At 55.8% G+C, this 69070-nt stretch overlaps 5 protein-coding genes across 6 annotated transcripts; 1 reads left to right on the top strand and 4 right to left on the bottom strand.

The window, feature by feature from the left end:
- Window positions 1-4016: 4016 nt before the first annotated feature.
- Window positions 4017-9721, bottom strand: TBC1D24 (TBC1 domain family member 24; the record flags this gene model as incomplete). Of its 2 annotated transcripts, none has more annotated exons than XM_079719261.1 (6): window positions 4017-4171; window positions 4620-4842; window positions 5139-5234; window positions 6291-6354; window positions 7538-7726; window positions 8754-9721. In XM_079719261.1, the coding sequence occupies 6 exons, from the start codon at window positions 9716-9718 to the stop codon at window positions 4017-4019; spliced, it is 1692 nt and encodes a 563-aa protein (XP_079575387.1). The 2 variants fall into 2 exon arrangements, with proteins under 2 accessions (XP_079575387.1, XP_079575386.1); XM_079719260.1 differs by having other exon boundaries at window positions 7538-7696; window positions 8754-9718.
- A 17104-nt stretch (window positions 9722-26825) lies between these two features.
- Window positions 26826-29812, bottom strand: NTN3 (netrin 3; the record flags this gene model as incomplete). Its single annotated transcript, XM_079719157.1, has 7 exons — window positions 29610-29812; window positions 28391-29364; window positions 28131-28319; window positions 27892-28041; window positions 27674-27724; window positions 27471-27545; window positions 26826-27175 (listed from the first exon to the last, which is right to left on the bottom strand). Exons 2-7 carry the CDS (start codon window positions 29316-29318, stop codon window positions 26826-26828), a joined length of 1743 nt encoding a protein of 580 aa, XP_079575283.1. The 5' UTR covers window positions 29319-29364; window positions 29610-29812.
- A 4797-nt stretch (window positions 29813-34609) lies between these two features.
- TEDC2 (tubulin epsilon and delta complex 2) lies at window positions 34610-38853 on the bottom strand (the record flags this gene model as incomplete). The annotated part of the gene is made up of 10 exons (XM_079718851.1): window positions 34610-35165; window positions 35472-35662; window positions 36098-36199; window positions 36291-36402; window positions 36575-36668; window positions 37311-37364; window positions 37827-38235; window positions 38333-38403; window positions 38644-38742; window positions 38828-38853. 10 exons carry the CDS (start codon window positions 38851-38853, stop codon window positions 35016-35018), a joined length of 1308 nt encoding a protein of 435 aa, XP_079574977.1. The 3' UTR covers window positions 34610-35015.
- Window positions 38854-40530: 1677 nt separating this feature from the next.
- On the top strand, window positions 40531-41064 carry LOC307062863 (coatomer subunit zeta-1; the record flags this gene model as incomplete). Its single annotated transcript, XM_079718759.1, has 1 exon — window positions 40531-41064. One exon carries the CDS (start codon window positions 40531-40533, stop codon window positions 41062-41064), a length of 534 nt encoding a protein of 177 aa, XP_079574885.1.
- A 2247-nt stretch (window positions 41065-43311) lies between these two features.
- On the bottom strand, window positions 43312-61263 carry CCNF (cyclin F; the record flags this gene model as incomplete). The annotated part of the gene is made up of 18 exons (XM_079718980.1): window positions 43312-43784; window positions 44438-44607; window positions 45247-45374; window positions 45451-45556; window positions 47457-47544; window positions 47899-48079; window positions 48361-48484; window positions 50379-50543; window positions 52500-52651; window positions 54775-54852; window positions 55166-55270; window positions 55926-55979; window positions 56405-56598; window positions 57956-58023; window positions 58957-59063; window positions 60108-60262; window positions 60877-60932; window positions 61139-61263. The coding sequence occupies 18 exons, from the start codon at window positions 61261-61263 to the stop codon at window positions 43312-43314; spliced, it is 2529 nt and encodes an 842-aa protein (XP_079575106.1).
- Between the last annotated feature and the right edge of the window lie 7807 nt (window positions 61264-69070).

Raw genomic sequence — 69070 nt, 5'->3', positions numbered from 1 at the left:
TTCTCTTCGATCTTTAGCTTGTAAACTTTTGACAAAACGTGTCCTTTGCCAGTCAACGCACTTCAGGGTGAAATAGAACAGGGGTTTGCTCCTGTATCTTTGTGTGAAAATAAAAACAGGGGCGGGGATAGCTTGGATTGAGCTAGCTTCACCATGTTATCGACCATATCACTGGACAAGATCAGACCTGCAGGCTCCCTGCAACCAGGGGCGCATCTAATGGGGAACCTAACTGAGCAGCCACACCTGGGCTTTAGCGGTCTAAGGCGGAAGCTTTTGTTAGTTGGTGTGTCCCATGTCATATCATGGGTCAGTGTCTGTGTGACTGTGTCCACTGACTTTGCTTCCTTGGTCGCCAAGTGCGGTGTTGATAAATTCCACGCGGTCGGGTGAAATGAGTGGGTCTGCACACATAGGAGGCATTTCAGCTCCAGACATGAGTCACACGACACTGCACCTAACTTCAAGCACAGTCTGACATGTATATAACGAAGATCATAAATTCTTTTTTTTTTTACAACAGGTTATTTTTAAACATGCAAACACTTTTCTTTCTGCCTAACTTGACATCGTAGGGTGAAGCACCTGTGAGGTGTGCCCGGCACTCCTGCCTCATTTGGCAACTTCTCTGTGCAAACACAACAGTTGGGGGAGGACCGCTGAGATATAGGAATATATATTTGACACAGTCACTGTATGGCCTAATTATGGCAATTTTTTTTTGACCGGTGTTAGTCATGTGAACTTAATGACATTCAGGATTTAATTAAAATGTGGGGAAGTAAAGTTATAAAAATTAAATCTATTCCTGGAACAAAAACGACTACAGAAAAACTGAGGGAATCTGAATACAGACTGTAGTTTTAGTTTCCAGCATTGTACTAATGGTCATTTCTTAGGTTTGATAAACATGCACTATTAACACTGGGGGACGGTGGGGAGGGGTTGTGGGAGCTCTATACCATCCGTGAAACTCTTCTGTAAATCTAAAATTATTTCAAAATAAAGTGACAAAAACTGAATCTACTAAACATAAAATATGTAAGGAGACTGTTATAAAGGCTCTGTGGCTTCAGGAAATAGATAAAAGAAATTTGAAGGCCTTGTGAAATCTTCAGAATTTTCTAAAACAAGTTGCCCTGAAAACCTGAAAAAAATAATAAGCATGGAACTTATAAAAATAGGAAAAATTGAAATACTTATTTTAATTCAATAATTAAAACTGAAAAACTCATAAAATACAAATGACTTACTCTTGTATTACAAATTTTTTTTTAAAACTGATTTTCTAAAGCCTTAAATGCATACAGTCCACTTTGATAATGAACTGGTTTAATCTATGTTCAATTTTTTGTTTTTATTTTTAAATTTTTAAAAAATTAATTAATTTTTGGCTGCGTTGGGTCTTTGTTGCTGCGCGTGGGCTTTCTGCAGTTGCGGTGAGCGGGGGTTACTCTTCGTTGCAGTGTGCGGGCTTCTCATTGTGGTGGCTTCTCTTGTTGCGGAGCATGGGCTCTAGGCGCGCAGGCTTCAGTAGTTGTGGCTCGCGGGCTCAGTAGTTGTGGCTTACAGCTCTATAGTGCAGGCTCAGCTCTATAGTAGCAGGCACAGGGGCTTAGTTGCTCCACGGCATGTGGGATCTTCCCGGACCAGGGATCGAACCCATGTCCCCTGCATTAGCAGGTGGATTCTGAACCACTGTGCCACCAGGCAGGGAAGTCCCTAATTTTTTGTTTTTAAAATAAATTTTCAAATATTTCTAGAAAAACAAATAATTCATTATGCAAATCCATAAAATTTTGGCTAATTTTTAACATAAAATGCTAGTAATAATCAGGAAGAAATAATAGAGAATATTAACACCAAATATCAGATAACAAGGACAATAATAAGAAAAAAATAAAAATAACCACATACCTTTTAGTTTAGCAGAAAAGTTAGGGAGATGTGAAATTCAAAGAAACTGAATATTTTGCATGCACACATGAAGATCTCATGATACAGAAATCATGACTAATCAGCAGTCACCCTCCCTGGGCCAGACCTCTGGGGGCCCTTGGGGCAGCCACAGAGAACCCTCTTGACTTACTCACCAGGAAAAGAACACTGCAGTTCAGGAAGTTTACAGAGGAGGCCATGCAAATAGCGCTCACGTATGCCTTCAGCTGCTTCTGAAAGGCTGTGCTTTTAAAAGGCCTTCGATGTTCCCATGATAGAACACTGACAAGCAGGAGGCTGCATCCTGTTTGGTGGCATGCCCAGGGGCGGGTAGCCCCGGGAGGTCCTCCTAATTGAAGAAACCAGACTCGGGATCCCTGGAGTTCATTTAACGAGACCGTGTTTAATGAACACCAAAGTACAGGTGAGGGCTGCGGGGGCTCGAGGACAGCGGGCAGCGAGGGCTGCAGGGTCTGGTTGGGGGGGTAAGCTGTGACACCACCTCCCAACACCTCTCCCTTCTACAGGGATTCACACTGGCCCCTCAGAGCCTCTCAGCAGACCTGTGGGGACAGCACAGCAGGATGACTGGCCCCATTTTACAGTTGGGGAAACTGAGTTCCAGACAGGTTCACCAGCTTGCCCAAAGCCACACAAGGTTCCCGGTCCTTCCATCTGTATCACTTTGGCCTGGCTCAGGGGGGATCTGAGTAGGTGGGCAGGGGAGGATGAGCACCCCACAGGAAGAGCAAGCAAGATGTGGAGGACAGAGACATGGCTTGTGGGGACATGGAGAGGCAGGACCCCCTGGCATCTGTGGCCCAGGCTGCCATGGCCTCGGCACAGCCCCTTGGGTGTCCACTTGTCCTCTCTTTCCTCAGGGGTGTGCCCAGGCCCTCAGGACCAGCTGAGGGAGGTCATGGGGTGGGAGGGCCACTCCCTGCAGGGCTCACACAGCCCTGAGAGACGCAGAGGGAGAACTCGTGCCATGCAGAGGGGTGCGTCAAGAAGGTGCCTCGGGGGCAGGGAGCTGGGGAGGGCGTGTGGAGCACAATGAAGGTGAGGTGGGTAGGGCTGGATGAGGCCAGCACGCTGTGCTGAGGGGTCTGGACAGGATCCTGGGCCACGTCACTGCAGTGAAATGGGACCGCCACAAGGACTGCAGTGGAGCTAAGGAGGGCCCGAGCTGGAGAGGAGGAAGGCTGAAAAAGGTTCCAGGGGTCCAGGCTTCTCCAGGCAGGCCCCTGGAAATGTTGGCTGGCTTGGGGTCAGTCACGGAGGGCCCCTCCCTGGGCGGCCTCTTTAGGTGTAACTACACACTGAGGCCCAGCAGAAGCATCAGGCTCTGTGGAAACACAAGGACACGTACTGTCCCCTGCAGCCCTTCATCCTACTGGCCCTCGGCCCTCCCTCGGGAGGAGCCCAGAGCCCTGCACACAGCCTGCCCTCCCTGCCTTCACCCTGCTGTTCCTGTCTGAGAGGCACCCCCAGAAGGCCAGTATGGGGAGGAGGTAACTGAGTCAGAAGTTTCAGGCAGATGCTCCTGCTAAGGAATAGTCCCCAGGATGCCTGTTGTCTTCCCAAGACCGACACACCCCTAGGGAACCATCAGCAGCAGGCCCGGCAGGAGGCCGCAGGGTCTGCTTGGGAACCATGCTCAGAGGCACCAGCAGGGGGTGCCATGGACCCACACTCGAGGGGCAGGCTCCCTCTGCCTTTCCAGTCTCATCTCCCGCACCCCTCTCACCCCACAGAACCAAGGCTCAGGGGCTGCAAGACTTAACCCCTCCAGTCTTGGGCACAGGATGCCTGCACAGAGGACAGCCAGGGCCTGAGTCCGAGGTGGAGACAGTAGCAAGTATGGGCAGGTCTGAGAAGGGCCAGGAGGGACAGGCCTGGCCAGCTGAGGTCCTGGCACCACTGCCCAGCCCAGCACCAGAGCCCAGCTGCACCCTGATGGTGCCCACGCACGTGGGGGGTGCGGGGGCGGTCTTCATTCACTGCCTCCTCCCTGAAGAAGGGGCCCAGCCACCACCCCACCCTACAACAGCAGCTCGGTCACCGTTAGATCATGCCTGTCACTGGGTGTCAGGGTCTTGGAAGCCCCAGGCCTCCACGGCAGCAATGAGGAAGTTCTCAGAGCAGAGCGGCTGGTTGTTGAAAGTGTCGCAGTGGCCCGTGCGGCCCCGGTTCAGGTCCCCGTCAATGTAGAGTGCCTGGCCGCCACCTCCACCTGTGGGATGCTTGGTCAGTGGCTGCCCGCTGTCCAGCGCTGCCCCCGAGGGGCTCTCCTTCTGCTCCTGAGCAACTCCACTTGGACAGGGCAAGTCTTGGAGCCATCCCTGCGCAGCCCTGCCAGAGGCCTCTCTAAAACCACGGGGCTGGCTTTCCACTCTGTAAAGTCCCCCGGCTCCTGGTGAGACCCTGCTAGTGAGCTCATTTCCCCAGCACGCAGCCTCAGGTCCCCACGCCTGCCCCACATGCATGCTCCACCCCCAACAATCCCGATGCCTTCCTCCGCCATCACAGGGGCTCTGCCTGTCCCTCAGGTGAGGTACCTACCACCTGGCTCAGCAAGAGCTGGCCTGGGGCTTCAGCCACCCACTACCCTGTACCCTCCTCCCAGGCTAAGTGACCAAGGGCAGACAGGAGCCCAGCCTGAGGTGCAGGGAGGCGCCCACCTATGATGAGGCAGTCGTTGCCCCCGGCCATGAACAAGGACTCCGTCTTGGAGGGCAGGTTGAAGTGTCGAGCAGCCAGGAACGGCGAGAGGCGGTCAGCAGGGTCTGAGGACACAGAGTGGCAGGGCAAGGACAGAATGGTGGTAGACTCCAAGGACACAGGCTTGGTCAGCTCCGGGTGTTTGATGACCACCCACTCGTAGCGCTGGACCTCGGGCTGCAGCTGAGGGCAAAAGGGCAGCATGAGGAGTTGGCACATGGCGCCCACAGGCCCCCTGCCCGCTTCCCGCCCCTCACCCCACCCAATTCATCATCAGTGCCCTGAGTGAGGCCCCGAGTGGGGGCTGGGACATGGTGCCGCACAGCGCAGATGAGGGCCTGCCTACTCTCACGGAGCTCACGGTCTAATGATCACAAACCAGAAGGAGACGGGGAGGTTAGCCTGTAGGTTAACAGCTCTGATGGAAGTAAACAGGGTCACGTGAGTGGGGGTGACCTCCCACAGGGAGGCCCACTCACCCTAAACACAAAGCATTCTCCGGTCCCAAAGAAGCCCAGCTTGCCTCCAGACTTGTTTCTCTCACTCCAGTCTGTTGACAGGTAAGCTCCACACACCTGGGGAGAAAGACCCAGGGTGAGGCTATGCCCTGCTTGCCTGCAGGAGCGTTCCCTCACTCAGGACCTGCGGAGAGGCCATGGTACAGTCACAGCTGGGGGTGTTGTGGTCACAGCCCCCCTCACACTTGAGGGCCAGGGCTGGAAAGTAGTATGGGAAAGTCAGAGTTTGGAGGGCATGGGGCTGGCAGTGAGCATGCGCGGGGGCTGCCTCGGCCACCATCAGCTTACTTGGGATATTTTCATTTCCCTCTTGGGCCCTAAAGCGGGGGAATAAGCTCCATACCCACACTCTGATTGTGGGCATAAGCGCCAGGGAGGCCCCTCAGATGGAAGCTTCCAGGAAGCACCCCTGCTCAAGAAACGTTTTCCAACCCTCCCATCAGTCAGCAAAGTGCTTGATTTCACCATTAGAGAGTCACTCCTTTGAGTGGCTACAGGATTTGCCCAAAGTATCTGACAATCAGAGTCATCTACTATAACACAGATGCCCGGGTTTCTCCTGGAGGGCCCGACGCAGACTCTGGAACAGGGTGAAGAAACTGAAACTCCCAGAGGTGCAGGTTTGGGAGCCACAGAATGAGGAGCCTCTATCTCATGCAGGCACCCCCAGGACTGGGGCACGTGAGCTCTGACTTTATTCTAGACATCTTAGATACTTTCCAGATGACAGCACTGCAGAGAACAAGGCCCTGAGAACTACCTGTCAGGGGCTGGAGGCAGGTGAAGGCAGACAACTCACCTGGTGCTGGCCAACTACTATAGGAGGAGGTGAGGCCTCACTCACTAGGCATTTCTGCAAAGCTCCTCTAAACTGCCAGGTTGTGTCAGGCTGGGGGCCTGGACCCCAAGGGGAAACAGGGAGGCTCTGGGTACTTAGGGGGTCCTAGGGGAGGCTAGATTCACCTCTCTGTAGAGAGCTGGCCCTGCTCTGCACCCCTAAGCCCAGGGAGCCTGGGTAGGGGCTATCGGGAAACACCCATCCTCTCTGGGGCACAGACTCCCCCAGAGCTCATCAGAGGCCAGAACCCCAAGCTCCCTCTGGTCCCTCCTCACCTCCTTTTGCGTGGTCTTGATGAGCAGGAGGGTGGGCTCATGTCCTTCACACTGGAAATAGAACCTGGGGGCAGAGACCACACATGCCAGTCCTGACAGTAACAATCACACCTGCATTCCTTCCCTGTGCCACCTCCAGCCAGCCACTGTTTCCCCAGGCTGTCTGGGGGTGGATGGACCTGGAAACTGCTTGTCCTCTCTCCCAGGGACCAGGCACAGTGGCTTGGATGGTAACACCTTGGCCCAGGCGCTTTTCTCAGACAAGACGGAGCCCTGGCCAGGAGGCCCGCAGGCCAAGCAGTCAAAGGCCCCAGGACTCTCTGCCCTGGTGTGACACAGAGGAGAAGCTGCATGGCAGAGGGCCCCCAGCAGACAGAGCCATGTGCCAGATGCTTCGGGGAAGCAAGAACCAGAGGAACAGGTCCCTGCTCTGGGAAAGCTCGGAATGTCCTCGGAAGCTGGGCAGCACTGAGAAGCATGTGAGGAGGACTGAGGCTGCCGCTGTGCCAGCACTAGGTGCCCAGGGGTTGGCTGGCATCCCTGGTGGCCCTGCTTAGCCGTCCCTCAGCAGGCCTCCCACACTGCACAGAGGTGGGGGCCAGGTCAGCGCAGCTCCGGTGCCTGCTGTGGGGGCTGGGCCAGCCCCGACTGCATCACGTATGACCCAAGCCAGAGCTTGGATCAGAAGCCACTTGCCATCTGAGGCTCTAGGGGGGCAGCCACGCCTGGCAGAGTGACCCTGGGAGACAGTGTACCCTGGGGGAAGCCTGCACAGGGCCCGGCACAGCCCACAGGGCCAACATGGACCTGGCGTGGGGACTGATGAAGTGGGGTGGAGGAGTAGTGAACCAAGGCCGGCTGCCTCAAGTTGTCCTGACAGTTCTGTAAGCTCCCGGGAGGGAAACTCTGCCTCCCGCGTCATCACAACGCCTATGTGGGGGCCTGGAGCTACTCCGTGTACTGTAATGACCCCTGAAGTTTGGGTGGCCTGGGAGTGAGAGCGAGATGCCCAGAAAAGGGGCTCCCAATTCTAGGGCCCCCCAGGAAGAGACAGGGCCTTGCCCAGGTGCCCATGTTTGAAGGCTCATTTCCAGCCCCACCATGACCTCCCGGAAGTGGGGACAGGACGAAGAAGCTGGGCAACTCCATAGCTCACTCCACCCCTTCTGCACTGTCTGGCCCTTGGAGTCCATACCTTAGGGCCTTGGGAGGGCAGGCCCAGCATTCCCCAGCCTCCTGGGCATTACCTGGTCAGGCTGTACCCGTGCTGCAGTGAAGAGAAGAGCAGGAGGGGCTGGCAGAGGGCAAACCTCTCAGGGACCCATGACCAGATGTCTCTCATCTCCTTCACGCCGACGATCTCTGAGTGGAAGTTCTCCGCGTGAACAGCCAGGTGCACAAACTGCCTGAGGGAGTGGGAAGAGGTTAGAGCACAGCTGTGACCCCAGCCCTGGCCACGCCCCCCACCCTGGAGGTGTGCAGAGCCTCTTGTGTGAGCTCAGCCTGGAGGAAACGTCTCACCTGTTCAGCCAGGTCAGAGCCTGGTTCTAGGGGCCCTCAGGAAGAAACGGGGTGGAGCTGTCCCCCTGGAGTCCTGCTCCCACCCCGCTACACAGAGGGGAGCGCGCCCAGCCTGGGTGGGGACAAAAGCACCTTTTCTCTAATGGGGATAGAGAGAGAGTCAGCTCTGAAAGATAATGCTTCCTGGCCAGCCAAGCACCGACAGGCAGACAGACACGGCCTGAACTTCGGCCAGGCTCTGAGGCAGCACTGCTGAAGCCAGTGCTGAGAGCCAAAGCAAGCAGCCAGGCTGGAAGACAGAGGGAAGCCAGGCATGGAGACATGGTTTCCAGACCTACCTTTTAGAAAGTGAAACACTGAAAAACAGGAGGAAGCAACAGACGTGGAGAAGAGGAAGAAAAATAAAACAGACAAGGAGAGGTTAGTTGCAAGTACTGATGCCCAGGATACGCCTGCCTTTGGCCTGCAAGAAAGGCCTCCACACCTAGAGTACACTCACAGCGTCTGCTGCCGAGGTCTCAGGACACCATGGGCCTTTGCCACGCCTGCTCCCCAGGGGCCTGTGCTCAGGGCAGGGGGCCACACTCAGCAGCCACGAGAATGGCCAGCAAGGGAGCCGAGAGCTAGAGTGGTGGAGCAGAAGCTGCTCTAAAATGACCCAAGGAGGACAGCCTGGCTCACTGCTGGACCTGCTGGGGCCATGGTCAGCATCCAGCTTCCATCTCAGCCATGGCCCCTGTACCCGGGGACAGGACCCTATGCCTTCTGCGCCCACAGTTGCCTCAGCAGCCTGTGGCTGTAGCCAGGAAGGCCCTTTCTCCTTTCCCGTGGCTTTCTATCCACACACGGATGGCTGGCTGGACAGGCTCAGGCCCCAAGCATCCAGAATGCATTCCCCCAAAGCCCCGCCCCACTCGGGCCCTGATGGTAGCCCCTGCCTACCTCTTCTGCTTGACGGTGATGCCCTTCTGCTTCAGAGCTTTCTCATTGGCCATCTGCAGGAGCTGAATCTCCTTCCGAGAAAAGAGGCGGATGGCAAACGCTTTCTCCAGCAGCTTCTCGGGAGACACAGTCTTGGCGATGTCCTTGACAAAGGTGCGGATGTCCTGCTTCACATTGTCTGACTCCAGCGGCTGCCCAGCTCTCACCTTGTGGAAGAATTTGAGGATTGCCAGCGCCACGCGGTACAACACCTTGTAACCTTCCACCAGGAAGACGTCAAAGACGCGAGCAAAGTAGTTGAGGGGCAGCTCCCCAAACAGCCAGCGCTGCCAGTCCGCATAGACCTGCAGGACGTCCTCTGAAACGGCCACCATCAGCTTGTGGGCTGCCTGGCAGTACTTGTTCACCAGGTCCCCGAACGTCATGCAGGAAGACTCAAAGGCCAGGAAGCTCTGGTCGATTAGCTTCTTGTTGGGGTCGTTGCAGGCCAGGATGCGGCAGGCCTTCTCGAAGCACTCGGCCTCGTCGATGCTGTAGTGGAGCAGCAGGGCCACGACCGCAGGCAGCGCGGGGCAGAAGGAGACATCAGGGAACTGGTTGGCGATGCACAGCAGGATCTTACGCACGGCACCCTCGCCCCGTCTGTTCAGGCAGTAGCTGGGCACCTGCGTGTTGTCCACAAACTCGGGCAAGGGCAGGCTGCCACTGCTGTGCTTGCCCACTATCTTGCCGACGATGTCACTGTACACGCTGGCATCTGGTGTGACCGTGCGGCAGGGGATGTCCCGGATCAGGCGCTGGTACACCTTCCCCCGCAGGGTGTAGCTGCGGGCCCAGTAGCCCTGGCGCGCCAGCTGCTTCAGCTCCTGCAGCTCGGTGCAGCTCAGCTCCTTGGGCCCCAGGTCCTGGATGGTGGCGTCCATCTTATCTCTGTCCACAAAGCAGTTGTAGCCTGGGGAGTCCATAGCGCAGGGCGTGCCCAGGAGGAGGCCCAGGGCTGCCAAGAGGGGGCAAAGAACAGCTAAATCCACCAGCGCTCTGTCTGAGGCTTCTCTGCTAACCTGTTTGCCATCCCATATCCTACAGGATTAAAAACCATGCTTAGTATGCGTGTATAAAGGTTTACATTTAAAAAAAACATGTTTTTGTTTTAGTCTTTCTTTTTTTTAATTGAATTGTATACTTTATTTTTAATTAATTAATTAATTTTTATTTTTGGCCGTTTTGGGTCTTTGTTGCTGCGCGCAGGCTTTGTCTAGTTGCGGCAAGCAGGGGCTACTCTTCGTTGCGGTGCGGGGGCTTCTCATTGTGGTGGCTTCTCTTGTTGCGGAGCATGGGCTCTGGGCACACGGGCTTCAGTAGTTGTGGCATGCGGGCTCAGTAGCTGTGGCTCGCGGGCTCTAGAGTGCAGGCTCAGTAGTTGTGGTGCACGGGCTTAGTTGCTCCACGGCATGTGGGATCTTCTTGGACCAGGGCTCGAACCCATGTACCCTGCACTGGCAGGTGGATTTTCTTAACCACTGTGCCACCAGGGAAGTCCTGTTTTAGTCTTTCTATAAAGTATCAGTAGGGCTTCCATTTAAGATAAGTGGATATTCTGAGAATTTACTACAAACTCTGGAGCATAACTTCTTTCCATGGGGCTTATGAAGATACTGGAAGTGGTCACATAGATTCTGGGTCATGAGAAAGGGCTTCGAGAGGCTGACTCTACTGTAAACAACTCTCTGCTCGGGGGTGGGTGGCCCACCGGGCCCCCACGCTTCACCCTGCAGCCTGTGGGCCTTGTAAAAGGAGCAGCTAGTCAAGAAGACTCCATGAAGTCAACAGATGCTGCGTTTCAGTTCTCAAAGGCTTTAGGCCTTTAACCAGCCATGAATCATGAGGAAGACACACACCTACTCTGCCCCAGGACCCCTGGCTTGCAATTTGGAGGCCAGCTCTTAACTTTCTAAAAATAACAGCTAAGTTTCGGGCAGGTATTCCAGAGAAGACTCAGTGGTGGGGAGTAGACATGAGGGCTGAGAAATAAACGGAAGGTGTCACAGCTTCAAAATTAGACATTTCTGGAACCAAATGAACCAGAAGTATTGGGGGATTTGGTGCTGTTTCTCCATTATGGGCAACTATTGAGATTCGTGCAGATATTAAAAAAAAAAAAAGGATAAAATGTGTTATTTGAGAGTCTCTGGCTGCATGTGGACGGCAAGACAGAAGTCTACCATTCAGAATACCGCAATTTGACATTTGCTTTTGCCAAAGGCTACTGTCCTCAACACTAAAGTACAATAGTCTGCCCATGCACCTCAGACTAACCTTTCCACCTGGGATGGTACCCTGTTCGGAGTTATCACAAGGTTTGCTTCAGTGAGTTTTGGTAAATGACCAGATCATTCTGGTTCTGCTTGCATCAAGAACATTTATCTGAAAATATAAAAAGCAAGTAACATTTAAAAAATATTGAGTGGAAAGAATTGTAATGTAAAGCCTGTTATGTTCAAGAAGATGTCTTGAGAAAACACCTTGATACGGTGGGTTTTTTTATTGTGTTAAAATATACCTAACAAAATTTACCATTTTAACCATTTATAAATATACAGTTCAGCATTAAGTACATTCACAATGCTGTGCAACCATCGCCACCATCCATCTCTGGAACTTTTTCATCTTCCCAAATGGAAACTCTGCATCCTTTAAACATGATCTCCTCATTCCCTGGCCCCCAGTCTGTTACCCACCATTCTACTTCCTATGAATTTGACCACTCTAGGGACCTCATATTAGTGGAATCATACAATATTTGTCCTTTCGTGTCTGGCTTATTTCACTGATCATAATGTCCTCAAGGTTCATCTATGTTTATAGCATGTATGAGAATATATTTTTTGAATTTAAGACTATTATTTAGAGCAGTTTTAGGTTCACAGCTAGAGAGGATGGTACAGAGATTTCCCACATATCCTCTGCCCCCACGCATGCACAGCCTCCCTGTTATCAACTTTCCCCACTAGATGGTACATTTGTTACAACTGATGAGCTTAAACTGACACATCACCCAAATCTATAGATCAATGAGGATTCATTCTTGGTGTTGTACATACTATGAGTTTGGACAAATATAAAATGACGTGTATCCTTATTATAGTATCATATTTTCACTGCCCTAAAAATCCTGTGCTCCACGTATTCATCCTTGCTCCCTGCAACATCAGAATTTCATTCCTCTTTATGGCTAATAATATTCCATTGTATGGACAGAACACATTTTGTTTATCTATTCATCTGTCGATGGACATTTGGGTTGTTTCTACCTTTTGGCTGTTGTGAATAATTCTGCTGTGAACACAGCTGTACAAGTATCTGTTCAAGTCCTTGGATATATATCCATTGATACTGTTTTTATAGGGACCTTCCCACAGAAATAAGGTTTTGTGACAACATCCATTTAACACGTCCCACTGGAAAAACCTTACCCACAGCAGGACCAGGCACTGCCAGTGCTGGAAACTTCTTCCCCAGAAAAGAATCCCAAATGGCAGTTGGTTTGTTTGCTCTGTCCTGGGAGGGATGGCAGTTAGGGCTCCCCCATTTCCCCAGGCTGTGAATTACCTGTACAGTTTACATCTTTCGTTCTAGGCTTTGAGCCCACTAGCCTCTGGAGGGACCCCAGGCCTATCCTCTTTTCTCGAATAGAACCCACTCCTTGTCAGGGCAATAAACATGTTTATAAACAGAATAAGAGCTAGGCAGGACAGTGCCAAACCTTGCTCAAGTGGCCTCAAGATTCAGGTTGAATATTAAACTGGAAACTCCAAAAAACGGTTATTGCACCTTGCAAATTCCTTCAGAAAGGACCTTCAGGGAGAAGCAGACCCACTTTTTGTTTGTTCTTTTTTGGCTGTGTCGCAGGGCATGTGGGATCTTAGTTCCCCGATCAGGGATCAAACCCACGCCCCCTGCAGTGGAAGAACAGAGTCCTAACCACTGGACTGCCAGGGAAGTCCCCCACCGTTTTATTTGTTGTAGCAAGTTGTTGCAGCCTGGGGACTCCGAGGCAAAGACAGGTGCAGAAGACCCTGAAGGAGGTCCTGGATCCCTGCAGGCCTCCCCCCACCTGAAAAGACAGCATGGTGTTTGTGGAGCAGGGCAAACAAGGCTTATGATGACCTCCTTAGGCATCTATAAAGCCAGGTCTCAGGGCAGGTTTTTGTTTGGTTTGTTTTTTACATAAACACATAATCATGAAAACATCTAGTAATACAAAATTATACAGTAAAAATGTAAAGTCCTGTTTAAGCTACCCCCTCAATCCTACTCCCTCTTCTACCTAAGGTAATCACTGTTCACATCTAAGTGCATGTCCTTCAAAACCTTTTTCTTTCATTTACGTGCACACGCATCCACAACCCAGTTAGATAGTTTAAGCTGGCTAATGGGAAGGGGAAGTCAGGAGATGGGAAACAGATCAAAAACACAAAGTCGCTGGGCTGGACCCTCACTCACCGTGTGGAGGTGAAGGTACACCCTCCCCGAGCTGTCCCACCTGCGGCTTGCAGCCATCTTGCAACACTGTCCACACCTCCAACTCCCACTCAGAACACAAGGCCTCACAGGCTCCCCACAGTCCCCCAGCTCCTGACTGAGGTGCCAGGCCCGGGAAGGAGGCCGTGCTCCCCGGTCCACGCCTGGCGGCCAGTGGTAGAGAAAGGAAGCAGGGGCTTACTCGGGAAGCAAGCCAGTTTAAAGTCAGACAGGCCGGGCTCAGAGTCCAGTTCTGCCGCTTGTTGGGCTGAACCTCAGATAAGCCGCGCCTCCTCCCCGAACAGCTGGTGCCCGTCTCTAAAATGGAGCCGATGAATATGAGCCACTGGACAGACATTAATCCCCACAAAGCACCTGTGGGTTAAGCTCTTACTCTGGGCTCACTGGCTGGGGTGTGGGTGACACCCCGCACACAGGCACATCCCACTCTCTCCCACTCCCCCTCGCCCTGCGGCAGCCCAGGGCAAACGGCCACTCTTCTCGGCCAGTGGGGCCCTGGCGGCAGGTGCGCTGGGAAACCACTTTCCCTCAGCCTCAGGAAGGGGAGGGAGGGAGTGAATTCTAATCACAAACACTGCACTCACCTTAAGCACCGCCCCCCCCAGTCTCAAGTTCACTGCAGAAGAAGAGGGTGGGGGCAGGGCTGGCTCCGGGGTGGCACCTCTCCATCAGCCCTGTGGGAGGAGGCTGGCCCCAGCCGCTCACAGCTCCCTGAATTTAGAATGTAGGAAGGAACTTTGTGTTTTCTGTCCTTAGCTTTGGGCCTAACCTGCAATTCTGGGAAAACAGGAAAAATTCTGCTCAGCATCCTGTTAGACTCACAAGAACTGCACACAGTGACCATTTCAGATAGTGGGGACACCACGCCGTGTGTCTGGAGGGTGGCGGCTACTTCAGCTAGGATTGTCAGGAGGACCGCTCCCCTCCCGAGCTGAAGTGATGAGAGGGAAGCTGCCAGAAGAGCTGAGGAGAGGTCACTCTGGACCACGAGAAGAGCGTGTGCAAAGGCCCCGAGGCAGGAAGAGGCCTGCTCCAGGAAGGGAAAGGCATCCAGTACGGCCAGGGCACAGTGAGAAAGAAGAGCGGAGACATCCATGGGTTGCATTGTGCACAGGGAGGAGCCTGGACTTTAAGTGCAGTGGGAAGCAGGGAAGGTATGTGATCCAATGGACGGGTATAAAAGCTGATTGCTGTGAGGATTAACTGAGCCTGTTTATAGAAGGCACTCAGCCCGGCCTGGCTCACCAGGGCAGCTCAGAAGTCCTGAGGGCCTCTCGTCGTTACTGCTCCTTGGGCTCCGCTGGCCTGGCACTGGCTCAGGGACATCTGGGGAGTGATGGGGTCAGGCAGGTCAATGCTAATGCCCGATCAGTCCTGTGGTGAGGCCGAACCGTGCCCCTCAAGGGGGCAGCGCAGCCACAGGAGGCTGCTGTCAAGGTTCTCCCACGGGCCCGAGAAGGCCCCTGCTCTCTTTGGGATGGTCCCTCCGAATGGCCTCTTCGAGGGCCTTTCTTCCCCCTCCCTGCCTGTGCTACTGCTTCCCCACCCAGAAGCCCCTTCCAGTCACCGTCATGTCCCTTTACTCACAAATACTATACCTGTTCTGAGAGTTCAGGCTACCTAATGGAAAGCAAGTATTCCTTAAAAAGAAAAAATAAAAACGTTAAGTGGAACTAAGTGACCTCTGTTTAGGGGTGTTAGGGGGCCCCTTCAGCAGCTCTAGGACTGCAGTCCCATGGGCCCTGAGCCAGGAAGCTTTTCTGAGGAGGGGAGTTCCTGTGACATGACGCTTTGGCTGGGAACACCCCATGGGAGGTCAAATAAACCCTAACTCTGCCCTCCTTGGTGAACCCCTGAAGTGTGCCCACAGGAAGAGGGAGGCGGCCAGTGGGGTGGGAGGAGCCCCCCCACCCCGTACCCGCCACGTCTGCCTCCAGAGTGACCCCACAAGTGTCTTCGACCCCTCTCCCATCTCAGGAGCACAGGTCACCCAGGAGGGCCAGCCCCACTGCACTCCCTCCTCAGGCAGTTGAGGGCTGGCTTCTTAATGCCACACTGCTATCCCAAAGCACTACCCATGGTCTGATAGTCACAAGACCTCTGCCTTTCTCACCTTTTTAGTGGGGAACATGATTTTCCCAAACAGCTGGATTTGAAAAAAAACTCGCTTGCATGTGACAGACCCCCCCTCCCCATTAAGCCTGGGTGATTCCATCTTAACCACCCGACAACACTGGGCACTATGCCTTCCTTACAGGCTGCCTCTCCCAGAGGGCCCAGCACCCCATCATGCCTCCCCTTGACTCAAACTTTTACTCATTTGACAAACTTCTACAAAGTTCCTTTTCTGGGCAGGGCACCGGGGATACAAGGGTAAAAGACAGCTCTCGAGGAGACCAGTGGTCACGGCATCCACAGTGAGACTACGAGAGCCCAGGTGGGGCACTGGCAGACCACCGAGGCAGGCGTTGACTCGGTGTGAGTGCCACAGAGGGGACAATGGTACCTGAGTGTACAAAGACGGGAGTGGGGACAAATGCATGAGGGAGAGCACGGCAAACTGGGGAGCCTCAGAGAGATGGTAGGGAGTGACCGGAGGTGGGACAGGAGGGGCTGATGGCCTTCTGTGCCAGCTGCACTAGAAGACCGGACATCACCCCCACACAAGAGGGAGCAGGAGGAGAAGGGCCGAAGCAGAAGGTGACATATCAGATCTGCATTTTAGAAAAAACCCCTGGTGGCCGAGGAGGAAGGAGGGCAGAGTCCAGAAGTGGAGGCAGGAGGAGGGCTGGGCTGAGCTGGCCAGGGAGGATGCAGAAGATGGGGTGGATTCCACCAGATGAGGTGACCTGTTTGGGGTGGGAGGCAAAGACCCAGGCAAAGAACAGAGAATTCTGGCCCAGGGGTGGGGTTTTGGGGGGGCAGAGGAAGTGCTCCATTTTAAAGTGCCTGTTATGACACAGATGCCTCTCAGGCAAATGCCAGAACAGGTCAGGTGAGGCAGAACCCTGGGCTGCTGTGCTGAGGTCCTGCCCAGTCACCCAGCCCTCAGCCCTGACACCTACACTGGCTCCTGGACTCCTCTGTCACCCAGTGGGCTTCACAGATGGCCCCTCCACACACCCGGGGGCCACCAAAGAGCCAACTGTGGCCCAGGTGGAAAAAGGCAGCCCTGTGCAGAGGGAGCCTGGTGCTGCCCAGGAAACCTACCCACTCCTACTGACCCCTGCCCAGCCCAGCCTGACCACTGCCCACTCTCCCCCTTGGCTACAGGAATAGCTCATAGTCCGAGCAACCGGGGCTCAGCCTGGCCGGGCCTTAGTCCCTGCACCACAGGACAGGGTGCTGCACAGTTGTGTCTCAGTTCTTCCCCTTCACTCTGAGCAATCCCACATCTGTTTCCTGAGAGTGAGATCAGGAAACAAAGAAAGAAGAGGAAGGAGGCTGGTTCCAGCCCTGCCGACCGGCCAAGAAGGGGGCGACAGATGGGAAGGAGGGGCAGTGAGAGGCGCTAGGTCCTGGGCCTGAGGAGTTCCACGTGACCAAGAAACGTATGCTCCTCTCAGGCAGTTTCCCCAGGGTGGAATTCAGAGCACTCGCTCTCTAGGTAGCCCCTCACCCTCAGAGACCATCGGTCCCCAGCCAGGACGCAGCAGAATGACGAATCCTTCAAACAACTAGTGGCCCCACTCTAGCCCTCAGGGTATGTGAGGTCTGGGGATGAGAAAGACACAGCAATTACAGGACATGGTCACTGCCTGATAAGATCTCAGGGTGCCAGGCACAGAATGTGGCAGCAGGACGGGGAAGAGCAGATGACCTCCTGCCTGTGGCTCTGCTTGCAGGGTATTTGGGTAGAGGAGCAGGGCAGGTGGGACAGCCTGGAAGGGAATCTGGGCTGGTGAGTAGGGTATGGCAGGTGGAGCTCTGAGGCAGAGAAGGTGGATGGAGGTGGGGGGTGGGAGTTATCCCTGAGGCCATCCACCTAGGACACCCAGAAGGGGCGGGGTGGGTGGGGCCTGGAGCAGGATGCATTCCACCCTCTCCTCAGACTGGGACCTTCCTCTCAAGTCCAAGTCTGACTTCCTCATGAGAGGCCCAGTGCTCCCGTCTATCTATAGGGAGAGGCCAGGGAAATGCCCAACCCCACTCCCAAGGATCTGCTGGAGGCCTCGGAGACACAGCTTCAAGACTCTGTCTGGAGCCCTGGGTCGAGGATACTCATCTCCCCGCCCAAGGCCTTAGCAATAGGATGATTCCCAATTCTGCGGATAACTGGTGGTGACAGTGTCATTGATTGGGGTGACTATGGTCACCGATCCCCCACATTCGCTTCCTTTGCTGCCTTGCTTTTTACTGACCTCACTCCCAACTCCCATCTCTCTTCTTGCTCTGGAGCTTGGCTTGTAGCAAACAATCCCCCACCTCCTCATTCTCTCCCCTAATGCACCCTTCCTCCAGGCCAGAAAGCAGGGGGCTCTCCCTGGGACCCTGCCCCCTCTCTCCAGGGTGTCCCCAGGGCTCTGACACCCCTCTCTCCAGGGTCTCCCCAGGATGTGCCACACACTTTATCCCAGTTCTTGGCCTCCTCCTCTCAGCTGCCCTCATTGCAGGGCATTCGAGGGTCAAGCAGGCAGACCTGGCTCAAAGCTCCCCAACTTTAGAAACCTTTACATCTCTGATGCTTCATCTACACCCAGGTCAGCCCCAGAAACTCCTCCACTCAGAGGGCGCATATCACAAACACCCCACTCTCTTGTAACTGTCCCGAAGCTCTTCACTGCCCTCCTCCCACTCGCCATAACTCTACCTCCCCGCACCGCCAATCCTTTGTGACTTTACTTCTTTGTCTGTTCAGCCTAGACCTGACCCTCCAAGCCTCAGCTCCACCACTCCCATGCTCCTGTCTCAGCTACCCAGAAGCCGCCCCACGAGAGGCCAGCCTGACGGCATGCCTCTCCACGCCCGCACACCAACTGTAGAGAGAAAATCACACTGCCCTGCTCGTGGCCCTTGGAGCCACCTGGCAGCACTCAGCATGCCTCGCGGCACCCGCCCTTGGTCCCCACACTAGCCAATAGCTTCACGTCTCCCACTCTCCTTGAGAACCCGGTGTCAGGCAAGAAGCATCCTCTCCTGTCTGACCCCGGCCCTTGATCTGCACCCCCACCCTTGGTCCTGGATCTGTTAGACAGGCCCCCAACCCCCGACCCCAGCACCCAACACTCCCCTTGAGCTAAGCCTTTCTTCTTTCTTTCCTTCCCAGTCAAGCTCCCGGGGAGAGCAGGCTGTATGTCTCCCCCCTCGCCCTTCACGCCTGGCTGCCAGACCTAACAGACACCTTTGAGCCCTTATCTCCCTGAATCACACAGAGCTGACCCCACTGCTCTCAGCTCTCCTCTCCCCAGGCCTCCAGAAACCCCTTCCGTCTGTCTCCTTGCCTCTCTGGCTGCTGCTGCTCCTGTCCCTATCCCTCAAATGTCCCTTTTGCAGAAATCCATCTTCTTTTCAGCCAAGAATTCTCAGGTCCCATACCTCCAACTGCTTTCCTGAAGTCTCCCGACCTTCACACACTCCATGTGACTCCAACGCAGCTCAGCTCTGACTCCCAACCCACTCTGCCCCGCTCTCCACCTGAAACCCTTTCCCGCCCACCGCCCCACCCCACCTCCTTTCAGGATTTGGCCCTACCTGCCCTCCAGGTAGGGCAGCTTCAGGAGTCTTGACAGTGGGAAGCAGGAAAGGCAGGACACACCTATTCTTCTTCCTCCTCTTGGGCCAGTCTGCTTCAAGCCTCGGCCCAAATGCCCCCTCCTTCACCAGCCTTTCTAGACTCCTGACCTCACAGGCAGGACTGAGGGCGACTTCCCCACACTCCACCCTCCCTTGTCCAAGTGTGTTTGAATTTGGCAGCCCTCTGTGATGAGCTGCTTATGAATCAAGCTCTTCTACTCTGTGACTTTGAGCCCAGGTGTCTCACACCATATACTCAGTGTACCCAGGAAGGAGGAAGCAAGAGAAGGAAACAGATGGAGACTCAGGAAAATCCCAAACCACTTGGGCCCAAGAGGGAAATATAACTCTAAATAACAGGGGCCATTTGCCAACTTGTTTGTTCTAGGCGTGTGTCCTTCCCAGCAGACATCTTCACATGATGAGAAAGCAGGCTGGGCTCCGCCTCAGCCCTGAAGCAGCACTGGGATTTTTGAAATGCTAATGGAAACTGGCATTCCACAGTGACTGCCAGGCTGCCAGTTACCTGGAACCTGATAGTGGGCCCTTTGCTGATGGCACATAATGGAGGGCATGTGCCAGATATAAAGGGGTGTAACCATTAAGGAGGCATTAGTCACAGCACCGCAGGCCAGTTGGCTGGCCCATCTGCTGCCGCTGGTCGGAAGTTCAAATGCAGGTCTTACCAGTGGCAGCTGAGCCTATGGATGGGACCCGAGCAGGGCAGAGTCCTAACCATATTAGCCACTCGAAAGGTTTCCTGCAGGGACTCGGGGACTTCCCTGGCAGTCTAGTGGTTAAGACTTGGCGCTGGGACTTCCCTGGTGGTGCAGGGGGTAAGAATCCGCCTGCCGATGCGGACTGGGGACACGGGTTCGATCCTTGGTCCGGGAAGGTCCCACACGCCACAGAGCAGCTAAGCCTGTGCACCACAACTACTGAGCCCATGCACTGCAACTACTGAAGCCCGCGCGCTCTAGGGCCCGAGCGCTGCAAATACTGAAGCCCACGCCTAGAGCCTGTGCTCTGCAACGAAGAGAAGCCGCTGCAACGAGAAGCCTGTGCACCACAATAAGGAGCAGCCCCCGCTCACTGCTGGTTGGGTCCACCCACAAGCAGGGACTGGGGTTGCAAGGGGGCTCTGCTAATTCAGGGTCTTTATCTTCTGAGTTCAAAAGGTCCTCCCAACAGCAGGTCTGGGAAAACAGCCCCCAAGGGCATAGGAGAAACCAACTAGCTACACAGAATGAGAAGCAGAGGGAGAAAACCCAGATGTCAGAAGCTAGAATTTTGACTGGTCTGAATTCTAAGCAAGGTGCCCATGATAGGTGTGCCTCGGAAGGCTGGGCACATGGCAGGCTCTCAGCAAGTATCTTTAGGCCTGACAACAGAGCTGGGCTAGGAGGGAATCTTGCAGGTTTAATCATTTTAGTAGGCATTCAAGACACTTCCTGAACGCCAGTGTATCAAGTGCTGGAATATGAAGATGCAAGGCCCAGTCCTAGCTCTCAATGAGCTTCTGGATGTGGGGACATGGTGTATTGACCATGCCAACTCAGGAGCAGATGCTATGAGAGAAAAGCACAGGGTGTCTGGGCCCCCAGCCTATAAGAAAAGAGGGGTCTGGAAGGATTCCCTAGCCAGCACCTGCCTGGCCTAGATCCTGAAGGCTGAGGAGGCCTTCGTCCAGGAAGCAGCAGAAACAGCATGCGAACAGGACAGGGCCTTGGAGAGCATAGACTTTTGGGGCCAGTGAGTGTCATTCATGGCTCAGATTCAAAGACAGTTCTACAGCCCAGCTTCATGGGCTCTAAGAAGTCAAAGGGCCCAAGACAGAGGCCTGGGGTTCACCAGGCTGCCGAGGAAGGACAGTGCTCCTGTGTGCTGGGAGGTGGGGAGGGGATGGCCCAGGAAGGCAGGGAAAGAAAGCAGAGGCAAGTGGAGTTAACGTATACCCCTGGATCCTTTGAAGGCCCACAGGTTTAGGAAGATAGGAAGGCGGGAATGACCCTTGCTGAAAAATGAATTACAGATGATAATTAGGGAATGAGGACAAACTGATTCAAGTAAAGGCTGAAGGGACAGAAGCCAGGGAAGCTTTTGGTGGGACACAGGTAATGAGCTACATTTAGAATGATACACAGTGGAAGGGCTTTTACTGGTAACAGAATCACCCATCGGTAATCAATTGGTACCCAATTAAAATTGTGTAACACTTAGGCGGACACACAGTTTCAGGTTATGCGAAACAGGCCAAGCCATGTGTAGTGGCTTCTCAATGGCCTGTAAGAGGAGAGTGCAGGCTGGGCAGGATGGAGGGAGAAACCATGACCGCGCACACGTGACCCCTGCCAGCAGCTCCTTGGGCAATACCCAGGGGAGATGGATAAGGTCCCATGGCCAGGCAGGAGACCATAACTGCACAAGATAGAAGGAGAGCTTGTTGCACGTACCCCTAAGTGAGCAGGTTCCCTAAGAGACGAAGATAACTGCTAACAGCACTTATCCAGAGGCCGGGACAGCCCTGGGGGCCATGCGGCTCCTTTGGGTAAAGAGGGACTCCTTTTGCCTTTCCTCACCCTCTCCCGTGTGGCCCCTCAGCAGGGGGGAAGGATTACGGAGGGGGCACTATACACTTGGCCTCTGTATCTTCAAGAGTCTTTCCAAGGTCCCACCTGCTGCTAATGCTGATGCACTATACAGAAACTGGGGTCCTGGAAGGAGAGAGACAGGACCCAGAGAATTCTGCAACCTTGGATCTATCTCTGGGTCTGAGAAGGCCTTTTTTCAGAGATCTAATTGTGAGGACGCTCTGAGAGGACCAACCGTCGGGCTGGAGGGGAATGAGGTCCTTTGAGATGAGTGACAATCTGGAAGTTTCCCAAAAGGCAAATAAACACACATGTGACAGGAAGCCCCGGGAATCAATCATGTGATTTTGCATCTTTAGTATCTTACATTTTGCTGTTTAACCAACAAACAGGGGCTCTAGGACAGAAACAAAAAGCCCACTATCCTGCCCCCGTCCCCACAAAAGGCAAGAGATCATTAATCTGATTTTTGTTACCTTATCTACTCTGCTCTACAGACATGAAACATCAGGCATCTCCAGGGTTCAGTCTTCATTTTCTCACTCCACACCACCCCACTCCCTGGCTTCAGTGCCACACAGGAAGTAGTGCCCAGAACACTTCTGTGTTTGCTCTCCTTGGCTCCAGACCAATCTCTATCCAGGAATTCTTACTGACCCTCAGCTCAACATCTCCACACCACAAATCATCACCCACTCCCAGGCCTGTCCCTTCCAGCACACTCTGTGTGGCACGGCCTTACCAGCTGCCAGTCACCCAACCTTGGAATGTTCCCTAAGTCCTCCTTTATCTCTGGTCCTTCCCATCCCCGCAGCCACCTGTCTCAAGGTCTTGCTCTCTTTTCTGTCCCCACTGCCCTTCCTTGGTGCTGGGCCTTTTGTCCCGCTAGGTATATCCCCGTGTTCTGTTAACCGCCCTCAGTGCAGGACTTCACCAACCCACCCTGGCCACCACTGCCTGGTCACCCATGAGGGCACAATCTGACCAGTCACTCACAAACCCGAGATCCCTTAGCGGCTCCCCACCACTCTCAGGGTAAAATGCAAACTCGGGACTGGTACTCAAGGCCTCTCCTGACTGCCACCAGCCTAGCTCCTTAACTTCATCTCCCTCTCCTCACCCCAACCACCGGAGCTACCCACTGCCCTTCTCGCAACAGCCGGTGGGTGGGAGCTATATTCCTGTACTTCACACACCGTCCCTTGGCCTGGAAGTCTCATTCCCTCATGTGGTCCTGCCACTCCCATTCGTTCTTCAAAAAAATATATATATATATATTTTTTTTTTTTTTTTTGACCCCACCGCGAGGCTTGTGGGATCTTAGTTCCCTGACCAGGGATTGAACCCATGCCCTTGGCAATGAGAGCGTGAAGCCTTAACCACTGGACCACCAGGGAATGCCCCATTCTTCAAAATTTAATTCGAGCCCTTCTCAGGAGCCCCCACTAAAGGCCAGCTGGACTCCACCCCTCTGGGCCCATAGCAAGCTCCGTCTGCCTCTGTGAGAGCGCCGACCGCAGTGCCACAGTTCACTGGCCCGTTTCCTCACTGTACCCTAAGCTCTTCAAGGGCACAGGCTCACTCAACTTGTAGCCACAGAATACCGGGCACAAATCCTCATCATGTGAAGTATGATTTGGATAAACTTGCACTGAAAGAATAACAAAAATCATCAAATAATGAATTTAGGTTGGTCCTTAGTGAAAAGCCCAAGGTGTTGTTTCTCTGATATTATCTCCATTTGGAAAGTGACACTTGAAACAGCCACTGAAACTGCTGCTTTGAGTTGAGAAGGCCTTTTTTCTTCCCTGCACAGAGTTGTCATAACAGAGAAGCTATGCTCAAACAGGTAAAACATTGAACAGGGTAAATATTAAGTGCTTTTTTATAACCTGCTTCATTGTCCTTATGTACTTCAAACCAGAAACCATCTAAAAGCAAACACTTAAATATGACTTCTGAGATTGGCTCAGACTGTAATGAGAATTAGGCGCAACACTGCATGCCCAAGGTCACTTGGCCTGCTGACAGTCCTGGCAGGTGTGGTCAGCGACAGCTAGCATGGCTCACCAGCAGGTGAACTTGCAAATTCAGGGGGTGAATTTTGTTATTATGAAAAACCTGCCTAGATTACTAGATTACTTCTACATCCCCTGAAGGTCACCCTTCATCCAGATGAAAACCACTGCATTAGTTTTAGCACCTTGGTTCATTTCAACAACCATTCAGGGAGAACCCCTGGCCCATTCCATATGAAACAATGGGGGAGCAAAGATGAATGCGACGTGGCTCCAGCCCTGTTCATAGGGAGAGGTGAGCTTCTAAACAGGGCACTCGCTGCTGGATAAGCACTTCTCATACAGGCTTTACCTGAGGGCTGAGAAGACTAAATGAGGACCAACCTTCAGAATAAAAGGATGCATATGTGGGGGTTGTACCACTGGCTAGAAATGGAAACTGTAAAACCTCTGAGAGATTTCTTGATCTTTTCTTACCTGGGTTTGTTTCTCCAACCCTGTATCCCTTAAAAAGAAAAAAACAGCACACCTGTCTTCAAGGCAATTAAGTAAATGTTTACAGGTGGCTACTGTGTGCTGGGGCTAGAAAGTGAAGACGGAACGGAGCCCTCGGCCTCAAGTAGGATAAACCGCTGTATCTGATGAATAATGGGATTTTTTCCCCCCTGTAATTGCCTAGATGTTCCTGCAGACCTGGGAGCAAACACACACAGAACTAAGGAAAACCACCTTCAAGTCCTTCTACTGGCCCTGGAAAGGCAGGCAAACTCCTCACTAGGAATAAGCAGCTGGGTAAAGACCTCAGCACCAGCATCACAACCACAGCCACATCGGCCACCAGGTCTGTGCCTCCCAGGCACATCGCTATCTTAACAGCTGACCCACGCCTCCGCACTGCCCAGGTGGTCTTCAGCCTCTGGCCTTTAGTGTCAGCCCAGCAAGTGGTAATCCAGGAAGCCCACCGCTCGTCTGTTCCCTACCGAGTAAGGCCACCAGGCCACCAGCGCCCTTGCCAGAAGAGGACCTTGACCGAGTGCAGCCCATCCCCAACCTCCAGCTGTGCTTACTCAAGGCTCAGAAAGCACAGCGCCCAGGGGCGCCCGACCTCCAGCTGTGCTTACTCAAGGCTCAGAGAGCACAGCGCCCAGGGGCCCTGTGGAAACGCTTCCGTCCCCAGCACAGCCTGGCGGACAGCTGCCGCCTGGCACAGCGGCCACCCCAGGAGGCACCCGCCGGACAGGGCTTAGAGGCTGAGTAGATACCTAGGTGGCAGGTGGGCGGCGTGTCATCCTGGGGCAAGCGTAGGACCAGGACGGGAGCAGCTGCAGGTCTTCGAAGACAGAACGTTATCAGAGAATCTGTTGCAATTTCGAGTCCAGAAGAGGATCTCCTACCCCGCAGAGACCGAAAGCGCCCGAGGAAGGAGTGACACAGAGCCAGCTCTTCCCACCGCCGCCTCGCCCGGAGCCGGCCGGAGCGCCGACAGCGTCTGGTGAGGGGCGCCGGCGCGACCCCCGGGGTGGGTGTCCCGCGGGGCCGAGGTCAGCTCCGGACCCACGTCGCGCCCTGCCCGGCGCTCGGGCCGCGGGGCAGCGCCGGCGGCGGCGGGCAGTGCCCGGCGGACGGCCGCGGGCCCCGGGCGCGCGGGCCGCGGAACCGCCACCCGCGCCGCGGCCGGCCCCCGCGCCCCGCTCGGACGGAGGCCCTGCAGCCAGGCCCCCACGCCCCCTCCGTCAGCACGCCCGGGACGCGGTGACAGTCGGCCACCCGACCCCGCGGCCCCCGCGCCGGGCCGTCACGCCCCCGCCCACGCCGTCGTGCACCTACCTCTGCCCGCCGCGCTGGCCTAGAACCCACCTCCCGGCGCCGCGCCGCGCCGCGCCGCGCCGCTTTCTCCTCAGCTAACTGAGCTACCGAGCGTCGGCCTTTCTGCGCACGCGCGCACGCGGCCCCGCCCCCGCCGAGACGCGCCGCCGGCTGCCCACCCGCGGCGCCCGCGGGTCTCTGGGGCAGCGGGATCCGGGCATGCGCGCTGACGCCCCGAGGCGAGGCGGCAGGAGCATGCGCCGGCTCAGCACGCGTCCCGATGAGAGGCGAGGGGGCGCGCGCGAGAGGGCGGGTGGCTGCCAGGCCCAGCTGTGGGCAAGGCTGGGGCATCGGGAGTCGGCAGGGGTGCCCGCCGGAGTCGCTGCCGCGCCGGGTTACGCGTAGACCTGGGAACGCTCGCCCGCGTGGGCACGACGTCCGGTCCCGAGCGGGCGGAGGAGTGCAGGGGGGGCCTCCGGGTGGGACCTGGGTGGAGGAGTCCTGAGGCCGAGGCCGAGAAAGACAGCCAGACGGAGACAAGAGACAGGGACACCACGGGGCAAAACAGAGGCTGAACACAGCGGGGGACAGGGACACGGACGCCCAGCCGGCAGAGACAGGACAGGCAGAGGTGACCTGCGGGACAGACGGGAACCAGAGGCCGCCGTCCTCGTTGGGGGAGGAGTCATAGCGCCCTCTGCGTGTTCTGACAGGGGGCGGGGGAGCCAGTGTCACCGAGCTCCATGGGGGTCCACAGGCGTCTGTGGTAGCCACAGTGCCTCTTGGGGAGTCAGGGCGCTCTCTGGCGGATCACAGAGTCCGGGGGCGGGTGGAGTCTCAGCGGCCCTTGGGGTGTTCGCAGATCTCTATGGGTCCTGGCATCAGAAGTGGGGTTCATAACTATTTGAGGGGGGTGTCAGTGCCTTTCAGGAAGGTGGGAACGCTGAGGAACCACGACATCACGGGGGGCTGTGTCACAGAGGCCCTTGAGGTGTTCGCAGAGCCTCTAAGTATTCGGCCCCACAGGGGGTTCACAGCCTTCTGGGGGTATCGTGGTGTCCCTTGGAGGAGGAAGATAGCTTGAAAGTGGGGGGGCCAAGAGGTCCTTTGGATGACAGCTGCCCCAGGGGGCCTCTCTGGGGCAGCTCTCTGGGGCTATCACATCCCTCTGTGTTGGGGCGGGGGTGTCCCTGCGTCCGTCACAACCCTCCTGGGCAGGAGCTCGAGGCACCGAGGGAGGCGCAGGGCAGTGTCGGGGCGGGGGGCCCAGATGGCGACGCGCGCGACGCGAGCAAAGACTTCTCGGCAGGCGGATGCACTGGATGAACGTGTGCCTTGATGTGTGAGAAGCGCCCCGCCCGGCCCCCGCCCGGCCCGCGAGCTCAGGCTGCCCCGCAGCGCCCCCGCCGCTCGCGCCTCTGCAGCCTCCGAAGGCGCCTCGTCCACGCATCCCGCCAGGGCAACACGAGGCTCCCGCGGGCGGCGCTGAGCCCGGGCCCCCGGCCCTCGGGACCCCCGGCCGCGGCCCCCGGCCCGCCCCCCAGCAGCAGGTAGCTGCGGTCGGGTAGTAGGCGCGGGCAGCCGCAGGCGGCGTCCCGCGCAGGCACCCACAGCGCGCTGCTCCCGCGCCGCGCGCGCTCCTCGCCGCTCCGGAACACGGCGAGCACGGCCACCGGGAAGCGCGTCCAGGAGCCGCGCGCCTCGCCGCGAGCGCGCACCGCCACCTGCACCGCTGCGGGGGAGGCGAGAGGGGCGGGGTCAGGCGGGGCGGGCCCCGGAGGGGGCGGGCCGCGCAGAGGAGGACAGGGCGCCCGCGGGGGTGGGAGGCGAGGTGGAGGAGAAACACAAAGAGGACACAACGCAGCGGGAGCACCGAGAGGCCACGGGGGCTGACAGGGCGGGGCCGGCGACAGCGGAGGACCTGAGGGCCGGGGGATGGCCTTGGGGTCCAGCGAGGGTCAGGGTATACAGAGGGAAAGTAGCGCAAGGTGAGGAGGACGGGGGCAGGAGGCCTGAGGGCGGCCTACCGTAGTCCTTCCTGCAGAACTTCTTCAAGCTGATGCGGTAGCTGCCACGGGCAGGTTTGCAGTGCAAGTCGCAGTCTGGGAGGAGGGCGCAGGAGGAGGTTGGCACCGATCTGCACCTCCTTCTCCCACCCTCTCCTCCTCCCCTCCTGGAATCCATAGCTCCCTCCAGCCAAGGACATGCCCACTCTGGGACCTCCACTCACCCTGGGGCTCCACAGGGCTGCTCTCCTCAGTGGGTCCAGGGACAGGGGTCTCTGTGGAGAGGACGGGATAAAGGCCTTCCTTTGAAGGGAGCCAAGGGAATCTGCAGGGCTCAGGGGACAGTTGAGGGGTCAGGGGGATCTGCGGGGCCCAGGTAGGCAGCAGCAGGGAGCTGGGTTGACCTTGGCTGAGGTGGTCTAAGCAGGGCAGCATCACTCACTAACGCAGGGTGCCACCGGAGAGCGGCTCTGCTGGAAGCCAGGGGCACAGCGGTTGCAGGTGAGGCCAGTGACGCCATCCTTGCAGGGACACTGGCCTGTGGTCTGGTTGCAGGTTTTGCCAGCAGCACCAACAGGGTGACAGTCACAGGCTGAGGATAGAAGTGGGATGGTCAGAAGCCCACTAGGGATGTGGGAAACCGGAAGGTGAGAGTGTGCAGGTAGCTGGCGGCAGGCTCACCCCTACAAGCGCGGCGGTCACTCAGGGCACGGCCTGGGTCTCGATAGAAGCCCTCCTGGCAGTAGTGGCAGTGCCGGCCAGCAGTATTATGCCGGCAGTTGAGGCAGACACCTCCACTGCGGCGGCCAGACAGTCGGTACAGCTCCATGTTGAAGCGGCAGCGGCGGGCATGGCCATTGCAGGAGCAAGCTGCAGGGAGGGATGAGTCAGGGACAGGCTGGCCTGGTCTCAGATCCCCAGGCCACCCTCCAAGGCCTCACCAAGGCAGGCGTGGGCTTCCCGGGCCGTGGCCCGCTGCCATGGCCTGTCGCAGTAGAAGGGCTTGCAGCGGCCGCAGTCGGGGCCCTCGGTGCCATGCCGGCAGTCGCAGATCAGATGGCCCTGGGTGTCCAGCAGGCACCTGGAGGCATGCCCATTGCACTTGCAGCGCCCGCCCACCTGGAGCTCAGTGGCTGAGTAATAGTAAGGGACCATGGCCGTGGCGTCCCTTGTGTCCCCCAGCATAGTAGGCCTTGTGAGCACTACTTGAATGTCTGTGGCGGTCACCCAGTCTTGGAGCACCGGGCTGCTGTCCAGATCCAGGCCTGGCGGGCTGCCGTCCTGCACGCTGAAGGCCAGAAGGCCACCCCCATCAGGCTGGGCCTGGGGCTCAGGGAAGCACAGGGCTTCAGGTCCCAGGCCAGCTGGGCCATCGGCAGGGGCAGGCACGCGGCCATAGTCCAGGCCACAGCGGGAGGAGAAGAAGCCCAGTGGGGTCCAGCTTCGGCCATGGTCCTGCGACTTGAGCAGGGCCACTGAAGTGGGGGGTGCAGAGCAGAAGCGCAGGCTCACGAACACCAGCTCAAAAGCCTTGCCGAGGGGCACTGTGAGGGTGATGTTGAGGGGCACCTGCGTCAGCGAGTCCGAACGCCAGCACACCGGGCTTGTGGTGCCCCCTGCAGAGGTCAGGAGGGCGGCGGGGTGTGCCCGCCGCGGGTCCGAAGCGTCGCAGGCCCGCGTGGCCGGCCGCCCGCACGTGCTGGACGCCAGCACCTCGCGGCCCAAGGCCGCGTTCACCAGGCCGGGCACGCAACCGCGGGGCGCGCCCCCCTCGTCATGGCAGGGGTCGGCGGGCCCCGGCGGCCCCGGGCTCAGCGCGGCCGAGAGCGTGCCCGCGGCCAGCAGCAGCCCCCAGGGCCAGCCGGGCATGGCCGGAGCCGCCGTGGGTCAGCCAGCCGGCCGGGGGCCCACGCCGCTGCCCTCGGGAGAGAGAGCCCGATCCGAGGCTCTGCCCGCTGGCCCGCGGTGCCGAGCAACCAGAGCCCCAGGCCGCTCCAGTCAGGGCCCAGAGGTGGGCGCAGCCGCCGTTACGCCCCGGGCCGAGCGGAGCAGCGGGGATGTCGGCGCGTCCTCCCGCTGGGCCTGGAGCGTTGACAGGCGTCGCCCCCGCTCTCGGCGCCTCCGCCCGCAGAGGCCCCACCCGCCGCCCGCCGCTCGCACTCACCCACCGAGGGCCGGGTCGAGCAGGTCTCCCGGCCTCCCGGGACCGGCCGAGGGCGGGCGGGGCCTGGGGCGCCCCGGCCGCCGCCTCCTCCCGGCTGCAGAGAGGGCGGGTGAGCTGTGCCAGTAGAGGGTGGGGGGCGCAGCAGGCGCAAGCCTGGGCGCAGCCGGGGGCGGGGCTGCTCGGGCCGGGAAGGAAGGAGGGGAGGGGAGGGGGCCGGGGAGGGGGCCTCGTCGGCAGAGCCGGAATCAGAAGCAGATTCAGACACTGGCTGGGCCAGCGGGGGAGGGGGCTGGGAGGCCCTGGAGCCGGGGGAGGGGCCGGGGAGCCAGGAATGTGCTGGCGGGAGGGCTCTGGAGGGGGTGGCTCAGCCAGGCAGCCCGTGGGGGACCACCCAGCCGGCCCCCGGCCTGCCTCCAGGCTTTGACTGCTCCTGGGGTTGTGCCACGTGCCGGGTGGGGGTCTGGCTGCCTCCTCCCTCAGGCCCATCAGGCAGGCTGGGCCCTGGATCTGAAGGTGGGACCCGCATGCTCCCTTTGGTCCCTACAGGGCACACTCAGCACAGAGGGAGCCAAGCTGGGCTGGTGGTTGTGGGGTGTCCCCAGGGCAACAGTCTGCTGTAGTAAAAAGAACCCAGGATTAGGGCCAGGTCTGATTTTGAATCCAAGCTGCTCCAGTTTCTAGTTGTGTGGTTTCAATTCCTTAACCTGCCCAAGCCTCAGTTTCCTCATCAGCCAGATGCCTATTATTCAACTTTGCCAAGCTGTTGGGATTTCATGAGCCACATAGGTATTGGATGTAGCCGGGGAGCTCAACAGACTGGAGTCCCTCCTTGATGGAGGAGGAAAAGCATCCCAGGAAGGGTCAGCCCCATGCAAAAGGGGCAGGGAACATGGGAATATATCCCACCTGGGAGCAGCTCTGAGGCCTGAAGTTCTAGATGGGAGGCTGACCCCAGACCAAGCCCAGCTGTCAGTGGAGGACACCACATGGGTGTGTCTGTGTAGGCAGGGCTGCCACCCTCGGTTGGGCCAGAGACACTGCAAGGACAGATAAGAAGATGGAGAGAAGCAGAATCCTTGTGCTATTTAGGAGAGGAGGAGCAGGAGGACGTAGAAGCCTCCCAGGGGATACTGAAGGAGAAGAGGAGGACACACAAGGGCTTGACCTTGGAGAAGGAGCAGCAGGAAGACAGGGTGATTGATGGGCTACCTGGAGTGACTGACACTCTCTGGTCAGGCCCTTCACCAGGCCTAACCAGCACAAATGCAGGGATGAGGGGTGAAGGGACTGAAAGGATAATAGGAGACTTTGAAAAGACTGAGCCAGGAGGGCCAGAGGGGCTGCTGGCATCTCTCTTCTTCTCTGGCAGCAACAGGAAGGCTGAGGGGGCCCCTCACCCCACAAAGCAGGTGCCACTGGGGCCTGTCCCTCGACTTCCCAATAAAGAGAATGTGTCCCTTATAACAAACAGCCATGCACGAATGAGGTAGCTGGCAGGGAGCACGGTTCTGCTCTGGGATGGGTCAAGTTCAGAAAGAGCAACTTCCCAACCATTCTCTTCAAGGTTCTTCTGATCATCAGCCTCAAACATGCTTGGGATGGCGGGGAGCCCTGGTGGGAGAGCGGGAGGTGTGATAGATCCTTCTGGGACCGTTAGAAGCAAGGAGGTGGCCACAGTGGGGAGAAATGCCCAGGCCCAAGCCAGTGGTTCCCCGGGGCCTGAGACAAGACTCCAGGGAAAACTTGGCTGGACTTCAGGACTCCTGCTAGGAAGGAGGAAAGCAGGGAGCAGCTCCCCCTCCCCAGCCTTGCAGGCTTTGTGTGCAGCACAGCCTCCTCGTGAGTTGGGAGTAGGGTCTGCAGAACATCTGGTGGCCTCTGGTGTGGGTGAAGGCCCCCAGGGCTCAGCCTGCAGAGTGTTCATCGGGGTCAGCAGTCAGGTACCTGGCCCAGAGCGTCGTTGCCCCACTTTTCTGGAGTGGCCCTAGGTGTGCTTTCTATTCTGGCCCCTGGGGCAGCCCTGGCAGATGGTGTGACGGGAGTTAGGGAGTTAGGGAGGGCCTTCCTCACAGCCCCCCACCCAGGCTCAGTGCTCCTTGGGATTCAACCATCTGTCCCCAGTCCTTGACTAGGGCCTCTCAGACCTCACACCTCTCTGCTGGCCCTGCCCCTTCCTGGCACCTTAGAAGAGGCTCAGCCTCTAGTTCCCCACCTGCAACTCAGGCTGCTGCAGGCCTCCCCTCCCCTGCCCCCACTCAGAGTGACAGCTGCTATCTCTGGGGCTCCAGGAACCTCTATGGGGGAAAAGGGACCGAGGGGGTCCTGACATGTCTCAGGGAGCTGGGGTCTTTCTTTTAAAAGGCCAACTGATCAAATACTCCCGGCTTAGCCCAGGACCTACTGTCCCCGCCAGACTCTTGCAAGCCACCACTTGTTCATATATAGCACAAACATTTATTGAGCGCCTATTTTGCCTCGAGGGGCTTCCAAACCAGTGGGGAAGAAAGACAGCTAGGGGAGGGGGACACAGCCCACTGTGTCCCGCCCCGAGGAGGGTAGCCACGTCAAGTCCCCGGCCCGCCGCCGCCCAGGACCCTGCATACCCTGCAGGGCCCCCGTGCCGCGCAGACTGCCGCCAGCCCCGCGCTCAGCCAGGCCGGCTCTGCGCGCCAAGCGAAACGCTCAAAAGCAACATGGGCGGAGGCGGGTGCGGGAGCGGGAGAGCCGAGTCGGGGGAGGGGAGGGAGATGGCTCGAAGTGCCCAAAGCTCGGGCATCCTGAGGGTTCAGAACAGAATGGTTTGGGGACGGCGTCTGGGGAGAAGGCTTCCGCGACACGCGCTTGGCACTGCGCCAGCCGGGCCCAGGCGAGATCCGGAAGGAGGAGGCGCCGGCTCGCCGTGACCTCGCAGGGGAGAGGGCTTGGCGCGTGGGTTCAGGGCGTCCCCGGCTCCCGCCGCCCCCCGCGCCCGGCCCTCTGCCGCCGCTGCCGTGCGCGCCAGCACAGGAAGGCGGCGGCCAGTAGCCCGAGGCCCGCGCCGAGCCCTGGGCCAGGTCCAGGCGGGATCCGCGCAACGAGGTGATGGCCGTGGCAGCGGCGCCTGCAAGCAGAACCACGGCGCCGAACGACAGGACGCAGCGCGGCCAAGAGCCCCCCGTGACGCCGGTAGCCAAGAGCAGCGAGCGTAGGGCCCCGTGGGGCTCAGGGGCCTCGGCCGGGGGCGGGTGCTCGGCCGCGCTCATGCTGCAGAAGCGGGGTCTGCGCCCCGGGTGGGTGTGGGCGCCCCCTGCAGCCCCGCTTGCCCGCCACGTCGGAGCAGATTGGCCGGCGATGCAGTGACGCCACGGGGACAGTTCTTCGCTGCAGCCTCCCGGCGTGGTATGGAATCGAGGTGGGCGGGCGCTAACTCGCAGGGGGTCTCCCTTTTCTGCTCTGGGTGCCTTGTGTTGGGACCTACCCAGATCTCTCCCCTCATGTTATCTGCTGGCACCTCCCTGCCCATGAAGGCCCAGGTGTCCACAGAGGTCCGCAGGACACCACCAGTGCCCAGGACTGGCCCTGGAGAGGTGGGTCATTGAGTCAACAACCTCTGGGTGCCCATCTGCGCTTAGCTAGAGATGCAGGTGGACAGAATCCCTGACAATAGATAAGGTGCACAATAAACTAAGAGAACCAGTGGGTGAAAATAATTGCAGTGAAGACCACCTGCTATGGAAACGGATTCTGGGGTGGCCAGTAACAGGGGGGTGGTGGGATTTGCCCTGGAGATTAAGGGTTCCTCCAGATCCCAGCACCTGGACATAAGCTCTGGAGGCAGAATGGAGTGGCTAGAAGGAGGTGGTTGTACCCCAGGCTCCCTCTCTCTCTTTCTCCCCCTTCCCTGGGTTTCCTACTCTGGAGTTCCACTCCCTGGAGGCCCCCTCAGTGCAGTGAGGGCCCTGATTTTTCATTTTCTACTTTGGTCTGTCATCTGGCCCCCAGCAGCCCCAAGGACCTGGGACTCCATGTCCAAGGTTTCTGGCCTGTTGGACTGTGGGGCCCTTTACAAGTAGGGCCTCCTGCAGGGTGGGGCTACTCTGAGGCAGCTTCAACTTCACCCAATTCATCCCCCATACCTGCAGCACTTCATCAGGCTTGCAGAAGACCTGGCCTTCTCCAGGAGTCATCTGCCTCCTGGGCCTGGGCTTCTCAGGGCAGAAGCAGGTGTTATTTGGTCTCACACATCACTGTCCACACAAAGGGCTACTGCCCTAGCTCTGAGGGTTGTGCCTGGTCCACACAGGTGCTCACTAAAAGCTCATGAAAGGGACACTGCCTCGAAGCCCTCACCAGGGTCCAGAGCTGTGAAGCATCTAACACCATCTTATTCATCTTCAGCCCAGTGGTAATAACCACTACCCCAGTATGACAGTGGGGACAACACTGGGAACTGAGCCTACGAGTCTTCAAGAATCTTGCTGGAAGTCCCAGAGCAGCAAACAAGTCATGATGTAAACCCAAGATGTGTGACTTGTAAACCCAGAGGCTGTGACCTTGACCTCTACACTTCCTTGCCTTCCAAGAAACAGTGGCTCCTTCAACAGGGGAGGTAGGAGCCTTGGAGGTGACAGTGGAGCAGGGGAGGGGTGGACTCAGTCTAGGGGGCCAACATCAGCCACAGCAATGGCACAGGAGCAGGTGCTGGGCATGGGTGCCAGGAAAGATGGCTGTGGGCAGACAGTGGCCGTCCACTGCGATACTGGCTTGTGGCTTTTTTGTCTTTTGATAAGCCCGGTACAAATGTAGGCACTTGTGGGGAGAGGTTTCAGGTATGCTAGAGCCAGTGCATGAGGCAAGTCCCCAGGGCAGCCCACCTTGAGTGGCTTTGCCCCCTCCCTTCAGTACACAAGGGATATACCTATTCTTGGTAAATATACTTGATATATTCTTGGTACATAATAAACACAAAAAGAAAACAAACATGCACCAAGTCGCACCTTGGTATGATTTAAATATATAAATTTTCTAAAGTAGTTTTAATGTCACACAAGTAGCTTTTAAGTGTACAGCAAGAGAAAACAGAAGTAGCTAAGAAAAGCCCCCACCAGTCTCAGGTCTCCTGAGCCTGTGGAAAGCCAAGCTGAGCCCTGACCAGCAGGTTTAGCAGCCATTAGAAAGGCCCTAAGTTCCTCAGGAAGAGCCAGGGGGCAGTCCCCGCCCCTTGGAAACCTGGTTTCCTAAGGGGGTACAGGCATCTCTGGGCCCCTGGCTCACTGTACCAGTGAAAATCCCCTCAATGCCCATTCATTTGATTCCTCCTAGGGAAGGGGGGCTCTCACCGACAGTCAGGCTAGGGGCAGAGCCAGCCTGCCTTTGCTGCAGGGTTCTGGGGGACTGGGGGTGGGCCTGGCCATGGGAAGGGCTCAGTCAGCAGGCTTATCTTCTCGTAGGATGGTGAGGAAGCGCTGGCCTCCCTCACAGAGCAAGCTGTGGACAGCCCGGCACAGCGCTAGCCAGGGTGGCCCCAGCGGCTCCTGCTTGCTCACCAGGGGGAGGAGTTCGGCCATCAGGACCTGGGGGGTGGTGCAGGACCAAGGTCTCAAGGGGGCCCTGTCCCAGCTGGCCCAGGGCCCCCAGAGGAGGGCTCAAACCAGGGCCGGCTTTGAGGCACCATGCCCCAGCCCATCCCTCCTCCAGAAGCTCCAGCACCCTCACAGGGGCACAGGCCCAGCAGCTCCCACCCTTCCCTGGTAGGTCTTGGCGGGAGGAGCACAGATATGCTCTTGAGGCCAAGCCCTCATGAGGCTCCAGACCTAGAGTCCTCCCCAGGGCCCATGGCTCCCCGACACTCAGTTACCCACTCCCTACTCCGTAAGTACCTTTTCCAGGTGGATCTGCTGGTGCAGCATGGCCACTCGCAGCCTGAGGGCCGCCAGGGTCTGCAGCTCCTGGGTACTAGAGTAGAGAAGCAGCTGGGGGCTCCAGATATGGTCTGCTCCTCCTCCACAGGGCAAGGAGGCCCTGGGGAACCTCCCCTCAGGCCACGGCCCCAGCTGCTGTTCCACCACTGCTGCGAGGACAGGGGATATGGCCTTACAGGGCACAAGCCAGGCACCTCCTCCCCAGGCCCCTTTAAGGGGATGCAGTCTCCCCTTGCCTCCTGTATGAAGCCCTATTGTCCATAAACAACTAACTCTTGCAATACCAGGCATCTGCCAGTACCTCTCTGATTGTCACAAGGCACTTTTGCAATAACTGGATAAATAAGTAAGCTACTCGGAGTGGTGGGGTCTGTGTGTCGGGAGAGAGATTGGAGCAGGGGTGCTGTGCTGGCCAGCTCCACAGCACAACTGCAGAGAACTCAGAATGCAGTGGGGTGACAAAGGGAAGGGCCGGCCTGCCTGCCTGCCTCCGCTCCCAGGCTGCTGTTAAAGTCCCAACACCACCCCGTGGCTAAAGGACTTTGACCGTGACCAGACTTCAGCACGGGCAGGGCAGGCCTCACCTGTGCATAGCTCCCGCAGCCTGTGGAGACACTGCCCCACGATGGCCTGCAGCTCCTCCAAGGTGAGCAGGCAGCGGTACTCCTGCATCCAGTCCTTGGGGTCTACACAAGAGCCAGGGGGAGCAGGCCAGGTCCACGCCGGTCCTGAAGCCCTCCACACCCTGACCAGAGACTCAACTAAGGGCCCACTAACCTGCCGTGAGCTCGTCCCCCATTCGAAGTCTTAGCAGCAAGTAGGCCTTCTGCAGGTGCCTCACCTCCGCCTCCACCTCGGTGGCACTGAGCCTGGGGCCAGGCCAGCCTGACTGCATGTGGGTCAGGGAAAGTCCCCTGTGGTCAGGCCCCTCCGCTTTCCCCAAGGGCTGGGTCCTGGAGTAGCTCTGGCCCTTCCTGGAGTTGCTCCTCCTCAGACTCGCCAGGTTTAGAGCCAGAACCTCTGCCCCCGACCCCTCACTCCCCCATGCCCCGGAAGGATACAGTTGTCTGCATTTTCTGGAGGAACTGCGTTTTGGCGGTGGTAGCAGCATCCACAGAATCACTGGTCTGTGTAGAGCTGAGCTGGGCCCACAGGCTGGGATGCACACATGCACAGCCCACAAACCAGAAAGCAACGTGGTTACTCCAGCCAGCTGGGCTGGGCCACGAGAAGTAGGCAAGGGCCAGGGCAGCAGCCCCAGCCTGGGGTGTCTGGCTCTGCTGAATGTCAGGAGGGACCTTTGGGGGTCCTGGGGAACCGAGGGGGACACTATCCGTGAAAAGGGGACAGAGCTGACCCACTCTGGGAAATTCTAGGAGAGAATTCAAGGAAAAAGGGGAGAGGAGCCAGCAGTGACTGGCGACCAAAATGTCTGGTAAGAGCTTTGGATGCTGGCTCTGTACCAGGCACAGCACAGACACCCGAAAAGGCACCACCTCGTTTAACCCCTACAACACCTCTAGAAGCTGGTACTATTATTGTCATCTCCACAAGGAAGACAAATGGGGACTTGGAGACACTAAGTGCCTTGGGGCCTCAGAGGCTGCTGGCTGAGTCTAAGGTGACTACAGCCATCCTAGGGAGGCTGACTCTCCTAATGTGGAGTGTCGCCACCCAGCAAAGAAAGCCAAGGGACCCGTGGGAAAAGTCTTACCAGTGGGAAGCCTCAGCCTCCCTGCTCTCCACACTCCCCTGGTCTCCCCTCCCCCTTCACCCAGCCACAAGACTCAGCCTCACCGGGAATTCCGGGAAGCCGCTTTCCTGAAGGCCTCGGGCAGCTGCAGCAGGATCCTGTCAGGGAAGCCGGTGCTCAGGGCAGCTCTGTCTCACTCTGGGGGCTGCAGGCCCCACTCCCTACTCAGAGCCCAGTGAGGGATGAAGCTCACCCACCCCTCAGACAGGGCTTCCAGGGTGACCACAGGAGCCAGCCCAGTCCAGGTCCCACCTGGCAGAGAGAAGAGAAAGCAGAGCCCAGGCCTTCGAGAGCTCATGTGGAGCCCTGGGGCTGGGTGGATAAGTGGATAGGGCACAGGTCAGGCCCCAGTGCATCAAACATGGCACCTTCACAGCCAGCTGTTCCACTCTGCCAGCTTCTGGGCTTGGGCCTCATGGGGTGGCATCCTGGGGTTCCCCTGGCCCACATCCAGCTCAATGCCCTGTCCTCCCTGTCACCCCAAACCCAGGCTCCTGCTACTGCCCAGGATCTGATCAGGTAGAGACAGTAGTTCCTCTAATGAGGGTCTGGAAACCTACCCCTTATCCTTGAGTGTAAAAGCTTCTGGGGCCTGAGAAGCAGCCGACAGGACTATTTGTTCGTTCCTGAGGCCTGACTCAGGCTTGGTGGCTCCAGCCCCTTGCCCCATACAGGCCTGATCCCCCACTGACAGAAGCCTGCGCTCAGGGAGGTCCTTGGCATGCACCCTGGTTTGGCGGATGCCCCTGGGGGGTTTTGTCTCTGATGCACGGCTGCCAGCCCTGCGTGAGGTGCTGGGTGGGGCAGAGGCTCTGGTGGCAGGGGAGGTGACAATGGACCCAGACTTCAGGCTGGGGGCCTTGTCTCCTTCTCCAGCCTTTGATATGCCTTTTCGCACCCGTACAGCCTTCTCCAGCGCCTGGGTCAGAAGCTCCAGCTCCTTGAGGTCTTGCGGGCTGGGTATGCATGCTGCAAAAACCAAGAGTCATGTAGAGGTCCCTCACCACTGCATGTCAGAAGACAGGCCAGGGGCAGCACCTGGAGAAGGTGGATGGCTGAGGTTTACCTGCAGATGGGGCCTCTTCATTAGTTTCTGGCCCTGGGGTTGGCTCCGGAGCCAGGGTCTCGGCTGGTTCCCTGCGAAGACACAAGGCAGCCGTGGCACGGCCAGGAGGCACGGCCCGGGCCCAACAGGCCTCCAGGGCCGCCTGGCCTAAGGGCAGACCCGCAGCCTCAGAGCCTGCAGGAAAAGCGGGGAGCACTGACAACCCGCAACTCCGAAGTGAGCGCTGGGCCGGGTCCCCCAGCCCGGGGTCTCTAAGCGGGGTTCTGACGGCCCGAGGGAGGCCTAGCCGGGTGGTCCCGGGGTCCGCGTACCAGGCACGCAGCAGCCGCCGGGAGACTCGCAGGCTCCGCTCCAGCTGCCGCTGTCGCTCGGCGCAGGAGTCCAGGGCGTCACGCAGCTCGGCCACTAGCCTGGTAAGGACGCACCAGAGGCTCAGCACCCTGGCCAGCCTCGGGCCGCGCAGCCTCCCGCCCCCTCCAGCGGCGCGGGACCCACCGGCGCGAGCTGCCGGCAAGCAACATGAAGGTGGTACCCATTCTTCGCGATCTGCCGCCGCCGCCAAATCCCGCCCCTTCCGGCCTAGAAGATCGCCCCTTCCGGCCGGACTGTCCAATCCCGAGCCCAGAGTTCAGGGCCCGCCCTACCCGATGACGATCCCGCCTCAAGGTCCCCCGCTTCCCGCGGGGTCCAAGCCGTGACTCCGGTTCTGAGCTCGGGCCGGGAGCCGTGGAGGGAACGCGGGTGAGGACCTCGGGTGACGCGCAGGCTTCTGGGCTGGATAACCGGGTAGATGGTGGCACCTGTGATCGCTTAACGGTTGGCTTCGTCTTTGTATTGAAGGCGCTCTAAAGCAGGGCCCTGCTGCCTTGCTGACCCCGGGCCACCTAGCACAGGGCAAGGCACATGGAGGGGCCCAGTAGGTATTTACTGCAGTCGATAGAAGTGAGGATTACATGTGTGTTGGGAGCAGGGACAAGGGAGGAGAGAGTGTCAACTTTTGGATATGTTGGTGAGGTGATGACATCCAGGGGAGGCATCAGTGGGCACCTGGGCAGAGGCGGATGAAGCCCAGGAGCCAAGGATGTGGCACATGGAGCAATGGGCCTGGGCAAGCTGGTCCAAGGTGGGGCAGGTGTGCGTGAATGGGGACAGGTGAGGGGGAGCTGGAGCCCAGAGAGGTGGAGGGACAGCAGAGCCTGGTGTCTCAGAAACCACAGGAGGCTATCCCAGGAGGGAATGTCTGCGGGATGGGGGAACGGGGCCTTCAGAGAATCAGGAGACACCTGGCGAGGAGGGATTGTGGGGACAGATGCTGGCTGGAAGGAGTGGTGCGGGCAGCAGGGTCCACTGTAATTGGAGATAACAGGAAAAACAGATGAATGCCAACCCCTCAGGGGCCAAGAAATCTCAGGGGAGAGCAGGACGGGTGACAGACCTGGGAGGGGTTGTTTCAAGTTGATGAGGTGTCCATTTCATAGTGCTGATAGGAAGGTGCTGCAGCAGAGGACAGAGATACAAAGGAGGGGAGTTGAGGGTGCCAGGCAGAGAAGGGGAAGGGGGTGAGGACCCAGGCAGCCCTGGGACTGCCCTTAGGGTGGGCCCCTCCATCAGTAGTGGCCTGTTTTCTTGCCTAGTGCGGGGAGGCTGACAGCATTCTGACTAAAATGAGATTCTTTGTGAGGTAGGAGGGGAGGGGAGAGGGCTTCAGTCAGTGCTTAGAAGATGCAGGGAGACTCCACCCCACCCCACGGTCAGGTGGTACTAGGTCCCCACTGGAGTGGGAGAAGGCAGTTCAGTCATGCACATCACGTGGCTGCTACTACCCTCATCACATTTAATCCTCACAACACCCCTGTGAGGTAGGTATTATTGCCCCATCTTACAGATGAGGAAACTGAGGCTCACACATGCCTAGGGGCATACAGTCAACAGGGAGGTCTGCAATCCCTATGCTGGGATTCCCTTACTCAACCATGCCTGACCCAGGGTGGTCAGAATTCTACTACAGTAGCAAAAAGAGCTCCTACAGGGAAATCAACACCCAGAAAAGCCTCACGGAGTCAGCATCTCCCTGTCCCTGTCGTTTTGGTTCAAGACCATTTGGGGGACACTCCTGGATAAGTGGTTCTTTCTGACATTTTCAAGAGGAAGCAAAAGCTATCAGCAGGGCTCCACGTCGGCACCAGCTGCGGGGCAAAATGGAGGCGCTGATTTTGGAACCCTCCCTGTATACTGTCAAAGCCATCCTGATTCTGGACAATGATGGAGATCGACTTTTTGCCAAGTACTATGACGATACCTACCCCAGTGTCAAGGAGCAAAAGGCCTTTGAGAAGAACATTTTCAACAAGACCCACCGGACTGACAGTGAAATTGCCCTCTTGGAAGGCCTGACAGTGGTATACAAAAGCAGCATTGATCTCTATTTCTATGTGATCGGCAGCTCCTATGAAAATGAGCTGATGCTCATGGCTGTTCGGAATTGCCTCTTCGACTCACTGAGCCAGATGCTGAGGAAAAATGTAGAAAAGCGAGCTCTGCTGGAGAACATGGAGGGGCTCTTCTTGGCTGTGGATGAAATCATAGATGGAGGGGTGATCCTGGAGAGCGATCCCCAGCAAGTGGTACACCGGGTGGCATTAAGGGGAGAAGATGTACCCCTTACGGAGCAGACCGTGTCTCAGATGCTGCAGTCAGCCAAAAAACAGATCAAGTGGTCACTCCTTCGGTGAAGATCCCACTGTTCCTGGCTCCTCACCCCCCTCAAAAAATCCACGTCTGCTGTGACTTCTCATCCAGCCCCCCAGTTGATGCTCTCAGGGTCATCTCGGGGATAACAGGGATCCTTAAATCTCCATCCTGTCTGTGGTTGCCCCCTCGCAAACCTGTATACGCTTCCCGTTCCTTCTCTTTTTTGCAGTTCTGGGAGTAAAGCTCTCAGCAGATTTGGACACAGGGCAGGGGAAGCACTCTCTTCCTTGCTCGACTGGATTATGCTCCCATGCTCTCCTATCCCCCATATTTCCTCCTCCACTTCTGTGCCCTTTGCTGCAGCTACGCTTCAGATCAAAGCAGGAGAAAGAATGTAGGCAGTAGGTCTGGGCGCCTCCCTTCCCTAGGTCGCTGAGAGAGGTGCCTTTCTTTAGAAGACCTTTGGGATTTGGCTTTCCGCAGGAAGACGGAGGTTGGGACACCCACTGTTGGGTCATCTTTCCCCTTGACCCAAAACTTCCCACAAAAATGTCTCAAGAAACCTTCCTGAGACTTAGCGTCCTGCCCCCACCCACTAACTGCCAGTTCTCCAAGTGGGGCGGATAACTGGGCATCCTGGAGGAGGCATTTTTGTGCAAGAGATGTACGGAGTCAGGATGATAGCCACCTTCATATACTGCTCTGCACAAAGAGGAATAAAACATTTCTTTTTCCAAACAAACAAACAAAAAAAGCTATCAGCAGGGTGAGTGTGTCAGCAGGGAAGAGAGGTCAGGGTCAGTCTTCGTCAGATCCCAAGTCCCTGTGGTCATTATTCTCAGGAACTCACAGCAGATCCACCCTCACCCCAACAAATAGGTCCTCTGAATCTTGCTATTCTGTATCTTGGTCACCTCAGATGTTACAAATGACATTTAATTTTTTTTCTGGCTAACGTCTCTGGGAAAATTGGTTTTGCATACAGTGTCAGGATAGCACTGAGGGGTTTGAATCGAATTTTCTTTTTTTAGTTCAGCCTAAATAATGTTGAGAATTAAAAAAAAATTAATACCTTATATTTTTAATGTTTTTTTTTAAATTTATTTTATTTATTTTTGGCTGTGTTGGGTCTTCATTGCTGTGCGCGGGCTTTTCTCTAGTTGCGGCGAGCGGGGGCTACTCTTCCTTGAGGTGCACAGGCTTCTTGATGCAGTGGCTTCTCTTGCTGTGGAGCACGGGCTCTAGGCACGTAGGCTTCAGTAGTTGTGACTCGCGGGCTCTAGAGCGCAGGCTCAGTAGTTACGGCGCACAGGCTTAGTTGCTCTGTGGCATGTGAGATCTTCCCGGACCAGGGCTCGAACCCGTGTCCCCTGCATTGGCAGGTGGATCCTTAGCCACTGCGCCACCAGGGAAGCCCTCATACCTTCTATTTTTAATTTTTCTTTTGCTTTTTATCTTAGAGGGATGGAGGATGGAAATAAACACAGGGAAAGAAATGGCCCAGACATTCCGATGTTCATATGGACATCATCTGTTGGGGACACAGACAAACCATCACAGGAGAAGGGGCAGATTTCTAAAATGAGCTGAGAATATGGGAGGAAGAGAGCCTGTGACCAAGACATCAAGGCCCTGGCCTGCAAAAATGTCAGGGCCCACTCGCCCGGTATTCACACGCAGTCTGAAACGATCCGCGGGGCAGAGTTCCCTCACGATAGGACCCACCACCCAGTGAGGAAAGGAATGGCTGCCTGGGGCAGGGCAGGCCAATGTGGGCACAGGGATGGTGTGCTCAGAGCTGTTGGCTCCCCCTGGAACCCCGAACCAGATAAATGTGGGAGGGGGTGAGCTGTGCCAGGATACCTGGGTCACACATGTTCTCAGCTGTGAAAGCTCTCAGTTCCCGGGGTGCCTGGGGCTCCGTGGGGCTGGGAAGTTCAGGATGTGGGCTTAAGTTTCCCAGAGAAAGCAGGACAAACATGGGAGGGGACAGAGAAATAGGCTTCACACAGTATGGCATGATTGCTTTGAGGCTAAACTTTCCAGAGAGAAGGAACTGAGTTTTTGTTGTGATTTAGGCATTCTGATGGTTCGCAACGGGCTCCCCTAGAGAAAGAAACTTACTGCCCCAAATTCTCCTTTCTATTCCCCGTGTGACTGCCGCCAGGGGTCTACAGGGATCCATCTCCAGCCCCCCCCCTCCCCCTTGCTAGTGCAACAGCAAGCAGCCCTGCCTCAGCAAACATTTACTTCAGCAAACATTCACTGCAGCAAACGCACTGACACACTCACAGCTTCAAAAAGCCCAAGTTCATGTCCTCCTCCTCATTGTGGGCGGACAGGTTTTTCCTCTTCACCTGTTGCTGGGGAGCACAGCTCTCCAGGGAGCCTGGGGGACGACACTGTACACATGACTTCCTCGCATGATGGTTGCAAGGCTGTGTGTTCAAGTCGCTGCCCGGGGACAGTACTGAGGTAGATCGGGGAAGGCCCCCCAAGCCGTCTGCGGAGTTTGTGGGACTCGTGCTGCTGACAGAGGAGTACCCTGAGGTCATTATGTCCTTGCCTGGCCCCCTCCTGCTGCACAGAGGGCGCTCGAGCCCTGGGGTCCAAGGCGTCTGGCTGCCTGGTGCTGACGCCTGCGTGTCCTGACGCCCCTCCTCCTCCGGGCAGGCCTCCTCATCGCTTGATTCCTGGCAGCAGTGCTGTTCCGGGTTCAGGTAGACCACAGTGACATCGAGGACACCGCTGGGAGCCGTCACTATGGGAGATGGGGGAGAGGTCAGGCCATAGCCTGATCATCAGGGTGACCCCATGCCCGGTCAGGACCCAGGGGAGCCCAGGGTCCAGCTCTCGGCCACACATCCTGAACCGTGCTGGACAGTCCCCTTTCCTTTACGTAAGAAATTGGGGGTGAAGTGTCTCCTTTCAAACTTGGGGTAATACCCAATGTGACTTAGGGGACAGTAGGAAGTGACAACAAACTGGCCATCTAATAATTTAGTTAATCCCGAGTGGACACAAAAATAGCAGCTGGAAAATCAACAGAAGCTGTCGAACTGGGCTTCCTGTGCAGATGGCTGACGAGACATGGGGACAGAGCCTCCTGCAGCCTGCCCTGGACGGGTGCCTGAGGGACAGAGCCCAGCAGGGGGCACATCTCACACAACCTTCTAGAAAGGTCTATTCCTCTGTCCCTGACCTGGTGAGGTCCTTCCACCAGCACAGATCCAGCTGGAGCTGGGCGCAGGTTGGGCCCACATCCTATCCTCTCTGTGGGCTGGTATTCCAGGGGCTCTGCTCTCTCATGTCTACCTGTGTCTGGACACACTCTCCTGCAGCTCAGGCTGGGGGCCCTCCTGCCCGCTGTCCCCTCTGGGGCAGCACTGGGTGGTCTCTGGCCCTGGCACTCACCATCGCCTTCCTTCTCGCCCTCGCTCTCTTGGTCACCCTCGTAGCCAGAGCAGTAGTCCAGGCTCCAGTCCAGGAAGCTGCCCAGCAGTGTCTCCTCCTGGCTGGACAGCTCTGCGGTCGGCGTGGTGACAAAGCTGCCCCTGTCCTCCTGGAGGCTGTTCTCCCGTTTCCTGTGCAGTGGGAGAGCCGGGAGCTGGGTCATAGGCAGCAGTGTTGGGAGGCCCAGTCTGGTTCTTGGCACCTGCCTGACCCTCCCCCATGTGCTGTGAGCAGGGACAACACAGCCACCCAGGAACTGCCCTCAGAAGCTCAGGGCAGATTCGCAGAGGCAGAGCCAGCAGCACGGCGAGGTTCCTGCTCATCTGGACTTTGTAGGATGGATAGGAGTTCTTTAGGTGGGTGAGGTGGAGGGGGAGGTTATTCCAGGCAGTACAGCTGGGACACTGAGATGGAAGAGACCGGGGTAAAAGGGATGCACACAATGAGGGCACAGCTGGAGTGCTGGGAGTGACACAATGTGGTGGAGCAGAGCAGTCCCGTACGGCTCACACCGGGCGTGGGGCAGGGCCAGAGCCTGAGCGAGCTCAACCTGTGCTCAAGACCACCATCCCTCACAGGGAGCCAGGCTGGAGTCAGAGAGCCACAATGGGGAAAGGAGACGGTACTGTAGGCAGTGGAGACTACCACCCGCAGCTTCAGTTTTCTGGGGATCTGCTCTCTCCCTGCTGCTCTCCCTGCTGCTCCTCAGGAGCCCCGATGGCTGCACAGGTCACAAGGGAACCCAGGCCTGGCCCGCAGGGCTCACTCACCGCTTGGTTCTCCTTCCAGAGGGAGAGCTGAGGAAGGTGTGAATGTCCCCTGTGCTGAGGAAAGACGCGGGTTCTGGGCTCTCTTGTTTCACCCCTAGAGTTGCACACAACTGGCCGTAGCTCAGCACCTGAGGGGAAGCCGGGGTCAGAGGGAGGGCCGAAGCCCCGAGGGGCAGACGGGGACCCCCGCTCCCTAGCACCCACCAGCACCTCTTCCTGGCTGATCTCTTCGTATCGCTTGTCCTCGAATCGCTGCTTCACGGCGGTGAGAGAGACCTGCCTATAGTCCTTGGGGGCATCGTCATGGAAGCTGCCGACAGAGGGACACATGAGGGGTAGTGGGGGGCAGACGGTGCTGGCACCTCCACCCCAAAGGCTCCCATCTTTAGCCTCCACTCACTGAAGTGAGAGAGGACAAGACATTTTCAAAACCAGCCCAGCAATGGGAGTGAAGCCCAGCACTGCTGTGCACAGTCTGGCAGTTCCTCGAGTCACCTATGACCCCCAGGTGCATCCCCAGGAGAAAGGGGAACAGAGATCCACACAGAAACCTGGACACATATGTTCACAGTGGCACTATCCCCAACAGCTGGAAGGTAGAAAAACCCCAAATGTCCATCAGTGCATGGCTGAATAAAGAAGATGTGGTCCCTCCATCCAGTGGGCTATTTGTACAGTGGAAACATTATGTAGGTGAGAGGCTGGTCACAAAAGGCCCCATGTTGTACGATTCCATGTTGGTGAAACATCCAGAACAGAAAGAGCCAGGAAATAGATTAGTGTTTGCTGGGGGCTGGTGGGGAGGGGAAACATGAAGGTAATAGGTAGCGAGGGTGGGGTTTCTTTTGAGGGTGGGGAGGATGTTCTCGAATAGATTGTGGTTTGTGGTGATGGCTGCACAATTCTGAAAATACCAAGAGCCTGTTGAATTGTACACTTAAAAAAAAAGTTTCGTTGGTAAATAAATATGTTTCCAGTTTATCTGGATTGGGGGAAAAAAAAAACTTGGTGGGGGGCGGGGGATGGGTGTAGGAAGGCAGCCAAGCAGCAGCTTTTGGCAGCCTGGTCAGGCACCGACTCTCTGCACAGGTCTGAGCAGCCTCAGGGTCAGACACGTGTTGACCTGCCACCGTCACCCATGCTCCCATCCACCAGCGACAAGGTCTGGGCCCTGCAGGAGAAACGTGGTGCACACACTACCCCAGGAAATGCTGACAGGCTCCCCGTGTTAGCGGGGAGGGGGAGAAGCGGCAGATGGGCCAGAGGGGCTGGTCAGAGGAATCTCTAGACTCGTGCCCAAGTTCTGATCTCATCCCCAAGGTGTAAGCAGAAGTGCCGTGCTCAGAGGCTGCCCTGTGGAAATCCAGGAGGCGGCTGGGGCAATGACTGTGGGCAGGTGAAGAAAGTGCATTAGCCCCAAGAGCCGCTGGGATGTAGGGACAGAGAAGCAGAAATGGGCTGGCCTGAGGGCTCTGATAGGATGACCGGGGCCTTGTCCACCAAGCACCAAATGAAATCTACGAGGAGGAATGGCCTGGCGTAGACAAGCTGGCAGGGGGGTCTGTGGCTCGGGTCAGAGGTTGGCATTTAGATGTGTTCTGAATCCTGGAAGTGGTTAAGTCTCCCAGGGAGTGTCTGGGGACAGGCAGAAAGGCAGAATTACCCGGGCCCTCGTGTCGGGGAAGGGGACACTGAGGCAGCGTGGCCTGGCGGAGAAAGGAGGAGGTCCCTGGGGGCTTTAGCAGATACGCATGCAGTGGGGAGTGCAGGTGAGACTGAGGAGTGGGAGGGGCGAGTCTGCCAGCCAAGCTGAGACAGGAGGCGAGGGAAAGGGCCAAGCTGTGTGCCCGGAGCTGCGGTCTGCCAACTCCAGAGCTGGAGGCCAACCTGTCCTAGACTGAAATTACCGCTGGTCAGGGAGACAGTCTCATTTTTTCTTATGTTCCACTGCCCATGGAATTAGGTTTGGGTTGGGGGGAGCCGCTGCCCACACATCAAATGTTAAAAACGTATGAAATAAGCAACATGGCCCTGGACTTTCTAAATGTCAATCCTGAGACACGCGGCTCACGCAGGGAAGGTCTGAGTGTCTTGACAGCCCTCACGTGAGAGCAAATTCCCCCTGGACTTGCGGTATTGAGGACACACCCTCTGTGTGTGGGGACAGTCGGGGGTGGGGTGGGGGGGGAATTGCTTCCTTACACGCTTACCACTTTTGATGAAGGCTTAAGACACAGGGGATGAGGTCTTCACAGGAGAACCCAGTGAGGTCCCATAACCGAGTGGTCCAGGGCTGTGCTGGGGAGGAAAGCAGGAATAGTGGGGCCGTTCTGACGCCCACTCATGCCCCACAGCCCTGATAGTTCTGGGATGGAGTTTCCTAGGGCTCAGGGTTGAAAAGGCCCCAGGTACAGAGCATGCGTGCTCATTGTCGACAGCGTGGGAAACATTAAGCTAGAACTGTCTCTAACCTCACCCTCAGACAATGGCTTTTAGTCCATTCTGGTGTTTCCTTCTCCAGGAGATGAACACACTTCTTTTTCTCTCTCCAACCCCCTTGAATTTGAGCACTGGCTCCTGACTCCAGGAATCCCCCGGACCACTGGCTCAGCCCATGTTCTGAGTGGCTGGTGGGGAAGGCCAGCTCCTTACTCTGCCCGTGTGTCAGCCTCGCCAGGAGCAGGGCAGCTGCAGCCAGGTGGGCCGGGGCATAGGCGGCCAGGCTGGTGTGCAGCAGGGAGAGCTCACAGAGGAAGCTGCACAGGTGCTGGGTTCTTGGCGCCATGGGGACCAGCGTCAGCAGGACGTCCTTGTAATCGACCACAGTGGGGACCTAGAGGGAACGGGGAGGCGGACATGGGGTCTCAGCACACAGAGGACCCCTCCACCCACTCGGTGGGGAGGCTGGACCTTAGAAACACCACCCTCGGCGTGGTCAGCCCAGCATCTGGCCCGACTGCTGTGCACGCCAAACAGCTGTGGCCTCGCGCCCTCTGGGTCCAGGAGGGCTTCCCAGAGCAGGGAAGCTCAAAGCCATGCAGATACCCTCTGCCCCTCCATGCCCTCACATGACCTCAACTTTGATTCAAAAGGAAAAAGCAAGTGGTCACTTACTCGAATCTTCCCTTCCAAGGCAGAGATGATCTCTCCCATCATCCTCACCAGGTCCTCGTATTTGTACGTGTTGTCTGTGAGCCACACAGCCTCCCGGATCGTCAGGATCTCTTTGCTGATGAACCTGGAGTGTTAAGAAGGGGTCTGAGCACTGAGCCCACTCCCCTTAGTGGGGTGATCACTTTAGGCTTCAATGATGGGGTTGGGGGGTCCAAAGAGTGGACCCGGCTGCCCCTAGCCGCTGAGGGGAACTGAAAAGGTCAGATGAGCCTATCATGGGGGCTGGAAGGGAAGGGGGATTAGTGTCACAGATCAGTGGCAGTGAGAGCTGCTGGACTGCTAGGCATGCAGGTGTTTCTGCAAAACGCACCCACGAATGACATGATCGGTCAATCCTCTTAACGACCCGAGGGATGAGGGTTCGCCCTGCCTTGTGTCAGCTTTTATGGAGCGAGTATAATCAGCTTTAACCCAGAAGGCAGATGAGCCAGCAGAACCAGAGATAGAGGTTGTCTGAAGGTCTGGACCCAGCACGGGGTCTGGCCATGGGAACTGGACTGTCCTTAGGCAGGTGGTCACCCTGTTCTCTACTCTCCACCAGCTCCAACTATCAGGGAACACGCTAGTCCAGCGGCCTGCTGAGGACACCTCCCCACACAAGGGTGGACTGGGACTGGGCCCTTGGCTGCTCTGTCATGGGGACTCTGCAGCTCCCGCGTTTGCTGTTGGCTGGGCCAAGAGAGAGGACAGGAGTTGTAGGGACCGCAGGTGCTGGGGGATGTTATGTGAGTGGGGCGGGAGAAAGCCCTGTGCTCAGAGTAGTGGCAGGTGCTGCTTTGAGAGTGGATGTAGCGGCATCTCGGCTTCTAAAAATCTTTTAAAGTAGTTATCATCTCATTGCCAGCAGCCCGTGGTCTGGTACCTCAGTCTCTCATTGCAAGGACGTAACTATGCCATTTAGATCCAGGGAGGCTGGGGACCCGTCTGTTCAGCCCTCTCTGGTGACAAGACCTGGAACGCCGGGTTCCAAGAGCACACATGAGAGGTGCCGGACAGTGTGTGGCATTTGCTCACCGACGCTGAGCCCACGGACCCTGCTTCGACAGCCACCTAGAGACCCCACTTCCCAGTTCCTGTCGTGGCCACATGACCGCGCTCACTGCAAAGGTGGACCTGGTGGCCCCAGGGGTCATGGCAGGTAGCAGAGAGCAAGTCAGGACCTGGGCCTCCTTCATGACGTCATGAAACAGATGAACCATCCCAGTGACACAAGCCTCTGGGTTACCGTGCAGAAGACAAATCAGTCTCTCCATAGTTGACACCACTGTGTGCAATGAGCCTGTTCCTCCCTCGCAAGCCTTACAGATAAGGATGTTGGTCTGGAAAGCACCACCCAGGGGAGATAGCAGACCATGTAGGAGAAGTCTGCTTTAGGAAAACAAGAAAATGCAAAATGTATGGTGGGAACTGCCATCCACATTGTGTCCAAAGGCAAAACTGGGTGGAAAGGTGGATTTAGGTAAAACTTAAAATGGTCTGATTTGAAGTCAGAGCTGCTGCAGGGGTAGGCTGCCTCTCTGAGGATGCATCCTGCCCACGTGGTTGGAGGGGGTCTGTGGGGAGTTGGGGGTGGGGGGCACATGACACTGATGAAACACAGGTCTCTGGACGCAGAGTTGAGAACTGCACTGGCAAGGGCAGCCGCCTGTGACCCTCCCTCATCGCTGTGTTGCCCTCAGGGGCCAGGGGAAGAGGGTTCCAGCCTGAGCCTGCCCGACAGAGGCCACGTTCTGGGTCCTGAGGCCACGTGTTGGGATGAGCGGCTGCCCACACACCAAGGGTCAGCCTTGCCACCCCCGTGTGGGTAGGACCACTTGGCATGGGCACCCCCTAAAATGAAAACCCGTCATAAGGAGGTGGGGTGCTGAAAGCTTGTTCCACTGAAAAGCCAGCCTGTGAACTGGGCAGCGCCAGCATGCTGTGTTCCGTCTGCGGGCCCAGCCTGTGGGGCTTCTCACCGGGTGCAGATGACCATGCAGGCAATGCCCAGCAGCTGCAGCCTGTACCGGGGCACCAGCCGCCTCCGCAGGTACCGGTCCACGCACTCCACAGTCAGGTGAAGGCACAGGCTCGAGAAGTCCTTCATGGTCGCGACCTCTACCAGCCAATCGATGAGAATGTACCTGTGGGAAGAGCACCATCCCTGAAAACCAGGCCAAGCCTTCATGTGTGTCCCGAATCCCATTCCTGCCCAGCCATCTGTCCCGAGGGGTGAGCAATCACTTTAGGCATCATTGGCTTACCCAGGCACCTGTCCAAGGCTGAGACACCCTGTCCAAGGGGCTGGGAGGCCCCATGACTCCCGACTTTGTTCCTGGGAGGCAGGTGGGCTGCACATATGTGTACTCTGCCTCCCCCACCCCGGGGCCCCCAGGCACTGGTAAAGCCTGGACCGTCACTTGTAAGGGAGCAAAGCAGGTCTGCTCTGTGGACCTGGGACAGGTCACAGGACAGGAGAAAAGTCAAAGTTTATCGTCCTGCAAACCTGTCTTCTCTTTGAGGAACTCTCACCCATGGGGTCATTTACCACAACCCTCCGCAGTGGAGCAAAGAGCCAGAAATGCAGCTAAAGCAGGATTCCTGAGCCTGTGTGCTGGTGTTCTCAGTCACCCAGCAACCGTGATGGCAGACTTGGGCTGGCAGAGCCAACAGACATAGGGTCCCTCCTCGATGGGGCTAAAAGCCGGGCCAGGGACACAGACATCACAAGGGGATACTGCATGCAACATCAAGGATGCCCAAGCATGGTGAACGCCTTTTTGCACAAGGGAGAGGACACGGGGAGAAGAGAAGCAAGAGAGAGAAGAAACGTGGTGGTGAGTGATTCTAGGCAGACAGGAGGGACTGCTCCAGGTGTCAGCCCGGACAGGAGCATCTTTCATAGGCAGAGGGAAGGAGGGAGTGCTGGAGTTGGTGAGGGGAGGAAGGAGGCGGGATGAAGGGGGAACGGGCTGGGGAGGAAGACACTCAAGGCCAGGTGTTTGAGGGTTAGGGGCAGAAGAGGAAGCTTCCTACGCAGACATCTTTGACAAGCTCAATGATCTGACTTATAAAAACAGACCAACGGAACTGTACACTTTAAAATGGTTAAACCTGAAACTAATGTGACATGTCAATTATAACTCAATAGAAAAAAGGAAGAAAAAGTCAGCTGTTGCTTAACATAGAGGAAAATGTAAAGATGCTTAACTCGGGGGTTGAAATGATATTATTTCAATAAAACTACTTTAGCTCTTGAAAAGAAAAGAAAGGTTAAGTTTATGTTAACCCCCACCCCCAGCACACAAAAGGAATAGCAACAGTCCCCTGGCTCCCGCCGCCAAAAGAAAGGCAGACTGGGAGGGCACGGTGTGGGGGAGGGGGCACCACCCCCAGCACAGGCACAGGACTCAAAATCACAGCAGCTTGGTGACATTTAATGTGGGAGCCAAGGACACTGCATCCCCTGCTGTGAGTAAAGACGGAGCCTCTCCAGGGAAGAGAGCTTACCAGGTGCTGGGCTTTGTCTGCCGCAGTACAGCCAGAGCCTGCCCATTATAAATCTAAAATGTATTTGAAATCTCTGGTGTAAGCTTAAAAGATTATTCACATTTTCCATTTTACTCTCTAAACATGTTCTGTGACTGAGTGTAAAAGTGTGTTATCTCCAAACCTTGGAGGAAATGGACCTGCAGGAAGAGGCAGTTCGTGGGGGTTCTGAGGCTGCAGGCACATGGCAGCTGCCCCCCACACTCCCGCACGCTGATGCGCGTGATGATGGGTTGGAAAGAAAAGGTGGTTTTTTGGCATCATTTTTGAAAGATGTTTAGTATGGTTTAATATAGTCTGAGGCTTAAAAAGGAAAACTGGAGAGAGCAGACATTTATGTGGGAAATTTTTCTTTTCAAAGCCCTGGATAACTTAGGCATTACTGGTTTTAGAAAACACACACACACACACACGTGGATCCCGGTGGGGTTGATGATGCAGGGACCCTGTGACAGGAGGCTCAGCTGAAACAACAGGCAGACCCTGTCACACGGGGACGAGACGGCTGTCGCTCTGCCTCCTCATCGGAAGCTCTGGCTCAGACCCCTCACCTCATTGTGTCATTGAGTCCCTTCTGCACAGAGAAGACCCTCTGCTTACTGACAGCGTGGGAGGCCTGGAACAGCTGGCAGACTATCTCGTTGGAGGCTTTCGCTTCCAGTCCAAGCTGGTTTCCGTGTGCACAGGCTTTGGCTAGAGACAGCTGAGGACGAAAAGACTCGAGGGATGAGCAGGGGGTTTTGAGGCTCCTGCTTCTGAACGCAAGGAGGATTCTGCCTGTACATACACTGGCCCACTTAAACCTTCTAAGCCTTCTGAAACCAGGAGGGCCAAGATTTTAATCTTTTGGAAATAAATAATATATCACGACAGAACATTTTAAAAGGGACAAAAGGTGCATAATGGGATATCAGTTGACTTCCTGCCCGGCACAGCGTCACGGCCAATTCCAGTCTTCTGCCAGCATTTTCTTTTAAATTAAGTTTGTTTCTGCTCACCACTCCCTAGTGAAAGCTGATGCTCTGGGGGAGGGCATGTAGCACAGTGGCCGAGAGCTGGCTGGGGGCTCGAATGACCCGGCTTTAAGACCTGGGTCTATGTGTGACCACAGGCGAACTGGGGGCTTCACTGCACCTCAGTTTCCCTTTTCACCAAATGGCACAACAGCAGCTGCTTCGGCAGATGCCGTGATGATTGAATGAGATGCACGAGCACCTTGCTCAGGACCTGCCGGGGCCCACCAAGCCCTCAGTGGTTACTGTCGACCATCTCTACGTATTTCCTTCCAGAGTTTTCTATGCACTTGTAGCAGTGTGCATGTGCATTTGTGATCACGGAACACACGCTACCTTTTCTTTGCCTGCCTAACGATAACGTGGTTCTTTGTGATAGACTTCTGTAAGCGTGTTTTCCTTGTTCTTCCTTTGAGGGGGTTTCTGTTGGTTTTGTCACATTGAGGGTCACCTTTGTGCAGTCTTGTGCACCTTCTGCTCACGCAGTCGACCCACAGGCGCTACCTGTGCCCAGGTGCTTTCTGAAATTCCTGCGCGCGTTTTCACACACACTCATAGGAACACTATTTTATCACGTTTGCCGGCAAAAACTGCTATCGTTAAAAATGTATATTTTCAGGGCTTCCCTGGTGGTGCAGTGGTTAAGAATCCACCTGCCAATGCAGGGGAAACGGGTTCGATCCCTGGCCCGGGAATATCCCACATGCCGTGGAGCAACTAAGCCTGTGTGCCACAACTACTAAGCCTGCACTCTAGAACGTGTGCTCTGCAACAAGAGAAGCCACGACAATGAGAAGCCCGCGCACCGCAACAAAGAGTAGCCCCCACTTGCCTCAACTAGAGAAATCCTGTGCCCAGCAACAAAGACCCAACACAGCCAAAAAAAACAATAAAGAAAAACCAAAGTGTATTTTCAGAAGTTACTAGCTATCCACTCAAAAACACAAAGACTACGTGTATATGACTTGTTAGTGTGATCAGCCATGATCTCTTTAAACGTGTGCCTTTTTGACTAGCAGAGAGGTCAAACCTGCTCCGTATTTTGACTGCTTGTATTTATTTCCTCTTTTTTGAGTATACTGAGGCCCTGTGAACTTCTACAGGGCCTTACTATTCTTATTGATTAGTCTGAGCTTAAACTAGAACCACATTGTTCATTGTTGTATTTCTTGTAAACTTGGTAAGTGCCTTTTTGGACATAAACATTACAACGTCCTGTGATGTGTCAGGCGGGCCATCCCTCTGTGATTTCCTCCCTAGCTTTTAAGGGCAGATGACTCTCAACCCCCAACTTGGTGGGGTGACAAGAGCAAGCGTCTACCAGCTTGGCAAAGGGGGACTTTCTTTGATTTGTCTTGAAATAATGACTTCTTTACAGCTGCACAGGGAGACTGTCTGGAGAACGCAAACTACAGACCCCTGATGTCCTGGTTCCAACACTGGACAACCTGGTGAGCAGGTCAGATAATGAGAAGAGGACAGCATTCCATACACCCATCTGCTCTAAGGAGCTCTAAGTTCTGTTGCCAAGACGCTTTCCCTACAGGCCAACTTTAGGGAGCTGTATAAATTTTGATGCAGATGTAGTCCACAGCACTTAGAAATTAAGTGGCTGGCTGTCTTAGATGCAACGGGCAGAGATGAGGAAAGCGCTTCTGGGCACTCCTCCCCGCACACCCTAGAGCTGAACTCCCTTAGACTCAGTTCCAAACCCTGGGCCACTCTTACTTCGTCCTGGGTGGGAACCTGGCAGTGTTGCCCCCATGGTCCCCACAAGAGGAGGTGTCAGGACAAAGGCCAGCTCCCAGCTCACCTGCGCTTCCCAGCAGCCTTTGGCAGCAAAGTCCCTGAGTTTCCGGAAGCTGTGGAGGCATCGTCCGGGATCTGACATCTGTCAACGGGAGAGTCATCATGCCCTTACATGGTCATATCTCTGGAGAAACTCAGAACCAACCCACAGTCTTCTTAAATGTTCCCCCTGACACCTCCAGAGGGTCCCCAGCTGTGCTTTCCTCCCAGCCCTTTATCCCCCAAATGGTGGTGGTCGTTTCAGGGGCAGTGCTGAAAGCAGCCCCATGACCAGCAGCTCCTGGAGCCCCAGGAGGACCCCGGCTGCGGTGGCAGAACCTTGTCCAAGGGCTACTCTGGAGATTGTGCCTTTGGACAACATAATCCATTCTTTACCCAGACCTAGGCCCACTCACATCCATCTTTCTGTCACTTTCCCAGAGGAGGTACGAGCTGGTCAAACACCCCTGATTAGCAGACTCTTCAAACAGGTCCTGGGCCTGCTTCTGTTTCTCTTCATCCTAGAATAAGTACCTCTAAGTAACCACATATACTGTTCTCATCTTTAATAAAATGAGTTAACTACATTAGAGTAAAAACAACTTCTCTGAAGATACACGATTTGACAACCAACTCGTGAAGGCAAGCCCACGAGTTCTGCCCTCAGGCCCTGCTTCCTCCTACCTGAGGTTTGTGCTGGACTCGGCTCCGGGCATTGCCCGGACGGTGATGGGGGAGGGTTTCCCAAGGTCTTCCAGCTCCTCGCTCATACTAAGTGTCCCTCCCTGCTGCTGTCAGAGCACCTAGCACCAGGAGCCACCACCTCCCCCAAGACTGCTGCAGAGGGGGTTCCCAAATCACAAGGCTCACTAAGTAGAGAGATCTGCATGAGGAGTGGGAGGGAGCCGCCAGTAGCAGAGCCGTGAAACAAAAAGACCCGGGGTCCTGTCCCACTCACTCTTCCTGGCTCCACACAGCCTCACAGACAGGGCTCATCTTGGCTTTGAACCCCGGAAGCCCCCTTCTGCTGCCTTTCACACAGTTCCTGGTTCTTGGTGCTTGAAGCTGCCAGAAAGGCGAGCAGCACAAAAATGCAGACCCGCTGTGCCCTGTGTGCTCACCCGGGCCAGGATGCCAAACAACGCAGGGCCCCATGGGATGGCAGAGGGGACTCACCTCAAAAAGACTCAGCACTCTCCCCAGGCAGTGCAGTATGGACGCTCTGTGAGTCTAGAGAAAGGAGGTGGAGGAGGAGGGGTGACTGTCAGCGGACAGAACTTCCCAGGGACTGTCCCTCAGTGTGTGGGTCCTCCTTCCTCCCTGCCCAGCCCCTCTGTGCAGAGGACCGCTCCCTGATTCCAGGCCTCCGCCAACTGCTTCACAGAGCCTCAGTCCTGCCTTTCCAGCAGTCGACCTGTCTGCAGCCCAGCCCCTCACCCGATTCCCCTGACCCTGGCTCCGAGGCCTCCTCTCCTGATAGTCGTTAGCAGATGCTCCCACATCCGCACTATTTTCTGTGCCTCCACTGCTCTCGGGTTCCTGACTTTACATGGTCCACAGCATATCCCCTCAAGGTTTTCTCACCTCCCGGGACCCTACGGGGCTCAGCCCGCCCAGCACGGCCTGCCCTACTTGCACCCCTTGCCAGGACTCACTTTCTGCAGCTGGCACTCCATCCTGAGGCTCTCGTGAACCACGGCCTTGCAGCAGCTTCCGGACACTGACCAAGGTGGGCGGATGAAGAGCCAGATGAAGGGCGCGGCGCCCACATTCAGGCGCTCCGCGAGACTGAAGAAGCGAGAGGCCTTCAGCCCGTTCACTTCCGCCCGGGCCTCATCAGACACAGACACTGAAGAGACAGACAGAACACAGCCTGGGATGTCTCTGGAGGAGGGGTGTGGGAAGTTCCCCAGTCTTTTTGGAAAGTTTAAAGCCTTAAGCCGCTACAACGTGAAGTTGCTGGTGTCTTAGGACAGAAGAGCTGGGATGGGGGCTCCTCCCTTTTCTTCCCATGTTTTGTGAACTAAGTGCCCTGCGGCTCCTCCCAGCGGCCTGGATTCCAAAGATCTGGGAAGGTAACCCCTGCCGTGGAGGCATCAGATGCCCACCCTCCTTCCTGTGGGGAACTGCTGCTCAGACCCCTGTTAACGGGTAGGGGGTTTCTTTGTGGGGTAATGAGATGATGGCTCCAAAATGAGTGGTGATGGCTGCATGACTCTGAAGATACCCAAACCATTGGACTGTACACACTAGACAGGTGAGCTGAGTGGTGTGTGAATTTCGTCTGGGCAAAGCCATCTGACAGGAGGGTGGGCGCAGGACTGCTCATCGTCTGCAGGTCCAACAGTCCTGTCAACCAGCTGTGACCGGGGTGACCTCTCAGCAAGACGCCAGGTCTTTCAGAAGCAGAAAAATGGCGACTATACCCAAGTCTTTATGCATCTTGGGAGCTGGGACAGGATCAACTGCGGGCTCGCTCCTTAGTGTGCTCAGCAGACAGGCAGGAATTGGGAGAGAGGGCCGCACCAGGTTCTTTCGAGGAGCACCTGCCCCTTAGGGGTGAAGGAATCTAGGTACCAGGCTGGCTTTGACCTGTTTGTCCTTGCCTCCCACTTGGAGCCTTGGCTCCCTGTGTTACTGACACTTGGCATCAGGCACGCTTTGACCGCTGCCCCAGGTTCCTCAGATGAGCTGTGCCAAGGAGAGAAGCTGGGGTCTACGCATGGGCTGTGGTGTTAACTAGGCAGCCAGGGAGCGCTGGCTTGCCTGAGTAGCCCCCATTCTGAGTCTCTGCTCAGAGTCACTCGTTGTCAACCGAAATTCATGGTTCATTAAAAAAAGAGGCAACTCCCCCAAACTACAAAATCAAACTTCATCCATGGGTCCCTGAGCAGGACACCTCTGGCACAAGCTCCCCAGGGGGGACGGTACACAGCCAGACACAGCAAGAACAGCGACTAAACTGCTGACACAGGCAAGAGCTCATGCTTGTTCTATTAGGTTTTTTGTTTTTGGCTACACCACACAGCATGCGGGATCTTAGTTCTCCAACCAGGGATCTAACCTGCGCCCCCTGCAGTGGAAGCACAGAGTCTTAACCACTGGATCACCAGGGAAGTCCCTTGTGCTTGTTCTAAAACGTCAGTACCAAGTGGGGTGAGGCCAGCCCCAGCGCCAGCCCCAGCACCAGCCCCACGAGGACTTACGGCCTTCATTGTAGAGGTAGGCTATGCCCAGCTTCACAGCAGCTTCAAAATTCCCTTTTTCGGCAGCCCTAGAACATTAAGAACATGAAACATCACATGATTTTATTCCATAAAGGTTATGTTCCACCAGAGCACTTAAAACTACAGTACCTACTTTCTGAACAGAAAAATTTTTTGGCAATGCAGCTAAATATCAATTATCCATGACATGCTACAACATGGATGAGCCTTGAAAACACACTTGTGAAAGCAGACACAAAAGGCCACATGTTGTATGATTCCACTCATACGAAATGTCCAGAATAGGCAAATCCATAGAGACAGAAAGCAGATTAGTGGCTGCGTAGGGTTTGCATTACTATAGGGAAAATAGGGAGTGACTGATAATGGTTATGGGGCTTCATTTGGGGGTCATGAGAATGTCCTAAAGTTAGATAGTGTTGATGACTGTGCAACTCTGTGAGCATACTAAAAACCATTGAGTTGTACACTTTAAAAGGGTAAATTGTGTGGTTGGTGGACTATGTCTCAGGCAGCCTGCCTGTGACCACTGGCACACTGCAGCTTGCAGCCCCTCCGGCCCTTCCTCTAGGTCTCAACCCCGGCCGGGGAGGTGGGATCAGCCAGTGAGTATAATGTAATAGCATTCAAATCGCATTGTTCTGACCAAAAGAAGAGGGCTGAGGAAAGTTTCCACAGGCAGGTGACCTGCATCTGAGTCACACACAATGGGTCACAGCTCAAGTGGACCCTTCAGAAGCACCACTGTGACTAATGAGAGTCAGGCCTGTGCTGGTGGTGTGGATGACCCATGACTGTGCTGGAAGTTGTGTGACTCGATGGGTGAGGTCGACAGCCCTCAGTCACTCCCTGGGGGATAAGGTGTTGGCGGGAGCAACAAGCAAGAAAAAAATCATTCCCAGGCCTTGAGACACAGACTGGCATAGCAGGGAGGCCCAAAGGTGGGAGAAAGCCACGTTCTTCTCAGGGTGCAGAGATACCTTTCAAAGAGCTTCAGGTTCTTTGGAGAAGGCCACAGCTCCTGGAAGCTGGCACATGCCCACACGCTGGCATGGTTATCCACCAGGTACTTCAGGTGGGAGTGCACCTGAAGAACAATGGAAGAGGGGGAGTGGTGGTTAATCAAGGGACCTCCCAGAAGCCCCGCTTCTGGAGCTCTTGAAGACAGGGTGTAGACAGATGTAGGGTCTCCTGTTTCCCTCCCCACCCTAGTAGTAAAGGCCCAGCCTCTGTGTACCAAAGTAACTAAAAATTGCTTTAAATAGAGAAAAGAGCCCAGAAACAACTTTCTCTGTGGCTCTAAAGATGGGGACAGTGGTCCTGGAAGGGGGAATAAGCACCTAGGCTGAGAAAGGGGATATAATGCTATAATACCTGCAAGGATCAGGGAAATCAACTCTAATGGGAACAGGTAGGTCAGAAATCTGTTTTGAGCTCCTCTACTTAGGGTCTTGCTAGTGGGAGCACAGCTGGGGCCTGCAGGTCAATGAGGGCTCTTAGAAAAGACTGAAACACATGACAGCAGCCTCAGGTAGGACTTCTGTCCTGGGTGATAGCAGGAAGTGCCCAGGCAGGGGGCCCTGAGCACAGGTGAGCATTTTAAGTGCTAAAGCTTCCACTGCCATTGGAAATTCAGCACCCATGGATAGTATGAACGCAATGGAGGCAGGTTTGGGAGTCAAGAGAAATGGGTTCTTACTGGTGTTCCCCCACTAATTTGCTGTATGCCCTGGTTAAATCACTCAAAGTGAGGCTTCAGTTCCGAAGTCTGCAAAATAACTCCCCGAGTCCCTTTCAGTGCTGAATATTACATGGGCTTTGTCCCCAAAAACATATTCTTCTTCTTCTTAATACCATCTTATTTCTTGAGGGATGCAAATTTCACTGCCATAAAAGGGTATTTTCTCTGTCAAAATAAACATTACAATGAGCAGACTCAAACCTTGCTGTCCTACGTTTTAGCTTTCCTGCAATCAGAACAACCTCAGGCACCTATTACCAATATCACCGTTGTTTTCTCTACCCTCATTTGTAGCCAAAGTTTTTGTTCTGACATTTAAGACACGAAGCCTTCATGGTACAATATAACCAATGATGCCAGGCCTGACACTATTTTCATCTGACAACTTACAGCTCGGACAGCGAGGATGTCTCCAACAGAAAGCCATTTCAGGATATGAAAGAGCACATCTTCAGGGAGACTCAAGATCGTTAGGTTTCGGGGTCTCCTTCTTATTCTCCGCTTTGTAGGATAACAGAAACACTTGGCACACCTACAGTGGATCACTTAAGAAAAAAAATCAGAATGGTCTAAGTGATGTGTTGGAAACGAGTTGTGCTGATATGAAAAGTTACGTCTGAACATGATTTAATAGTTACTGTCCTCTGCCCCAGCCATATTTACAGTCCTAAACAAAGATTAAATAAAAGAGTAGTAGTGGGCTTCCCTGGTGGCGCAGTGGTTGAGAGTCCGCCTGCTGATGCAGGGGACACGGGTTCGTGCCCCGGTCTGGGAAGATCCCACATGCCGCAGAGCGGCTAGGCCCGTGAGCCATGGCCACTGAGCCTGTGCTCCGGAGCCTGTGCTCCGCAAGGGGAGAGGCCACAACAGTGAGAGGCCCGCCTACTGCAAAAAAAAAAAAAAAAAAAGAGTAGTAGTGGTACAGAAGACATCATCATTCATTCAAATATTCAATAAACATTGATGGTGAGTAGTAATCATGTAACCTGGCTATTGGGAAACCTTCTGATTCAGAGCCCAGATGACAACCAGGAAGGGGGAAAAAAGCAGCCAACGCTGATGATGGTTAGCCTTGCATTTCACTCTCAGGGAGGCGCCTTGACCCTTCCTGATCTCTTTGCTTCTATCTGCACACATGACTAAAATGCATAATGTTAACAAGGATCTGTGGACTTGAACAGTCTGGTTTTCGAGTCCAAACTAGGAGGGTCCACCCTGCAGAGAAGCCAGAGGTGGACTTGGAGGCCAGGCCTGTCCCAGCTCTGCGGATGTCAGAGCTGCCCAGCCAGTCTCAGTGTCCTCTCTCCCCACAGGAGGTCCTTCCAACTTCAACTTCAGCAAGTCTCTGCTGACTCTAAGCAGACAACATAGAAGCTTGAGGCAGGAGGAGCCCATCACCTACAATTCACCTGGTTTCCCACCCGTTCCTTCCTCCAGTCCCGACAGGAGGTGGCTGCTCTCGCACCCGCACGACTCCCTCCTCAGGGCTTCTTCCTGCCCCCCTCCCCTCGCTCTTCACCTGGGTCTTCCCATCATCAATTAACATGCTGCGAAAGCCAAGCGTACACGCTAGGCGACCGATCCCCGCGTTTTACCGCATTTTTCTCATCCCCTTGCTCTAGGACAGCCACGATAATAACCACGGAAACCTGAGCGGCGCTCACGGCCCTCGACAGGTGGCAGACCCCGCGCACCGCTTTCACGCGGAGCAGGGCACTCCCGGGCATTTAAATCGCGCGCCGGGCGGGCGCCGCCGGGAAGACACGCACCCCGGGCCGAAAGGCTCGAGCCAGCCCTGCTCAGTCTCGAGGCCGCCCCGCCGCGCCCCGCGCCCAGCGCTCACCGCCTCCGCTCCCCATAACCGTGGCTGCCGTCGCTGCCGTCGCCGCTATTGCTGCCAGTGCGGCCGGCCGGCCCAAAGCGCGACTCCCCACGCAGGCGCAGACCCGCCCGCCGCCCGCCGGAGTTTTCAAATGCACCAGACGCTCTCATTGGCCCGCCCGGGGGGGCGCGCGCCACTGCTCGGCCGGGCCCCGCCCCCTCCCCGCCCCCTCCGGCTCGGACGCTCGCGATTGGCCGCGCCAGGATGCGAATTCGAACGCCGGCTGTTGATTGGTAGAGCTTGCGCGGCCGCCCCGCCTCCCCGGCCCTGGCGGGGGTTCCGAAGGAGCGTGGCTCCGGGCCTGGCTGCAGCGGTGTCTCTGAATCTGCTCCGGCCCGCATGGACCTGGCCTGTTCTGTGCTTAGGCCTTGTGGTTTACTCGGCGGCAAGAGGTCCCGGCGACCGGAGGCCACGGCGTGCAATGGTTTGTCAGTGAAGGTCTGAGCGGACTGGCCGCGCCTCCGAGCCCGGGGTCTCGGAGCCGGAACCCCGACGTGGTCTTCTACCTGCGGGGACGCAGGCTAGCCGGCACCCGCGGGCTGCGCCTCACCGAGGCTGGCCCTGACCTTTCCGACCCGCACCCCGAGGCCGCACGCCCTGCTTCCAGCCCTTGCTTCAGGCGAGGAGACCCCTGGTTCGGTGGCCGAGTCGCTGTTGGCATAGATCGTAATGCAGAAAGTGGAGTCCAGAGACCTGGTGCTCGAAATCTTCATTGACTCATCCAGCACGTTTGACTCCTTCTTCCCTTGAAACGTGGCTCACCCTGCACCTCTCCTCCATCCCTGCCCAGGGCAAGCCCTCACCTTCTCACTTGGACTAGATATCGTCCCCTGTCAGTCCCCACTGTCTCCTCTTGGTCACCTGGGAGCCCAACTAAAATAGAAGTGCACACCTGCTTGCTTTACTGGCTGCTTTCAGCCACAGCTGAGCGTTCTGTTTACTCGGGTATTAGGCAGTGCCCACCCAGTCTGTCTTTCCGGAACCAGCTCACATCCCACCTCTTTCATGAGACCTTCGGACAAGGAAAGAAATGCAATCTCCTGGGAGAAGTGTTTGATGGAAGAGGACAGAGTGGCTTTTCCTGGAGAAGCCGGGGAGTCTGGGTCAAGACTCTCCTTCCCCCTTCCCCACAGCCTCAGACAGCATTCTGTCCCGCTACCACTTATACTCGCTGAACCCCTTCAGGGTACTTGGTCTGTGCTCAGCAGCCGAACACACACAGGAGCCATGGTGCCAAGGCTCCAAGTCTGGAGCAGGAGACGAACAGATGATCACAGCGTGGGATATGAGGCCTTGGAAGCTGGGTGATGTGCACGGGAAGAGGAGTGGGTAGAGCAGAGCAAGCTTGGAACTTGCTCCCCAGATGCCCCCACGTTCCCACACCAGAGGACAGGAGAATCCACAGGACCCCTAAGGGTTTTCAGTCTTCTTCACCTCACCTTTGTTTCCATTGGTTACTGTTTCCCAATTTGGTACTTTGTTGTCCTCCCCCTGCACTGTTCCTTTCTTTGTTGCTGGTCTCCCCAGGGCAGAGGTGCACTCTCTGTGTTAGATTTTGGTGGCATTGGCTTCACCAGTGAGTGAGTAAGTCACGCTCTCGCTCCCCTGTGACGCTGTGTGTCTGTGGAGTCCAAGCGGCACCCTGACCAGTCTCTCAGTTGTCCTCTATCTTGCTCCTATGTCCTTACCACTCTTTTTATTTATTCAGAGGTAAAGTTTTCTTGTTTATCAGGAAATAGGCGTTCTTCTCTTGGCTCTGCTGCAGCCATGCCATCCGTCACCCCCACCCACTGCCCTGGCAGTAAGAGCCCCTGGGCCCAGAGGGGTGATGAGCCACTCCCAGAAGGTGTGAGAAGAGCCCATTTCCCACTGGGCTTCAGGAAGGTGAGAGAACTCACTGGAAGAGTCTAGATTTTTGGGAGCTCAGGCAAGTTCCTGACTGGAAGGAATAAAATGGCAGTTGAAGGCCTGGGGGTGAATGAGAAGGAAACTCAAGGGTGGCAGGGTGCAGAGGGGAGAGTAAGGAAAAGTGAAGCAGGCTGGGAGTCTGAGGCATCCCCCACTCGGAGAGAAAGGAAGAGGAGCCTACAGAGGAGGCAGATGAGGGGCCATGGGGGGCCTGGTGCAGTGGGGAGAAGGGGGCAGGGGACACTGAGATGCCTCAGAGAAGTCACAGGAAAAATGGAGAGTGGGTGTGGCAGCCAGGCATGTGACAACGCTGTACTTTTGGTGAGTGGTGAGGGGAGGTAGGGAGTGCGGGCAGGGATGGTAGACACCACTTTCTCAGAGCTGAGCTGAGAAGGGAGGGAGAGAACTACCTGCAAAGGAGAAGCCGAATGGGGCTTTGTAGAGGGGCTGGTGTGACCATGCTGCAGGGAGAAAGGCTATTGGGCAGGGCACTTCTCGGAGGAGAGCCCTCATGACAAAGGTACACGGCCACATCCATCTGCACTCAGGCTGGATGGTCTGAGCTCACAGGCTTAGCTTAGTGCTTCTCACGCCTGAGCTGCATCAGAAGCACCTGTTAACACAGATTGCTGGTCCTCACCCCCCAGACTTCTGATTCAGTGGGTTTGGGGTGGGGCCTAAGAATCTGCATTTCTAACAAGTTTCTGGATGATGTGGATGCTTCTGGTCAGAGACTCCACTTTGAGAACTTCTGCCTGAGTTGAATCCTGGCTCTACCATCTGTTGACCATGGAAAGTTGCTGGATATCTCTAAGTCTCAGCTTACTCTTCTGGGCAATGGGATAATAATCACGTCCACATCATGGGTTGACGGAGGGCCACATACAGGCTCACCCCTAACATTTGCGTGGGCCAGGGCAGAGAACAAATGGAGCCCCACAAATCCAAATATTGAAAAATGGTGCCTTAAGTTTGCAAACTTGTCAATCTCTTCTCTCCTCCTACCTTCAGAACTACGGCATCATTACAACCATGGTCACCCCCAGGCCTCCATACTCCTGACAGGACATGGCAGGTGTTGTTCCTCTGAGGCTGCTTCTATGGCCAGGTCTCAGTGAGGCTGAAGGCCACCCAGGTGGGACTCGAGGGGATCCTTTTCCACAGAAATGCACCTGGGTCCTCCATCAGGCCTCTAAGGTGAGTGGCCTCAATCTGGCAGAGAGCTGCCCCCACCCCTCCACCCCCAAGCTGAGCTCACTGGGTCCTCAAGTTGCCTCTGTAACCCTTGCAGCCCATGGCAGGCTGTGTGCACCTGGGCTAACCTGGCACTGGGAACTCTTTATTACAGCAAGACAGCCTTTGAGGGAAGTGGTGAGGGAGGCTGTGAGGGAGGCCAGGAGGAAGACCAGGAGGAAGACCTGAAGGGAGGTGGAGTGGGAGGCCAGGAGGGAGGCTGGGAGGAAAGCTGGGAGAAAGGCTGGGAGGAAGATGGAGTGGGAGGTGGAGTGAGAGGTGGAGAGGGAGGCTGGGAGGGAGGTTGGGAGGGAGGCTGGGAGGGAGGTTGGGAGGGAGGCTGGGAGGGAGGTTGGGAGGGAGGCAGGGAGGGAGGCTGGGAAGAAGGTGGAGAGGGAGGTGGAAAGGGTAACAGGGGGCCTGCTGGTTCTGCCTTCACTTGTTTGTTTTCCCCTTGGTTGGGGGGCACAGGGCAGATGAAGCTCAGGTCTTCCTCCAGAGAGATCTGGTTGACTGAGTAGTCTTCCAACATGTACTTTTTCTTGGCTTGCTCCAAAATGCCAAACACCTGTGGGAAAGGAGGAAGCCGCTATAGACGATGGGCACAGGGAAGGGGAGAGGGGGCAACAGGGGCTGGAAAGAGGAAGGGTCTTTGGGGTTGTTACAAAGCCCCCCAAAGGCCCACCCCTCTCTCAGCTGCTCCCAGACCACCTCTCAAGAAGTCAGTCCTACAGAATTGAGCTCTCTGTGATTTTAGGGAAAGGGACCCTGGCTGCGAGTGGTTCCAGAAGGCAGAGGCTCCAGCTGGGTCCCTGGATTGCTGTGTGACCCTGGGCATATGGTGTCCCCCTCTGGGTCTGCTCACCTCTCTGTGAAATGAGGGGGCGGGAGGAGCTGATCTCTGAGGTCCCTTCCAGCTCAAACATTCTTATTTTCTATGAAATCCACGTGAATGTGGCAGCAGCACTGAATAAGACTTCCACCCGAAAGAGAGAACACCAGAAAGTGGGTGACATCAGAGGTGTGCTCCCTCTGATGCCCAGGTATGTGCTCACCTTCACCCAGCTGAGGTCATTGCCAGGAAGGTGGTTGGTGCTCATCTTCCAGGACGCTGCCTGCACAGTGTCCCCCATGAAGGCCGGGCTGGATGGCCAGGGGAGGGCGGCCCAGGCCCCTGGAATCATGGCCCTCGTCCCAGAGGTCAGGGATGGACAGACGCACAGATGACCTCTGCACAGAAGCACATACCTGGGAAGGTCAGGTCCATGAATGCCTTGAACTCTTCCAGGGCCTCCTGCTGCCTGTCGCTCCAGATCTTGGCCCGTAAGGAGTAGCCACTGCCAAACTTGCTCTTGAGGTGCTGTGGGCTGCCCAGGCACTTGAAATGATGCTGCACCATGATGGCCAGCCGGGTGCACAAGGCCTCACAGTCCTACATGCTGGGGAGAGGGGGTGGAGGCCTGACAAACGGCTGGGAGATGCTGATGCCCACCATCCACGTCAAAGGCTTGTGCAGATGGGAAGGTGTTGATGCCCAGATCAGGCTGTTCCTGATTCCCATGCTCAGGGTGTGGCCCACATGGTAGAGCCTGGGGACTCTCCTCACAGACTCTTACCAGATGCTGACAGGTCTTCTCTCCACCCAGCCCCTCCTGGCCCACCCCTCCCACAGCCCCGGTCCTGGCTTTACCTGTGAGAGGTGATGACAGTGGCCTTGCCAGACTTGCAGGCCCTCGCGACGGTGCTCCAGAGCAGGCTCCGGGCCACGGGGTCCATGCCAGTGGACGGCTCGTCCAGGAAGATGACCGTGGGTTCTCCAAGCAAGGCAATGCCGGCACTCAGCTTCCGCTTGTTGCCACCGCTGGGGCAGAGGGGGAGAAGTTGGGTGATTGGCAATCTTAAGTTTCCAGTAGTACAATCCTCCCCCCTTTTTTCTTCTCTGTTAAGAAAGTGCTCACGCCCCATGGTGGGGCATTCAGTAACATGGCCCACCACGCTCCCCCAGAGGCGCACTGTGACTTGGCTGTCCACTCAGCATCTAAGCCATTTCCCTGGACACAGGGATAGGTCCAGGGTGAGCACATGGTCCATGAATCTCCTTTGAGGGTCTCTATGGGTGTTAGTGGGGTAAGAACATAGGGCCGTTTTAGCTAACTTTATTTAATGAACAGATAGCATTTACAATGTACAAGGCACTGTTCTAAACATCCCAGGTGTTAACTCATTTAATCATCAAAAGATGAAAGGAAACACAAAAACATGCTTGAAACCGAAGTCAACAGAGGAAAGAGACAGGGCGACGTCATCTAACCGCCTCTGACTTCCCTGTCCCAGGAGTGGGGTACTGCTGCCAGCCTGCAGGGGGGCTGTGCACAACTCGAGGGGTGGCCTGGGATTCCGGAAATGTGTGGCCTTGCTTTGTTTAAGCTAACTGGAGTTGGGTTAGGATCACTGGCAACATAAGACAGGGGGCTTCCCTGCTGGCGCAGTGGTTAAGAATCCACCTGTCAATGTAGGGGACACGGGTTTGAGCCCTGGTCCAGGAAGATCCCACATGCCACGGAGCAACTAAGCCTGTGCGCCACAACTACTGAGCCTGTGCTCTAGAGCCCATGTGCCACAACTACTGAAGCCCGCACACCTAGAGCCCATGCTCCACAACAAAGAGAAACCACCGCAATGAGAAGCCTGCACGCTGCCACAAAAAGTAGCCCTCGCTCGCCGCAACTAGATGCAACTAGAGAAAGCCCGCACGCAGCAACGAAGACCCAACACAGCCATAAATAAATTAATTTAAAAAATAAAGAAAGTTTATTTAGATGCTTGTAATGTACAATAACTGGCAATTATGCACTAAAGCAATTATGTTTTGAAGGCACTGTGTCTGGGCAAAATGATATCATAAAAAGATCAGTAATGGAGCTCATTTTCACGGAACCCAGCAGTGGAAAATAAGCCTAGTAAAGGAAAATAATATATACAAAGGAAAACATTATAGCACAAGTAAAGTGAGAATCAAAAGAGATGCACTTAAGGATAAGCAAACTTAAGGACAAGTGAAACAGAATAAAAGTCTAGTAAGACGTCACAGGTATATGGTCACTTGATTTATAACAAAGCTGACACTGCAGAACACAGGGAAACAGTCTTTTCAACAAATGGCTCAGAGTCAATTGGCTGTCCACATGGAAAACAATGTATATTGACTCCTGCCTCCACCGCACACAAAATAGCACTTCAGGGGAAATACAGGTCGAAATGTGAAAGATAAAACAATGAAGTTTTTAAGAAAAAAAATAGAACATATTCATGACCTTGAAGTAGGTAAAGATTTCTTAAACATGACTGCAAACCGCTAAATATAAGGAAAAAACGCTAAATGGAATTATATCAAAATTAAGAATATTTGTTCCATGAAAGACATCTACAACATCTATAATACATACATCTGACAAACAACTGGTATATAGAATATTTAAAGAGCTCCTATAAGTCACTAAGAAAAAGACAGACATCCCAGTAGAAAAATAGGCAAGAGATTTGAACAGATGACTTCCAAAAGAGAATACCAAATGGCTAATAAACATGAAAAAGTGTTCAACCTATCTGGTCATCAGGGAAATGCATTTTAAAACCAAGAGCTGACGCTGAGATGGAGATTTTGCACAGGAAGTTTACTGGAGAGCACTCTCAAAATCAGTGCTTTGGAGAGTAAAGGAAGCAGGCCTGGGCAGAGAGAAGCCAGGCTGCAATGCAGTCAGAATAAAGGCCTCAGTCATTTCTGCAGGATCACAACATCACAACCATACACAAACTATGATGAATTATCAGCCTCAAGCTCAATTATGAGGACAGGATTCAAACAGGTCCCAGATAAGTAGGAAGGGGATTAAGGAAAGTCCATTTATGCTATATTTGGGAAAACAGGTGACTGAGATAGAAAAAGAAAAAATGGGCTTAAAATAAGCAACACAGCAACTATTCAGAATTTCTACAAGAACATATTACTACCCCTTTGACCCACCAATCCCACTTCTAGGAATCTACTCTACAGACATACTTGCACAAGTATGAAATGACATATGTACATGGTTATTCACTGCAGCAGTGTTCATAACAGCAAAGAATTGTAAACAGCCCAGTATTCATCAATAGGGGATTAGTTATAAAAACTATTATTTATTTAAACAATGAAGTAATGTGCAATCTTTAAAAAAAAAGGAAGAGCTCTATGTACTAGCAGAAATCTGGGATCTGCAAGATATATGTGAAAAAATAATTTTCTTATTTATAATAAATGTGAGAAAATATATGAGAAAAAGAATAGAGA

This window comes from Hyperoodon ampullatus (genome assembly GCF_949752795.1).
Source record: "Hyperoodon ampullatus genome assembly, chromosome: 14".
In the NCBI taxonomy this organism is placed as follows: Eukaryota; Metazoa; Chordata; class Mammalia; order Artiodactyla; family Ziphiidae; genus Hyperoodon; species Hyperoodon ampullatus.
This window is presented reverse-complemented; position numbering and strand designations above follow the sequence as displayed.